Source organism: Ostrinia nubilalis, chromosome 28 (genome assembly GCF_963855985.1).
Source record: "Ostrinia nubilalis chromosome 28, ilOstNubi1.1, whole genome shotgun sequence".
NCBI classification, from domain to species: domain Eukaryota; kingdom Metazoa; phylum Arthropoda; class Insecta; order Lepidoptera; family Crambidae; genus Ostrinia; species Ostrinia nubilalis.
The window spans coordinates 229,159-294,938 of NC_087115.1; the positions used below are offsets into that span (position 1 = coordinate 229,159).

The 65,780-nt window shown below is 40.2% G+C and overlaps 2 protein-coding genes and 2 long non-coding RNA genes across 4 annotated transcripts; 2 read left to right on the forward strand and 2 right to left on the reverse strand.

Moving 5' to 3' along the window:
- Positions 1-3,362: 3,362 nt before the first annotated feature.
- On the reverse strand, positions 3,363-4,881 carry LOC135085526 (uncharacterized). The gene is made up of 3 exons (XR_010260150.1): positions 4,725-4,881; positions 4,220-4,251; positions 3,363-3,564 (listed from the first exon to the last, which is right to left on the reverse strand). It is a non-coding gene; the product is annotated as an uncharacterized LOC135085526 (long non-coding RNA).
- A 23,922-nt stretch (positions 4,882-28,803) lies between these two features.
- Positions 28,804-32,571, forward strand: LOC135085543 (uncharacterized). Its single transcript, XR_010260155.1, has 2 exons — positions 28,804-30,799; positions 32,194-32,571. It is a non-coding gene; the product is annotated as an uncharacterized LOC135085543 (long non-coding RNA).
- Positions 32,572-32,820: 249 nt separating this feature from the next.
- LOC135085129 (RNA pseudouridylate synthase domain-containing protein 1-like) lies at positions 32,821-40,074 on the reverse strand. Its single transcript, XM_063979883.1, has 10 exons — positions 39,900-40,074; positions 39,632-39,726; positions 38,717-38,859; positions 37,795-37,959; positions 37,278-37,364; positions 36,185-36,277; positions 35,387-35,500; positions 34,349-34,466; positions 32,894-33,059; positions 32,821-32,832 (listed from the first exon to the last, which is right to left on the reverse strand). The coding sequence occupies exons 1-10, from the start codon at positions 39,990-39,992 to the stop codon at positions 32,821-32,823; spliced, it is 1,086 nt and encodes a 361-aa protein (XP_063835953.1). The 5' UTR covers positions 39,993-40,074.
- Positions 40,075-40,300: 226 nt separating this feature from the next.
- Positions 40,301-49,238, forward strand: LOC135085519 (otolith matrix protein OMM-64). Its single transcript, XM_063980305.1, has 5 exons — positions 40,301-40,633; positions 43,019-43,186; positions 44,037-44,229; positions 45,179-45,307; positions 46,824-49,238. Exons 1-5 carry the CDS (start codon positions 40,409-40,411, stop codon positions 49,154-49,156), a joined length of 3,048 nt encoding a protein of 1,015 aa, XP_063836375.1. The 5' UTR covers positions 40,301-40,408; the 3' UTR covers positions 49,157-49,238.
- Positions 49,239-65,780: the final 16,542 nt, after the last annotated feature.

The window sequence follows — 65,780 nt, forward strand, 5'->3', positions numbered from 1 at the left end:
CAATATCTGAGCAGTTCTCAATTTTTAAGCACCTCTCAAATTAAGTTGCACTCAAACGCCACTTAAATGAATTTTCGCATACTGAAACGCCATTCAACGCTAAGCATTACTCAAACAACTGTCAAATCGTCTTAAGCAGCTGTTAAATTTGAGAGTGCTTGCGCGGTATCTTAAATCCTATTCTTATACCTAAATCGACCTAAATAGTGGTAAATAATGTGTGTCATCGTTATCATTTCTTTCGAGGCTCGAGGAAATACCTAGATCTAATCGCAGGAACGCAATAATTCTGAACGCTAATGAAAAATATTATTATAATGACATGCAATTCCGAGCGAGGTTCCGCATCTCTAAAGAAACGGTGTTGTGTCTGGATTCATAATTTGGAAGCTCTTTGAAACCCCGCACCAAACGCCATACAACCAGTGGACCAAATACTTATTATAACCCTACTGTTCTACGCAACGGGAAATTATGAACGTGTACTAGGTGATATCTTCCACATCGAACAGCCAACTGTGCATCGTATAGTGCACAAAGTAACAACCAAAATAGCTGCTATGAAATCGCTTTATAGCCTGACCAGGAACATAAAAACCCTCGCCATGTTGCGGAAAACTAATGGTACTAATTTCTTTTAATGGCAACAGTAACTGAAAACTTCATTGTCATGTCACCTTGCATGTCAGTCTATTGCTGTCAAAGTGTAAACAAACTTTATTTTAAATGTGCGCAATTGATTTTGTGAATTAAATTGCTAAAATCTTTTTATAGTCGTGAAAGAAAAGTGGTTTACAATGTTTTAAAGTATTTGTCGAAGAGAAATACTAAGGGTTCGGACAATATTTTCATTGAATAATGTTTCCGACAAAGGTTGTCAAATTGACTGACATGTTTATCGCATAGTACAGTCTACTATGAAAATTAGCTGTGGTTTGTTTCAACTACCTATTTTAAAATTTTTTTTCACTTTCTAAGTGTTGAATTTTATGGAATTGGGAAAGAAGTACCGAGTTTGAAGCGTTCATGAGCAAACATTGCAGTTGAATATTCAAGTTCTGAATTTGATTATTGATGAATAATAAAATAAATCCTACTAGCTCGATTGATGGTTTCATTTAATTTATTTAAACCAGGTTACCTATAATAATATTTTTTCGTTAATTTATGAAAATATCAAATTAGCCCGTAATCCTGAATCCTGATACATAAAGTTAGCCTATTAATTTAACATAGGTACGACTGTACTCAGTGTTGCACTATCAAATGCAATTGACGCGCCTCTATGCCAGGGTTTTTATGTTCCTGGTCAGGCTATACATAAACATGCTTATTTCTGAGGAATAATATGGGGACATCGCATAGTAGCATTTCCAAGAGTTGTTGATTTGTCAATTTGATGCTCTGTCAACAATGATAAATGTCAATTGTGGTTACGTTTCGGTCCACGATCGCCACTTAATAGATTTCAACAATAAAAAGTATCACCTTTAAAATTATTTTTTTAATTAAATAAAAATGCAAGCATTAATTTTTTTATATGATAAAACGAGATTTATGTATAATAGAAACTAAAAATAAACTGTTGTATGTTAAGTTGATTGAGTAATATTTCCATAAAAGACAATACATAACCAAACGATGCTGCGTGTAATGGATAAAAAACGTAAAGTTATCATTTGTGTAAATGAAAACATACTTTTTTTGGTAAATGTTGCCATTATGTAAACATTTGAGAGCTGCTTAGCTGATCACGGCTTCAAATCCGTTGAGTGGCGTTTGAGAATACCATTTAAAATTGAAGGATACTTAAATTTAGGAGCCCGTCAGCTGAGTGACAGATTTGAGTAGTGTTTCAGTATTCGGCCGTTAGTGCTTAAAATTCTAAGCGCATTCACAAAAATAAAGCTAAAGTTTGGAGGTGTCGATTTCAATAAATTTACCTGTGAAATGAATATTTTGCAGGATTGTTCCTTTGGTGTACATCACAATCAAGGACGGAACAGGTCACCATTATATTAGAAAACAAATTTTCCAAAAATAAGCAGGATTTTACGATATTTTTATAAAAAACTATGAATTAAAATTTTCTTTGTGCCTCTTAGTGTCACTGCCTGTCAAATCTTCTTTTGCAAAAATGGTTCTATTGACGTGACGATGACAGCATCACACATCTCTTTTTATCACAAAGGGTTGCAGATAGTGACATCTCGCTCGCTCATTCTTTGTTGCTCTATTCCGAAGGAATATTAACTTTTTTTTTTTTTTTTTTTTTTTTTTTTTAATTTGTGGCAACCAAACCTCTCTGGGAGGTTTATTTCTGCCAATGTCGAGTGAAAAATATTGATATAGTTATCAATAGAACGTGGGTGTTTCAGTTCTATTGATTTTTCATGGATTCCGTGGAGTTAAGTATGCCCGTAAGCAGGTTTCGAGACGCCACCGGGTCCAAAGCGGGTTGTTCATACGACAACCCACTCGACACTCGATGCGCGCTCAAATTCGAAGTATTTCAATGTTTTTTATAATTTATCACTTCACTGCACTTTAGAACACAAAATAACACCAAATTTGTACACTAAAGTCCGTTAAATAATAAATTGAAACCATTAAAACAGATCGACCATGCTTCCCGTTCAACTACCCTCCACGGAATCCAATATTAACTTTATGTGCCCACCACGATCCGATCGAGATAGCTGAGCACCTAGCTGGAATGCGACTCTCCTTCGTGCTTACACGCGTACTTACCTCCCCGCATTCACCCCGTCGCGCGTCGCGTCCGTACCAGAACGTTGATGTGACGTCACGGTCACGGTCAGCCAGGTGCGCAGCTACAGCTACTCGATCGGGTTGTAGCAAGCACACTTCAAGGTAAATTAATATAATAATAAATTAATGTTACCTGTATAAACTGTGGTTTCTCCATATCGCCGCCACTCCGGCTCAGCTTGGAGAAGATGCTGAAAAAAATATAACTCGCTAGTTTTGATCAAAGTTTAACATAGCGATGAAAGTTTGTGAACTATGTCAATGAGCATTTAATTTTTTTGACCAATATAACGATTAATCTCAACCTGTCAAGGGTCCACCCCTCTCTTTTTTGGAAAATTTGACTCTAATCAAATAATAACAGGGCCTAATCCGTCCTACGTAGCCACTTCTTTCTATCATCATCATACGTATCATAATAGACGAATACTTACTTAAGTAATCCATAAAAATAGCGCTAATATCCTATTCCTACAGTAAGCTCACACTTGGACACAGTGCTTCACATTCCTAAATTGCTAATCAGATAACCGCCAAAATCAATATGAAAATGAAACCCAACGTTTCTAACGAAACATTTTAATCACTAATTAAAAATTTCCAACTATCACTTCTTAATGAACAACAAGACGAATATTATAACGATGAGCACGATTATAGCCACGACCACAGTGGCTATCAGCAGTATGATGTTCTGCTTTTTGGCCAGAGGAGTGGAAGGCAGAGGCGCGGTGGTGGTGCTCTGGCGGTGGAAAGGCCTCCGAGAGGGGTGCGTGGGCTCGGGAACTTCATCTGAAAAGATGGTGGACTTCAATTTGAAGGTCTACGAAGGTGGAATGGTCAAAGAGTTATGAACCCTGTTTGACTTGAAGAGTTATGGACTAATCTAATGAGAATGGAGAACGTTAAGCCGGGTCTCCAGCGCGTTTTGCCTTACACAATCAACAAACGTGTGTGCGTGTTGGTAGGGCAAAAAAAGAATGAGACATGTATAGGCTCCTTAAGAGCATTTGACGATTTGCAAGAACTAATTTAATTAGTCTAAACAATAAAGATAATTTTGATTTTGATTTTGATTTTGAAACATGTCGGAATTTTTTGTAGGCAATTTTGTTGAATGTTGAGATGTTTTTGTTGATTGTTTAGGGCAAAACACGCGCTGGAGACCCGGCTTTATGTTCAAGCTATTTTTTTTTGTAATGTTTGGTGGCGCGTGGAGCACATAGGACCTATACTCACTGTAAAATTGCGATTCATGATTTCACAGCGCCATGTAAAGTTTTGTACAATTTACAGGGCTTTATGCTTCACGGCCCGATTCGATGGACTGGCCAAGAATGGGGCCATGGTTTGGCAAGCTTCAAAGGGCAACATGCAAATGGCAGTCAATGAGTTGATCTATCAGCTATAGCATAGGATTATGACAGTGATAAAGTGACGCACTCACCATCCTCTCGTGTATGTTCGGTGGTCACGTAGCTAAAAATAAAATAAACTTGGTGGACATCAAAATAAACACAAATAAAATAATACTGACACGATTTTTTCGATTGGAGAGGGAGATTTTTCTTCACCATATAGGTATTTAATTAGGCTTGTAGTAGGTACAGTAGGTACCTACATAGCCAAACAAAGCTCATTGACATAGTTTAAGTACCTAACTTTTTCTGTCTTTCAATCTAAAACGTTGCTATTGAAACATTTAATTTTATTCTACTAGTTTGGTTTTGTTATGAATAACAGAAAACATGATTATTCTTGCAAATACACAAGCACATTGCACTTTCCTTTTTGAATCACAATTTTTTTTGCCGCAGACGCGGCATTAGCTAAAATCTTCATCCACCCACATTTTTTTAATATTTTTCAAGAGTTTTAAAAGGAAAAATCACGCTTTATTTGCAAGAATTTTTATGTTTTCAGTTGGATAAATAAATAATAGGCTAACTTACACCGCAGGCGATAAGTTTTCGCTGTCTATCATGGGCAATGATTTTCTTTATCGTTTTATAAATAAGTAATTACATAATTTGGTATAATATTTCACTGTTTACTTCACTTTTTTTAATAATTCCAATAAAAATTAGTACTGTGACTTGTTTGAAAATAATTTTGACAATTTAAAGACTGACAAGGTCAAGGTGAAGTTCATTTAGCTGTATAGCAAATAGGATCAAAGAAAGAGTTTTTAGAGGGTCTACTTTACTTCTTACTTATACAGGGTGAAAGAAAATAATATCTTTTCCGCGATTTCAGATTGAGTGCACGTGACCACTTTGCTCACAGGCATCAAAAGGTTCAAAGCATAGGTGCAAAGAATTTCTTTTGTAACAATATTTAATTCATTTTATTTTTTAATTCTTTGTAATCTTTCCGCGATTTCAGATTGAGTGCACGTGACCACTTTGCTCACAGGCATCAAAAGGTTCAAAGCATAGGTGCAAAGAATTTCTTTTGTAACAATATTTAATTCATTTTATTTTTTAATTCTTTGTAATCTTTATGTGCTCCAAGCAAGGCTCCAAGCAAGTGCCACATTCTAAAACCCGTTGTTGGCGCTTGTTTGTTACCTCAATAATGGCTCAATTAATAAGTTTCGTTGCCTAAATTTAAAAAGAAAGATACTGTCAAATCTTAGTGATGTACCGTGTAAATATCGATTAAAATGAATAGGTATTAATTCCCAGTTCCCACGCATATTTTGGTAAATATTATTTGAGTCATAAAAAGAAATCTATTTAATAGCAAAGATTATAAAAAGTTCCGCAAAGCAAGAGCTGAGGCGAGTAGATCGATAAGCAAAGATTTGTATCTGCTGTATACGCTGGTCACGTGTTGCGCATTCTTCTGTCTGACTGATCATTTAATCACCTCTGATTTTTGTATTCAAATATTTCATCAGGTAAAAATAGGTGTTCTGAACTGTGTTGATTTACTGAAAATTATTTAGGTACATAAACTAAACGCTACCAACCGTGCGATGTGGAAGTCATTGGGGTGGGGGAGGCCTATTAACTTATTCTTAGATTTACTTCAATATTTGTATCTATCGATAAAATATCTGCACACTGTGTATAATGCACATCACTAGTAAAAACAAAAATGTCAATCAAATTACGATTCATGAACGCGAGTTTGTTTCTCAGTTTGTTTGGTTGAAAAAACAAAATAATCTCCTTTTCAGCTCAATTATACACTTTTTTGTGTTCATTATAAACGGTACAAAGTGAATACAACAAAACCAAAATGCCTTCGGCGGCTTCAATTGAGATTTCGACTATATTTAACGATGTTATATCAAATAACTTGAAATATTGTGGCGTTTGTTTGCGCACCGAAGAAGAGAGAAGATTAGTGAACCCAGAGCACTTCTTAAAATGCATTGGAATTATGAGCCTTGCTGCGCCGCTGGTAAGTCTGGTAATACCTGGTAATACTACAAAAATATGCTGCAAACTTGTACAACTTTATGAAAAAGTTTTCTCATGAAAACCCTTGAAATTTGTGTAATTTCTTCAAAACCACTGTTTTTGTGATTAAATACAACTTTATTATGTTTAGTATTTTGATGATTCGAGATTTTATTTAAGTGTTAAGTAGTGTTTCATAGTCCTTAACAGTTCTATAAAAAGTTTTTATTCCCAGTTCAAAGATCATTTGTATCTGAATTTTTATGTTACTGAAAATAAACTTTCTATCTACACATTTGGGAATATTTCGAACTGCATTAGTATACCTTAAGAAGATTAGTTGTAAATTGTTATATTACTAAAAAGCAGCGATGGTGTGGATATCCGTAACCGAAACTATCGGATATCCGAAATAAAAAAATAACTGTAACCAATTCAAAAGTTTCGGATAGTTTTGGATATAGGCGGAGTCTACATTTTAGTATTTTTAAATATTTGTTACTTGTCTCTCGGATCATCCGAAATGATTTTATATCTGTAACCGTAACCGAAATCGGTATAATATTATTTTAATATCCGTAACCGTATCCATAACCGAAACTTCATATCCATAACATCCCTGTAAAAAGCTGTGATATTTCCAGATCAAAACAATCTGCTACGTGTGCGAGGCAGAAGCGACGCGCGCGTTCGCTTTGTTCCAGGCGATCAACTTCGCGGAGATCATCAATCAGTGGTTCAAGGATATGTCTGGGAAACTCAAGTATAGGGACGAGATGCCCGACTTCCTGGATCGGTATATCAATGTGAGTGAATTTTAGTGTTTGGATATAAGTTGAAAGCAGTGGAAATAGTATATTCTCATCTTAAAGGTGAAACAAACAGTCACCAGCATTAAATTAAGCTTTGTAAATTTTTCCAATAAGGTTTACATTATAGCCACAATAGCCGAACCGTGAAGGGGTGGGAGTGGCCGACTCGAGATCCGAGGAACACGGGTTCGAATTCCACCGCCGCTTGACTATTGTGGTGAGCCCACTCGTAACACAAGCTTATTTAGTTTAACACGAGGGGCTAACGGGACTATTAGTAATTTGGGCAATACAAATAGCTAATAAACTTTAAAAAAAATAAAGTATTAAAAGTGCTTTCTATAAGCCCACTTGCAAAACAAATTAATTTTTCACTCATTATTGGTACACTATTGTTTTTCTTTTAGAATATCCTTAACACCAGGTGCGATTGCAGTCAAATACCTGCCTTGTCAAGCATAAAAAAAAGAGAGAAAATATGTAACAAACTCAGGTCAAAAAAATTAGTATATTGTAAATTTTTCCCTCCACAAACCTCTCTAAAAGCCAACCTAACATGTGGTGCAGAATGTCTGGCTTGACCGGTGTACCAGGTGTAACAATGCTGGTGGTTGCAGAGGCGCGCGCGCTTACGAGGCTCCGCGCCGCTGGCCGAGTGGTGGCGGAGGGTGCGCGCGCGGTCCGATCTGGTGCAGACTGAAGTGTTGGTGGTCAGCGACGCCGCTCCAGTAAGTAACATTAAACATTCACATAAAAAAAACCCTCATAAGCACGTTACCAATCTAGCACGTACTCTCACACGCATTCACGGAAGCCCAAGCACTATCTCCCTCTCTCTGTCGCTCATCTCTCCCTCTCTCTCTCCATCTCTCTCCTTCTCTCTTTCCTGTCTCCTATCTTTCTCCCCTCTATCCTCTCTCCCTTTCTCTACCATTTCTCTCCTTCTCTATCTCCCCTCTATCTGTCTCTCCCCCTCTCTTCCTTCTCTCTCTCCAATCTCCCCCTCTCACTCTATCTCCTTCTATCTTCCTTCTCACTGCCTCTCTCCCCTCCCTCCTCGCTCTCCCCTCTCTCTCTCTTCCTCTCTCCCTCTAACACACACGTGTCACCGCTCGCCGAGTGGTGGCGGCGGGTGCGCGCGCGGTCCGACCTGGTGCAGACTGAAGTGTTGGTTGTTAGCGACGCCGCTCCAGTGAGTACTCAATACCAAATGATCAATGAATGTGCAAGATCTTACCAAAAACATACTCTCTTTCCCTCCCTCTTTCTATACCATCTCTCCCTCTCTCCCCTCTATCCTCTCTCTCCCCCTCTCTACCATCTCTCTCCTTCTCTCCCCCCCACCTCCCCTCTTTCTCTATCTCTCAATCACTCTTTCTCTCTCCCTCTCCCATCTTTCCTTCTCTCCCTCTCTCTCTCTCTCCTCTCTTCCCTCTTTCTCTCTCCCTCTCTGTCTCCCTCCCTCCCGCTCTCTCTCCCTCTCCCTCTAACACACCCGCGTCGCCGCTCGCCGAGTGGTGGCGGCGGGTGCGCGCGCGGTCCGACCTGGTGCAGACTGAGGTGTTGGTTGTTAGCGACGCCGCTCCAGTAAGTAGTCCAGTATTAGTCAACACGCCAACGCAATTCATTCACGGAAGCCCAAGCACTCTCTCTCCCCCTCCCTCTCTCTTCCTCTCTCTCTCCCTCTCCCTCTAACACACACGCGTCGGTGCGAGCGCGATCAGATCTGGTACAGACTGAAGTGTTGGTGCTCAGCGACGCCGCACCTGTGAGTAGCATTTACAGAAGCCCAAGCGCTCTATAAGGTGTTATTTTTTGTACTGATCATACTTTACCAACGCATCTAATAAAATCATACAAATACAACCCAAGTGTTTTTAAAAAAAAATTCAGGCTAGTTTTTGTTTTTACTTTTCCTAACAAAAAAAAGATATTATTTTTACAACCATCCTGTCTTCACTCACTGCCTCTCTCTCTTTCTTTACTCATTTCATTCATACGAGTACGAACAATGGCCGCGCGCATTCATTCAACGTTCACACACATAAAGGTTAGATTACACTAAACCTACGTTACCAAAAATTATCACTCGTGAGTATGTACGATGTTACGTCATGTTAATAGGTACTACGCGCTGGGAGAAACAAAATCTAGCTACATAAGTAGGTAAATAAGTGTATTTTCATTAGTGTAATAGCGGGGGACTTTTCCAACGAACCGAGGCGAATCATCCGCGTTAAACTAGAAATTTAGAAAAGGATAGAAATTGGAATTCAATATCTACGGTTTCGTAATGCCTACGCAATTTAGAGACGTAATAAAAAATTGATAGGTAGGTACATACCTATCACTACTTCGCTTCGCGTCAGTGGAAATGCACCCTAATATTGAATATGATTATGTGTTGTAAATAAAACTCACTGATCAATTTTCCTGGTTTTAATTCCTAAATTATGATTTGCCATCACACTTTAGATTCATTGATTTTACTTATTCACACATTTACCTATTTTGAATGTTGTTATTTAAAGTTCCTAGGTTATTATTACACTAATCACAATACATTTTGAACGTCAAGCCTTTGTTGAATGTTCACGTAAACACTGTCTTGCACTGTCTAATCTAGCCACGATCGAATTGAGGTAATGCTTTCGGGCTGCACACTTGCTTGCTGTTCACTAGACACCACGTCGGATGTTGTATTCACAATTCGCGCACTAACTTTTTTACGGAAAAAGTCCCTTTCGCGTAAACAAGCACTCATCTGTCCAAATCACACTGTAGGTATGTACCTAGGTAGACTTCCGCAATAACCATCGATAGAACTAGGTCGCGGTCGTGGCCCTTTGGCAACAACTCCTTGATAAGGCATTCCGTATTTTTACGCAAAAGCCGCCGTCTGCGGCGCTCGCATCTGGGTACCGCCAGCACTGTGCCGGTGATTGAAATTGAAATCCAGAACTTCGTCCTCGAAGCGCACGGAATCTCGTCAAGTCAGGATACGGCTGCGCTCCCTGAAGCGCTGCGCGGCTCCAAACAAGCAAGGTGTGAAGGTTTTCGACTCGTCAATGTTTCTCGTCGGCCAGTTAGTGTGCCCGAAACATAATTTCACCTGCGTTTTGTTATTGATCAAGCGCGGCATTGTAATAAATCACACATACACTGCAATACGTTTGGGCGCATTGGACGGACTGGGACGATTATTTATGTTGTTGCGCTCCCGCATGCCGATCGGCGGCTCGGCGCGGGCTGTGGGCGCGGAGCGACTGGCATGGCAGCGAGCGATATCAATATGGCCGACTCACGCGGCGCGGCACGTGGCAGGTCGTTGCCCTCGGCCGGCTACTACGATAGTGCGTACAAACCTCAGATCATAGAAGGGAATAGATGTGAAACGGGGGCGTGGCGCGTGTCTCCGCGATATGCCCAGAAACGAACATCGGCCGCGTAGCTAGGTTAGACGCGATTCAGTCGTACCACAGAATACATAATAGTAGCAACAGAAATTGCACTCCTTTGTGTAGGATCAGATGCCGACATTTTAACGGTAATAATAATAATGCAAAATATCCAACGCACCTGGTGCATTCGAAATCGCACCTTACTACTACGCTCATAAGAGCGCAATTTTTTTGTGTTCAGAGTTGATCTACCTCACAGCTCAAGCGTCAGGGTTGTATAAGCAAAGTAAAATAAATAAAAACTTAATTTTAAGAAGCATTTATTTTATTTACGATTGGTAAACTTTAATCTAGTGGTGTTTGTTTAGTACGTACCTATTAATAAACTTCAATGTTGCGATAATTCGAAATTGGACAAACAGTTTTAAAAGGTGTAGTGTCGGAAAATAGACACGGTGAAGTAAAGATAATGTTTATATTAGCTAAAATATTTTTTTTGCTACAGTTTTTTGTCATAAATATTTCAAAATTATTTAAAAAGTGTAGTTTTTATAATTATTACAGTTAATTATTATTCCTAAATATTACGATTTTCCATTAAAGAAGGATAACAGTGCTGTTGGAACAATAAACCTTGATTGTGACGATGATCGACCGAGCGTGTATAGAAATACACGTGTGCTCACAGGCGCGTGGCGGCCCTGACTGATTTGCAACTTGAAGTTGTCGCGCGCTGTAGGTAATTATCTCGGCCGGCATAGGCGAGTGACGGAGGCCTGGTCGTACTAAGGAAATGTTCTCCGATATTTTGGATAATGCGTCGTTACGTGCAATAAAACAAGTGAAACGAAGAACTACAGGAACAATGGAGTCATTTACTACATGTAAGTATTGCAAATCCATTGGTATTTTGCTTATAAATAAAAAAAACTAAACATTTTTACGAACGAATTCAGTGCCGTAACAGTTACTGCGATATCGAAATCAGTGGTGATAAAAATTCTAACACGCTTGTATATTGACGATTTAGTTAGCAACCACTTTATGTCATGCTCAACTACTGCGCAATGTATTTAATTTCTTCCGATATCCACTGTCGTGTGAAAATACACAGTACGGCCGCATGTGCCGGTCGTAACATAGTGCCGTGCTCGTGTTCTAATGCGGTTTCCGATTATCGATAAATAGAAGTAAATTATAATTTTCTATTTTGTAATTTTAAATAAAAAAATGATGTGTTACTTGCGATTATAAGATTTTCCAAAAAAATAATAACAGTAGAAGTAATTAGTAACTGTCAACTATGTAATTACTATAAGAGCTAGTTGAAAGCCTAATATAGGCATTATTTTTGATAAACATATGCGGTACGCAGATCGCCATAATTAAAAAATGAATGCGTGATAGTAGTTAATAATAACGTATAATAATAAAAAGGTTTTCATACATAAGCATTTTGTGAAACCAGTTTCGAGCCTTGCCCCTAGCGATTTAAAGTAGAGATGCCACGAATATTCGGCTACTATTCGGTATTCGGCCTATTCGGCCACTTTGTTTGGTATTCGGTATTCGGCCGAATAATAGGTACTATTCGGCCGAATACCGAATACCAAATCATGGAAAAAAATGACACATCATATTAATCAAGATTTGTCCTTATTATCAAATTACAATACTTTAATAAGTAAAATTAATCAGCGGTAAGTTGTGATGGATAAAAACAAGCTTTTCAGCATTTGACGGTAGCAAACGATTACCCTTTTCATCATAAATGATACCAGCTTCAGAAAACAACCTCTCACTATACACGCTACTCCCGGGAGAAGAAAGATAAACTTTCGCAAATTTCGAGAGGTTTGGGTATTGTTTTTCATTAGCTGACCACCACTTGTAAGGATCAGCTTTCCGATCTAGTCGATTTGATTTCAAATAAAAATCCATCTCATTTGCCACAGTATTCTTCTCCACGTTCTCCTCATCATTACTATTTCGCATAAAATATTATCTTTAGCGACTTCCTCAAAGCAGTTCCAGAAACTGTCGTGTATTTCAAATGACTTGTCATTTTCGTTCAAGTTTCTTCTCTTACGACGTTGAGAAGATTCATCGGTACTACTAGACTCATTATCATTACAACTTAGTTTCAGAGCTACTACACAGCAAATAATTGGCCAGTTTATTAGTTTCACTACAAATCTCATAATATTCCCATATGGCAGACTTTTTAATAATTGGTGACATTTTTTAATGAACAAACAATTGAATAATTAACTTTTTTAAAAAATAAAACCGACTTCAAATGCGTGAACACAAAAAAAAAAACTAAAAATTAAAAATATTGCGTATAAAAAAGTTCATCCCCAATTTTCCACCCTTGGGGGTGAAATATTTTCTTCAAATTCGCATGAAACCACCCTTTTGATAATACCTATTCAACAAAAAAATAATCGTTCAAATTGATTTATAATCGGCGGAGATATTGCGTATAAAAAAGTTCATCCCCAATTTTCCACCCTTGGGGGTTGTTTTTTCTATTATTAAATTTAAATGGGACCACCCTTGAGGTATTACCTATACGCCGAAAAAAGATTTGTTCAAATCGGTTCATAATTGGCGGAGTTATCGCGTAACAAACATAGAAAAAAAAAAAAAACATACGGGTCGAATTGAGAACCTCCTCCTTTTTTGAAGTCGGTTGAAAAGAACTAACGAACAAACTTTTCAGCAAAATCGTAACGTTTTATTTTTGTAATTTATATTAATCTGACAATGCGTGCCGTGACGTGATTTACTCGCAATGAGGGATTTCGCGATTGAAAAATCCGCCAGATGGCAATACGTAGACGCGAGGTCCAAATGCTGCATGATTGGTTATTTTTGACATGACATTGACAGATATGTCAAAATCCACCAATCACGCAGCAGTCAGACCCTACATCCACGTCCCGCCATCTGGCGGATTTTTAAATCGCGAAAACCCTCATTGAATGAAACAGTCAAATTGCCTTACGCCGCCCGCGCGCTATGGAGACAGGTCGCAGTCTGTCGTATTATTATTTACGCACTCGACTAGCATGTGCTTTGTGCCGAATATTCGGCCGCCGAATATTCGGCGCTTCGGCCGACAGCGTTGCCGAATATTCGGTATTCGGTATTCGGCCAAATCACTATTCGTGGCAACTCTAATTTAAAGTATCGATATCTTGTCGACTCCATTTTATCTTTGTTCTCTCACTAGCGTTTTCTATGTGTGCGTCACGTCACGCGGCCATTGATTGGCCATAAGGCACGCCTTCTGGCCAATCACAGCACTTTTAAGCCGGTTGCACATGTTGTCGTAGACTCTCAGTCGCTTTGTTTTTACACAGTTGAATGTGTGTGTGGGAGCTGTGGTGGGGGATATGTGGGGACACTGGTTCTCGTTGTAGTTACGCGCGACTTCATATCTATTCTCTTTCTATGATCTGAGGTACAAACGAATACTCACCGCGCTCAAAGGATGATTTATTTTTTATTTTTTTCGAAACATTCTTTGTCGTTTTACTCGAAAACTAGCCTGAATTTTTTTTTAAAAACACTTGGGTTGTATTTGTATGATTTTATTAGATGCGTTGGTAAAGTATGATCAGTACAAAAAATAACACCTTATATATCCCCTCTCTCTCGCTCATCTCTCCCCCCTCTCTACCATCTCTCTCTCCCATCTCTCGCTCTCATCTCTCGCTCTCTTCCCCCCTCTATCTCACCCCTCTCTTCCCTCTATCCTCTCTCTCCCCTTTTTTCCTCTCTCTCCCATTTCTCTCTCTCTCTCTCTCCCCTCTCCCGCTCCCTCTTTCCCCTCTCCCGCTCTCTCTCCCTCTCCCTCTAACACACCCGCGTCACCGCTCGCCGAGTGGTGGCGGCGGGTGCGCGCGCGGTCCGATCTGGTGCAGACTGAAGTCTTGGTTGTCAGCGATGCGGCTCCAGTAAGTAACATTACATAACATTACACATTTTGTACTACACTACGCACGTCGCTTCCTCTTTCTCCCTCACACCCTCTCTCTCCCTCCCTATCGCAGTCCCTCTCTCTCCCTCCCTCTCCCCTCCGTCTAACACACCCGCGTCGCCGCTGGCCGAGTGGTGGCGGCGGGTCCGGGCGCGCTCCGATCTGGTGCAGACCGAGGTATTGGTTGTCAGCGACGCGGCTCCAGTAAGTAGTCAATACGCATTTAGTATTAAACTACGCACGTGTCTCCCTACCTCCCTTTCTCTCCCCTCCCTTTCTCTCCCCCTCTCCCTCTCTCATCCTCTCTCCTGCATCTTTCCCCACTTTATCCCTCCTCTCTCATTCTCTCACCCCTCCCTATTTCTCTCTCCCTCTCTCTCCCCTCTCCCTCTAACACACCCGCGTCGCCGCTGGCCGAGTGGTGGCGGCGGGTCCGGGCGCGCTCCGATCTGGTGCAGACCGAGGTGTTGGTTGTCAGCGACGCGGCTCCAGTAAGTACTCAATACTTTGATGAATGTACAAGATCTAACAAAAAACAGTACACAAAGCATGTTTTCTGGTGCGTACACACTCATACATATACAGGGTGTTACTTTGCATTCTTGTCATATTTACAGAGGTTACTATATTACTGATACTGAACACAAATCCGTAAAAAAATAATGCCCGAAAAATTTTTTTTTTAATCTTGAGTATTTTATTTTATCGACAATCTGTTAAACACACCACTAATTATCGTAACGCATGCACATCACTTGTTGGCGATGGCGATGGAGACTTTTTTACTTTTTATTGTATTTTTAAATATCTATTGCAATCTATTGTCTTTAAAATGTCTTTTTGACATTTGTAAAAAACTGAGAAATCCATCAAACACAAATTAAATAATACAAAAATGTCTGAAGTGTATTCAAACAACGAATAATTTAATCAAAATGGTGCTTGGAGTGTCTGCAAGACGTCTTAGACGAAATGCTTGATGACGTACCCTTAGCGTTACACCAAATGCTCTACTACCAGCAGGATGGTGCTCCCCCACAATAAGGACATCAAGTGCGCGAATAATACGTTTGGTGAACAGTGAATTGGACGAGGGGTCCTGTAGCTTGGCCACCACGATCCTCGGACCTGACACCAATGGATTTTTGGAGTGACTTGAAACGACTGGTATGCGCAGAAGAGATAAACAGTGTAAACGCGATACATGAAAGGATTGTTTTAGTGAAACTGTGCTACAAAACGTTTATGTGTTGCGAAAACTAAAGCGAAAAACCTACGCTTCGCCGTGCTAGACTGTGCCTTCATCAGAACGGAGGACACTTTGAACACTTACTTCGCAGTACGTAAACTTTGTAAGTAGGAACTTATGAATAAATAATTAATTGTGAATAAGGTGATTTCATTTCATACTTAATTTATTAATTTGTAAAAATAGGATACAATGTTGTAAATTAATTGAAACCCTATTAACTATTACGTATTTTTGACGGTCCTAAGCCCGTAAAGTAGAAAGGAAAATCTGAAATCAACTGAAGAGTATTTGAAAATAGTTAAGGCTGGTACCCAAAGCCGTAAAATTAAGAACTAGGCCACGCCCACTAGGTTTATTCCACTTGCACCTGTAGAACGTGCGAAACAAAATTGGTTTATTCCAATTTGTACTGAAAAACCAAATTTACTAAAATCTTAGTGTACTTTCTTTATGGGAGTCTCTTGTTTATCTTAAATAATAGGTATTGTTACCTACTTTTATCTCTGTGAATATGGCAAGAATGCAAAGTAACACGGTGTATAAGTAAACACATACAATACGCGCGCTCGTGCAAGATTAGACCGTGTATATTGAGGTGTTGGTGGTTAGCGACGCAGCTCCAGTAAGTAACATACACTTTGATATTCTTCCCTACCTACTCATTAATCATTCACAAACACGCAAGCACCGAGTACCTACCTATGCAACACACTCACAAAAACTTCACACGTTTTTCACTAAGTACCTACCTACCTTCATTTATAAAAATATTTTTAGAGCATTGTTTCAGAAACCTATGCTGTTATAAAATTAGTTTTTCATATCACGTTTTAATTGTTTTTGTATGAAGTGTAAATAAATATACCTCAACAAATAAAATTAACACTAGTGTTGTAACAGTTAATCTATCGATATTTTTTTAGTGACCGTCATGATTTTTTTATCGATTTATAAAACCTGAGTAAGGATTTTAAGGGTAGTAAACCTTTTTTACTTGATTAGAACTCACTATTTATTGTTTTCAACTGCCCTATTCCAGGAAAAAGCGGACCGCGACGAGGTGGAGCTGTGCCAGGGCCCTGAAACGACGCGGCCGCCTGACCACCCGCCGCCAGAGCCCGTGTAAGTTATTTTTTCTTTTTATCCACAACGAGGAAGCTGTGTTATTACTTTTTAGGGTTCCGTAGCCAAATGGCAAAAAACGGAACCCTTATAGATTCGTCATGTCTGTCTGTCCGTCCGTCCGTCTGTCCGTCCGTATGTCACAGCCATTTTTTTCCGAAACTATAAGAGCTATACTGTTGAAACTTGGTAAGTAGATGTATTCTGTGAACCGCATTAAGATTTTGATGCAAAAATAAAAAAAGAAAAAGAATAATAAATATTGGGGGCTCCCCATACTTAGAACTGAAACTCAAAAATTTTTTTTGTCAAACACATACGTGTGGGGTATCTATGGATAGGTCTTCAAAAATTATATCGAGGTTTCTAAAATACTTTTTTTCTAAACCGAATAGTTTGTGTGACAGACGCTTCCAAAGTGGAAAAAAGTTGGTCCCCCCCCCCTCCCCTCTAACTTCTAAAATAAGAAAATGAAAAATCTAAAAAAAAACATATGATGTACATTACTATAAAAACTACCAACGAAAATTGTTTTGAACGAGATCTAGTAAGTAGTTTTTTTTAATACATCGTAAATCGTAAACCGCTTATTACCGCGTAATCTTTCATACTAATAACTTAAATAAAAAATAATAATTTTAATTTCATAAATCAATGGTACGGAACCCTCGGTGCGCGAGTCCGACTCGCACTTGGCCGGTTTTTATTCGATGTATAGTGTGCGGCCATGAATGAACCGTGTTGGACAACTATTGCAAATTACATTCTAAAGCACAGATATCCGTAACCGTATCCATAACCGAAACTACATATACATATATCCCTAGTTTTAAGAGTAACCTCTTACGTTCTTTAATAAATAATACATTCATCTAATTCTTAGACACATGTGACGTGTCTCATCTTCAATTTTGGATTTTATTAAACTTCACACATTTATATGTTTATATCCGTTATCTATACAGTGTGAGTCACGTTAAAGTGTACATATGAAAATAGATGAAACTAGACCTATTTTTATCGACAAAAAAGAGGTCAAAAAATTTTTGAGATTTAAAAAAAAAAAATTATAGAATTTTTTTTCTTCCAATTACTTATTGTAAAGAAAACGTAATAACTTTTAAACTAAGCGGTATATCCTGATAAAATAAAAACATTAATAATGCTAAATAACAGTTGATACTAAAAAAATACATAAAATACACAAAAAATGCCAACAAATAATAAAAAATTACACTTTTTGAAAAAAATCTGCTTTTAAATTCGTGTTTTTTTGGTTATTTGATAAATTTCTCCAAAAAATGCCCCTATAACCGGTGGTTTTAATTACTTTGTATTATTCTCTATCGTATTACCTTCGTAAAACCAAAAATTGCATGTCTCTATCCCTATCACAACGTTAGCAATGATCGTTTGAACTAAGCCTCTCCGGGCGCGCCATTCAACGCTTCGTTAACAACGTAATTGAAAATGGCTCTAGATTTGTAATTTTGATAAAGACAAGTTAGATTTTTTTTTTTTTTTTGCCCGCTCTGCGGGTCGTAACATCGTTTACGTCAAAGCTCCTCATAAATTTTTAATTTTCTTAGTAAAATAGTGACAATTTCATTACAAGAAACACAAGAGATAATCCTGTAAGCTGGCATTATTTGTATTTGTAAAGTGAACCAATGAAAACGAGTGTTAACAGTGATATTATTTAACGATCAAGTAAGCCACGCATCGAGTGAATAATACAGCGCTAACGCCGCTGAAAATCAGTTTCGAGACAAGCCTTGGCGCGGTCTTGATGTATGCTGAGCGGGTGCCTTTTTGTCAGAGGGGCTCAAGCAGCTATCTGTACATTAATTTGTGTATCTCCTTCATTGTGTATGTATGTTTTTCCTGCTTGTATGTCTTTCTTTCAAATAAAAATTATTCTATTCTATTCTATTCTAACGCGCAAGCGCACACGATCTTCACGGTTACGCGCCGCACGTAAGTACTATAATCGCCTACGCTCCGTGCGGCGCAACGTTGAACCGGTGTTGTGAATCATCGCGCGCGCGCGCCATAGAATACACTAACGCAGACGCGTCACTCCTTACTTCGGCACTATAACACTCAAAGTTAAGAAAATAAAAATCTCTCAAGATGTCATGCAGTGGATGTTCAGTGAAAGTTCACTTAAAGAAGCAGCTGAAGTGCAAGTCATGCAGGTCCTCGTACTGTTTGGCATGTCTGAATTTAAAACCTGGAGATATTAAACCCAACTCGGAGCACATCGAACCATCGCACTGTCCTTTTTGTGCTAATGTAACGCGAAGGAGGTTTACTGAAAACACCCCAGTTCGTTCGAACAGGAGCTTTTGTGACACAATGGACATATCCAGCAACAGCGCACTTGATGTCTCGTTCTCCGGACCCCAACATCCTGCTCTCACGCTGGAGAAAATTAGCGAGCTCTTGGATCAAAAACTTTCTCCAGCTTCTACCACTATGGTGAACCTGCGTAGAGCGCTAAGAGAGGACCTAAAGGCCATGATTGCATCTGAAGTTGGTGCTTTAGTACAGGGCCTCAAGGAGGAGTTTAGTGCGACCACTGACTTCATCATCGCTGAACAGAACGAAATTAAACAGAAAATAGCAGACAAGGACGCCACTATTAAAACTTTGGAGTCTGAATATATTAAACTTCAGGCGGATTTACGAAGCATCAACAACAGGGTTTTGGTGTTAGAGAAGATATCTAGAGATCACAACATTGAAATACACGCTGTTCCTGAGAACCGTAATGAGAACGTCCTAGCATTATTTAAGAACATATGTGATTCATTGGACCTAAAAATCCCGGAGAGTGATATTCGTATGTGTCGTCGTGTGGCCAAGGCAGATGTTTCCTCTAAAAGACCCCGAAATATTTTAATCACTCTCTCGTCACCGCGGTTGCGTGACTCTGTGTTATCCGCGGCTCATCGGTACAACAAGAAACATGCGGGTGGCAGGCTCAGCTCGGTTCAGGCTGGTATCAGCGGTGAATCCTGTCCTATTTTCCTGTGTGAACATCTTTCACCCGACACGAAACAGATCTACGCAGCGGCCAGGGCTTTTATAAAACAAAACTCCTACAAGTATGTGTGGGTCAGGTACGGCAGAATTTATGTGCGTAAAGCCGACGATACGAGCGCCATTCATGTGAAATCCGTCGTCATGCTTAAGGACCTAATAGCATCCACTTCGAAATGAACTGTCTTATTTATTATTGTTAATTTACTTTTACGGTGGTGGTGTCTTGCTGGCCATCAAGAGAGACATGAATGTCATACGTCAAACTAGTTGGGAAAGTAGATTTGAGGATCTCTGGGTCAGTGTTCTGCCAAACGGGTGCCGCAAACCTATTTTAAATATCTGCTTATGCTATTTACCGCCGGATATGTCTATCGATGACCGTGAAGCGTTCTACGTCAACTGTCACAAAATTATGCTTAATCGTGGTGATTCTGATGCATTCCTTGCTCTGGGTGATTTTAATGTTCCTGGTATTTCTTGGTCTGGTTCTTCTGATTCTGGTCCAATGATTCCCGGTAATGCAGTTGACCAAAAATCTAGGCAGCTGATTGACACAATGGCACTCTGCGGTTTATCTCAAAGCAATGGTATCCCAAACACAAATAATCGTATTCTTGATCTGGTTCTTACTAGTGATTTGGTGTCTGCAGTGGTTTCGGAGGCCGCTCCATTGAGTCGATTAGACAGGCACCATCCGCCATTGGAAATATTGGTTCCTGATGCAAAATATGTCAGACCTATGAAACCCAATGATTCGAGTAATAGATATAACTTTTCTAAATGCAACTATGATAAAATAAAAGCTGAATTGAATGATATTGACTGGTACAACTTCCTATCGTCTTGTGAAACTGTTGATGAAATAACTGCAAAATTTTACGACACTCTATTTAGTATTATAAAAAAACATACCCCTACTATTAAAACAAGCAAGAAATATCCACCGTGGTTCAGTAAAGCTCTTATTCGCTGCCTTGGCGAGAAAAGAAAATATCATGTGCGTTTTAAAAAATTCGGTAACCCAAGAGACTATGACTCTTTCTCGCTACTAAGGGCTCGCTGCAAGTCACTAATTGTAAAATGCCACGACCAATATATCAAGTCTGTTGAAAATAGTTTAAAGGACAACGTAAAGTATTTTTGGAAATATGTTAAGAATAACCAATCTCAGTCGGAGATCCCACAAACCATGTGTTACGATGGGCACACCGCTTCCGATGGACCAGGCATATGCGAATTGTTCTCTGCGTACTTTGGCTCTGTTTTCGAGGCTCAGACTAATAATCGCTGCGATGACCTAGCATATACAACTAACAACTATTGTATCTCTACCATACAGCTCACATGCGATGTCATTGAGGAAAATATTAAAAGCCTCGATCCAAGCAAGGGACCTGGACCGGATGGAATACCGGCTTGTTTCCTTAAACTATGCTGCAAAGAACTATCTGTCCCACTTGCAATAATATTTAGTAAGTCGCTTGAAACTGCAACATTTCCAACCATGTGGAAAACTGCTCATGTTGTACCTATATTAAAGAGTGGTGACAGATCCAGGTGTGAAAACTATAGGCCGATTAGCATGTTATCTTGCATTCCTAAGCTTTTTGAGTCCCTAGTCTATGAACACATTTACCGCCACGTATCACCGTCATTATCCACAAAACAGCATGGCTTTGTTAAACATAGGTCGACTGTAAGCAACCTGCTGGTCTACAAAGATTATCTGTGTAAATCATTTGCTTCTAGGGGACAAGTAGACTCAATATACACCGATTTCAGTAAGGCCTTCGACAAAGTAAATCACAGCCTACTTTGCAGTAAGCTTCAAGCTTTTGGGATTCATGGTCCATTGTATCGCTGGGTATGTTCGTACTTGCAAAATAGAAGTCAGTTGATTGCTGTTAGGGGCTTTCTGTCTTCCCCCAGGGAGGTTACGTCAGGTGTTCCTCAGGGCTCCCATCTGGGACCACTTTTATTCGTACTGTTCATAAATGACCTTATCGATATTATAAATAGCCCCTGCCTGTTGTACGCTGACGACTTAAAAGTTTACTCGGAAATCAATGGTTCTGACGACTGTCAGCGCCTGCAGAACGACTTGATAACTCTCTCCAATTGGTGTGCCAGAAATGGAATGTTCTTGAATACAGGCAAATGTTTCGTTATCTCTTTTTCTAATAAAAAACATAAATTACTTTTTGAATATAAATTAATGGATCATATCCTTGAGAGGAAGGCGGTAGTTAGGGATCTGGGTGTTCTTTTTGATGACCAGTTGACATTTCGTTCTCATTACGATGATATTATTAGGCGTGGAAACCGAATGCTGGGTTTCATTGTGAGGTGCACTAGTCGATTCAAGGACCCACGTAGCACCCTGAAATTATTTTACAGTTTGGTGAGGAGTATACTGGAATATGGCTGTCCTATTTGGTCTCCATATTATAAAGTTCACTCGGATAGCATTGAGCGTGTCCAGAGGAGGTGCCTAAGGATAGTGTCATTTCGCTGTGGATTTGGTAGAACTCTTAAAGATTACAATGACAGAATGGTTAAATTCGGAGTAACTTCATTGCATACTCGTCGCCAGAAAATTGATATTGTATATCTACACAAAATTGTACACTCATTCATTGACTGTCCCGATTTAGTGACTCAACTGAATTTTAACACCAATTATAGAAGTAGACGTTCTAAACTGTTCCCACTAGAAGTTTACAAAAATAACACCTCTTTTTACAATCCCCTGGTTAGGATGCGCAGACTTTATAATGACATGGCGTTAGAGAATCCGGAATTTGATATATTTCAACAAAAATTACACTCGTTTCGCAGAAGCATTGACACAGTTTTAAATATAGATATTGATAATAATACAAAAAATAATTGATAACTTTTTACTTTTTTCTTTTTTAACACAGTTTATAGGGTTGTGTATTTGAGCATTTTGTATGTGTTTATTAATTGTGCAACGTAAATGAAAATCATCGTAACTTAAATGTACGCTACTTGTAGGTTAGAGTCTAGACAGTGTTCATTTTGTTTATGTATTTTGATATGTAAATGACTGTAACCTGTATGTGTACTTATTAAATAAAATAAAATAAAATAAAATTTCAAATAAAAACAAAAGATTTAGAAGTAAAATAAGCATTTTAGTTAAAATTAAAATTGTCTCTACCTGTAGCGGAGAATAATGTTGTGGCAGGCCTTTGTTCAAACGATCATAGCAAATTTTGTGATAGGGATAGAGACATGCGATTTTTGGTTTTACAAAGATAATACGATAGAGAATAATACAAAGTAATAAAAACCACCTGTTATAGGGGCAATTTTTTGGAGAAATTTATCAAATAACCAAAAAAAACCCGAATTTAAAAGCAGATTTTTTTCAAAAAGTGTAATTTTTTATTATTTGTTGGCATTTTTTGTGTATTTTATGTATTTTTTTAGTATCGCCTGTTAATTAGCATTATTACTGTCTTTATTTTATCAGGATATACCGCTTAGTTTAAAAGTTATTACGTCTTCTTTACAATAAGCAATTGGAAGAAAAAAAATTCTATAAAAAAATGTAAAAAAATCTCAAAAATTTTTTGACCTCTTTTTTGTCGATAAAAATAGGTCTATTTTCATATGTACACTTTAACGTGACTCACACTGTATAGTACCCATAGTACAAGCTTTGCTTAGTTTGGGACTAGAGGCGCAGTGTAAAATGTCCAAGGATATTTATTATTTTATTATATTAATCTAATTCTTAGAAACATGTGACATGTCTGATCTTCAATTTTAGATTTCATTAATTAAACTAAACATTTCTATTTCAGCGACCCCGAAATAGACAACATCGTAATTATAGACGACGAAGAAGACCCCCTATCCTTACCCCCTACTCACCCTCCTCCCCTCACCCCCGCCCCTCCCCCTATAAACCATCCCCTAATGAACGACCCCCTACAGTCCAGTTACCCTGAACAGTTACCCATAGTGCCGGAGCATATGCCAGCTATGATGCCTAGTGTGCCCACTATTGTTCCAATTGATAGACTGCTGGATTCTTCAAACCCTAATGAAATAGCAGTTATACCGAACGAAGGTAAGTTAAAAATCTTTTTTCATTGTTTTAGCCATAGGACGTTACTGCTAGACATAGGCCGTTAACTCAGCAAACTCAGCCAGTTTCTGAACAATAGGAGCGGTATATGTGCGTTACCTCAGCGACATGGTGACGCTGATCAAGATGTGCATGTCACCGTAAAATTGTGAATTCCGTCAGATTATAATCTGACGTAGTTAAATTACAATCTAACCTAACCTAACCTAACCCACTGTTAGTTTACAATCTAACGCGTTATATTATAAACTGACAGAGTTCACAATTTCACGTTGACATGCATATCATAAGTGCCACTTGTGGTCTAAACTGAATAAATATTTTTGATTTTGATTATGTGGAAAAGTTAGTGCCTTATATCCTGTAAATATGCCGAAAATCTAGAATTTGTGCCCAATAAGATTTCGGGGTAAGTGGTGAAAATAGATTCCGCTGCAGTAATGCTTGAAAACGTTACTGCAGCGACATTATTTTTACCTATTAGCCTTAGCCACATTTAAAGCATTTATTTATTGCAATAAAATACATTGTACACTAATGCCCGTTTTCACCACCAATGCCTAATTTTTAAGTGACTCCTACGACAACAAAATTCCTGTTATTTGTTACCATAGAGGTCACTTAAAAATTAGGGATTGATGGTGAAAACGGGCTTAAGAAACTTAAAACTATAGGTAACTTAGGTAACTAATGCACTCAAAAGATAGCATATATGTGTGCCTTTCCATGACCAAGCAGCGACTTTTGTGCCCCATGTAGTTTGGGAGGGCGCTTGTGACGGTCAAACGTCAGCGAGACTTCAGATGTGTTTCGTATGCTCTGTCACGTCATAATATCTCAATGTCACCCCTCCCATACTGTGCCGCTCTCATACCTCAAGCACTGTCTGAGTAAAGCGCTATACTTATAATAAATACATTGGCCGTTAAAGTTAGTAAAGCTAAAGCCCGGTCGCCGAGCACGTAGAATTTCGTCCAATGACCCCAAGCTCGCGCGTAATTTTGTTGCTGTCGCGCTCGCACACTCACTGCGGCCGCCCGTCGCACAGTTACAACAGCAATGTAATTACGCGCGAGCGATAAGGATGGGTAGCTTGGGATCATTGGACGAAATTCTACATGCTCGGCGACCGGACTATAGTTTTTATCAATAGTGACTGAGTTTCTTGCGCTGCTTCTTAGCACTGGCCCATTTATTGTCCCGAAGCAGTGGTAGGGTTAATACTGGGACGTGTCAAAGTGATTTTAAACTTGTAAAAATAAAATGGGCTTTATGAGTTTTTTTAAAGTTTTAAAGCTAGTTTTTACAGTCGATTTAAATTTTTTAGGTATGATCCTAACCAAAAACAACAACAACGGCTACATTCTCCAGCCGCTTGTGATCGGTCCAGACGGGCACTACCATATCGTGAGCGCGGACGCCGCCATTGGGAACCATGAACTCATGGGGAACCATGAACTCATGACAAACCATGAACTCATGGCGAACCATGAACTCATGGGGAACCATGAACTCATGTCGAACCATGATTACATGGGGAACTGCCAGCAAACGTTTACGATGCCTCAGGATAATAATTGCAAGGTAAGATTTAAATTTAAGATTAAGACCACATCATTTTGACGAGCTGTGGTATAGTAAGGTGACCGAGTTTCTACCGCCACTTCTTCTTAGCACCAGCCCATAATATGTTGTCCCGAAGTGGTGGTAGAGCAAGCTATAGTTGCGATCCTATCGAGTAATCGTTATATCGAAATGACCCTCGTGAATACGGATTTAGAAATGTTTTTTAATAGGTCGATTTCCAAACATCAACGACATTTTGACTGTTTCAAAATACGTGAATTGGCTTACAGGTCCCGGCTTCGATTCCCGGCCGGGCATAAGTTGAAATTATTAATTTTAATTTCTGTTACGGGTCTGGGTGTTACTATACATAGTTTGTATGTATTTAAAATGTATACAGGGTGGAAACTATAAGTGATCTCACTCGATTATTTCTAATACAAGATATCGTAAAACTTGCTACTAATACAGAATGTGCTTCACGAGCTCTATTTTTTATAGGTTACAAAATTAACTGGATCTATCCGAAAATAACTTCTATTCTATGTATAACATGTATGTATTTACAAAAAAAAAGTATTTAAGTATGTTTATATTCGTTGTCTAGTACCCATAGTACAAGCGTTGCTTAGTTTGGGACTAGAAGTGCAGTGTAAAAGGATATTTATTTATTTTAATGTTTCCAGATTTTAGAAATATCTCCAATGACAGAACCGGAACCGGTGCAAGAGCCTTCGAATATCAATATACTGGGGGTACAAACGTTAAGGGACGGTATTGTAGTGGACGAAGGAGACGGAAAGGACGCTCAAGTGGTAAAAAGACCCGTGATGAGCGGCAGGATTGACTGGGAGGACAAGATACCTATGGATGTCATATCTTTTGTGGTGAGTGTTGTTTAACCGATTGAGTCCCAGGACGGCATTAATTAATGTCATAACAATTGATTATCTATTGTGTCTAGATTCGCGGACCTTGAAGGATTAATAGTTATCGGTACACGCTAATCATCCATGATCCTCTCCATCATCAGGCCAGCTCGATGGTACCATGATATTGTATTGTTCTACATAATAAATGCCAAGTTTCATGATGATACAAGAATTAAATGTGCGTGTAATTCAGATTCTTAGATTCCATTACATAGTTACATACACGACGACCTAATAAAAGCGTGTCAATGAGGGCTATCGTTTTTATACTTAACAGTTGGCACCCCTGGCGATTGACAGGACCTTACTCTACAGTGGCGCCATCTTGATGAGTGCAAATGCGATAGTCCTCCTACCACTTTAGCGCTCACCAGTTGGTGCCACTGTCTTCGCTACTAGCAAGTGACAGGACCTTACTCTACAGTGGCGCCAACTGGTGAGCGCTAAAACGATAGCCCTCATTAGTCCGCCCGACTTCTCTCTTCTCCGCTCCGGACCTTAGTTTCCGTTATTCTTTAAATTTCTATTTTCATTTATATCTTAAAACTTTATTGCACTTTTTAAAAATTTACGTGTGCGTGTGACTGCGTGCAGTGTTAAGTTTTGATAAATTATTTTTATAACCTTACATTTTAGGACTTTTTGAAACGCGACTTACTAAGCATATTTTTTAATTATCTTTCAGGACTCCACAGACATGTCAGTGATAAGTCAAGACAGTGAAAGTGAAAAGCCCAGAAGAAAACGACACAAAAGTGACGTCATCGACTTGTGCTAACCTAAGTGACTCCAGTGAGTGAGTGATATTTGATTTTAGTGTAAAGCCCGGTCTGCGAGCACGTAGAGTTTTGTCCAATGACCCCAAGCTACCCATCCTTATCGCTCGCGCGTAATTATATTGCTGTCGCGACTGTGCGACGCGCGCCCGCAGTGAGTGTGCGAGCGCGACAGCAACATAATTACGCGCGAGCGATAAGGATGGGTAGCTTGGGGTCATTGGACAAAATTCTACGTGCTCGCAGACCAGACTATAGTTCCTGACTGATTCTGTATACGGTGGTGTATGCAAAAACCAAACTTTTGGCTATAGATTTAAGGGCGTTTATAGAACGAAGCTCAAAACTCCGTTTCAAGCATAGATTGAGCTTCTGATTGGTTGAATTTCATTTAGGATGAGTTGCATCACCTTAACTTTAACCGTAACTATAACCAGTTCATCCAGTGTCTAAGTAGCTCAGATGGAAGAGCAGTCGCCCGGCAAGCGAACTTTTTCAAGTTATTTGTAATTTTAATTTTCAAATTAGTTTGAGATTAACGCCCGTATTCACAAACATTACTATGAGGTCTCACAGTGCGCGTGGATGCACAGGGTCACACACGAACCAATCACAGAGCTCTATTCAACGCTGTGCGTTCGATTTGCTGCTTCACTTAAGCAAGCATCGTTTGTGAATACGGGCATAACTCTCAACTCTTAACGCTACAAATTAAATAAATATTTCTAAATATTTGTACGAAGTTCGACAGACTTGACGTTTGCTATAGTTAAAGTAAGATGGTGTAACCCAGGGTGACTTTAAAACCAACCGGTCTGGCAAGCGGGTAGTGTAGGTCAAATCCTCCATTTGCCTCTGGTACATTCAGCGTCAAATACTTCGTGACACCCAAAGTAGCCAAAAAGTTCGCAGCACGTCTTTGTTACAATGAGGGCTATCGTTTTTATACTTAACAGTTGGCACCCCTGGCGATTGACAGGACCTTACTCTACAGTGGCGCCATCTTGATGAGTGCAAATGCGATAGTCCTCCTACCACTTTAGCGCTCACTAGTCGGCGCCACTGTCTTCGCTACTAGCAAGTGACAGGACCTTACTCTACAGTGGCGCCAGCTGGTGAGCGCTAAAACGATAGCCCTCATTGGAATAAGGTGGTTTTGTCAACTTTTTGGCCACTTTGGGTGTCATTGAACTGTTTTTGAAACAGAAAATCTTTATTTGACACGAAAACATACACGGAAATACAAATAAAATGTATACTAATATTATAAATGCGAAAGTAATTCTCTGTCTGTCTTATTTTCACATCTAAACCACAACCGATTTTGATGAAATTTGGCATAGAGATAGTTTGAGTCACGGGAAAGGACATAGGATAGTTTTTATCCCGGTTTTTGAAACAGGGACGCGCGCGATAAAGTTTTTCTGTAATAGACAAAATTCCACGCGGGCGAAGCCGCGGGCGGAAAGCTAGTAAGTAAAAGACAATGCCGGAAATTGGCGTGTGTAATAAACCAAAAAAATAGTGTCTGAAAAATAGTGTAATAAACCAAACTTACTATGACATGTATACCTCTAAACTCAGTCTGAACTGAGTTATGAGCATTAGAAGTTTGATGATTTTACATACTAGATTTGCTTTTTGAGCGCAAGTTTTGTAAGAAATTGCAACAAAATAGTGACATTGTATGTGTAAACAAACAATACCATCCATTAAAGGCTCCAGACATCAGTATGGAGTAGAATCAGCGCAATAAAAAAATAGCGCAATATTTTGTTGCAATTTCTTACAAAACATGCGCGCAAAAAGCAAATCTAGTATGTAAAATCATCAAACTTCTAATGCTCGTAACTCAGTTCAGACTGAGTTTAGAGGTATACATGCCGTAGTAAGTTTGGTTTATTACACTATTTCGTAATCAAAAAACAAAGTTTGGTCGATGGCCGCGCGAAAAAAAAAAGACGCCACCTTCCATACAAAATCTGGCATTGCCTTTTGGAGCTGACTGTACATTAGAGCAGCGGTTCCCGAAAGGTGGTCCGCGGAACCCTGGGGTTCCGTGGAAAGGCCGCAAGGGTTCCGTAAAAAATATTATCCCACGTTTCGTGACCGACGTTGTTCGCTCGCACCGACTTGTTTACGCACAAGGGAGGGGCAGGGCGTGCGGGCGGAGTAGTACGGGGGTTCCGCTAGGAAAAGTATAATCAATTAGGGTTCCTTGGCAAAAAAAAAATTGGGAAACCCTGCATTAGAGGGTCGTGCTCCTGGAGTGGAGACTCAATGACCTGATGAATGATTCATTCAATCATACCAATCACAGAATAATCTATGATTGAGGAATTTAGTTTTGTGCATTTTGTGATACGGATTTTAGTCTTGTAGGCCTTGGATGCGCGCCGCGATATCTTTTGTCGCACCTTTTATCGATAACCGCCTCTGTGGTCTAGTGGTAAGACCACCTGTTTCAGACGTAGAGATCTCGGGTTCGATTTCCAGTGGGGGCAGATTTTTCTGTTCGGTTTGGTTGGTGGTAGGGCTTGTTCTAAGTCCGCCTGGCTAGCTACCACCATCTTACCTAAGTCTGTCGCCATAACAACAATGTTAACAGCATTGTTGTGTTCCGGCAGTTAGAGGTAAGATAGCCAGTACCTCCGTGGTTGAGACTCGTTGTGGATAAAAAAAATCCTACGCGATAAGCCCATACATTTGTCGTCTATATCGATAAGATTATATCACGGCATCCTAGTCCGACTGGGCTGTATATTTCGTGGTAATTTTATGTTTGTTAACTAAAAGCGGATGTAAATAATTTTAGTTGGTTTAAATATCGGTGTTTTAGACCGATTGTATGGGGAACTATCTTCGAAACGTTCAAATCTGACTACTAATACAGAATAAAAAAAAATATGATCTAATAGAATTCAAAGACGAAATGAGATTTTTTAAATGTATTTTTGTGTATTTAAGTATCCCTGTATTTCAGTTATATGTCTGATACTAGTGTTGTTTAAATATCGATAGATAATTTTATCGACAATATTATCGGTTCGTCCAGTACCATCGATATACACATCACTAGTTATCTCACTTACAACACAAAGCTATTAGATGTAGGAATATTTTCAATGAAGTTACCTCTTCGTTTGTTTATAATCATTTCGACCGTGTAGAATACAAATAAACAATAGGTTATAATATTTTGAATCTCAATAATTTACTTTTACTGTCTGTATAAAGGTCGTAGCACACTTATCAACCCGGAAAGGGATCGTAACCGTATCAACTCCAGGCGGTCAGTATTCTTCAGTGAAGCTATACTACGACGCACACTTATCTTATACACAACCCTCGCCTCGCCAATTGTCAGCGCGCGAAAGGTGATACGGTGTTTATCCCTTTCCGAGTTGATAAGTCTGCTATGACCTTAATAGGGTTAAATTTTCTCAAACTCTCCTGACCTGGACACCACTGTGTGTATGTAGCTAAAGTCCGGTCGCCGAGCACATAGAATTTCGTCTAATGACCCCAAGCTACCCATCCTTGTCGCTCGCGCGTAATTATATTGCAGTCGCGACTGTGCGACGGGCGGCCGCAGTGAGTGTGCTAGCCTCAGATCATAGAAAGAGAATAGATATGAAGTCGCACGTAACTACAACGAGAACCAGTGTCCCCACATTTCCCCCACCACAGCTCCCACACACACATTCAACTGTGTAAAAACAAAGCGACTGAGAGTCTACGACAATATGTGCAACCGGCTTAAAAGTGCTGTGATTGGCCAGAAGGCGTGCCTTATGGCCAATCAATGGCCGCGTGACATGACGCACACTTTGAAAAAAGCAATTAGAGAGAAGAAAGATAAAATGGAGTCGATAAGATATCGATACTTTAAATCCTGGGGGCAAGGCTCGAAATTGGTTTAAAAAATGCTTGTATGAAAACCTTTTTATTATTATACGTTATTATTATGTTCTTTAACGATTTTTGCATGATAAAGGAGTCAGTTCCATTTTGTATGGACGAAAAACTCAGAATCAATTATTGGGACTAAATGAAGTTACCTTATATTAATTTACCCCAACCAAAGCTCAATGTCGTTATCGATGGAGTATAGAAGTTATAGACTGACAAAGTTTGTATGAAAAGTCATGGGTTAAGTAGTTAGGTACTTGCGATTTTTACCAGTATTTACAATATTGGTAATATATTATTATTTACTTTAATAATAATAACAGGATCACTGTAATTATTATTAACTACTATCGCGCATTAACTTTTTAATTATGGCGAAATTCGTACCGCCTATGTTTATCAAAAATAATGCCTATATTAGGCTTTCAACTAGCTCTTATAGTAATTACATAGTTGACAGTTACTAATCCCTTCTACTATTGTTATTGTTTTTGTAAAAACTTAAAAATCGCAAGCAACTCATGATTTTTTCATTCAAAATTAGAAAATAGAAAATAATAATTTACTTCTATTTATCGATAATAGGAAACCGTATTAGAACACGAGCCCTGCACTATGTTACGACCGGCACATGCGGCCGTACTGTGTATTTTCACGCGTCAGTGGATATCGGAAGAAATAAAATACATTGCGCAGTAGTTACGCATGACATAAAGTGGTTGCTAACTAAATCGTCAATGTACAACGTGTTTGAATTTTTATCACCACTAATTTCGATATCGCAGTAAATGTCACGGCACTGAATTCGTTCGTAAAAATGTTTAGTTTTTTTTATTTATAAGCAAAATACCAATGGATTTGCAATACTTACATGTGGTAAATGACTTCATTGTTCCTGTAGTTCTTCGTTTCACTTATGTTATTGCACGTTACGACGCATTATCCAACAATATCGGAGAACATTTCCTCAGTACGACTGAATCGCGACTAACCTGGCGTCGCGGGCGATGTTCGTTTCTGGGCATATCGCGGAGACACGCGCCACGCCCCCGTTTCACATCTATTCCCTTCTATGATCTGAGGTGCTAGCAGTGAATGTGCGTTCGGCGACCGGACTTTAGTAATGTAAAATAGTGATAGAGCCTGTAATCCACGGCAACTGTAAAGTTTTTAAAGTGATAAGCTAGATTTATGACCATGTTTTAAAACATAGTACATAGGGATTGAATGTAAGCGTGTATTAATGTGTTTATTTTTAATGTATGTGTCTATTGGAAAAATTGTTACCGATACCAATACCGAAAGTGTTGTTTATTGATGTAACGTCGAAATTAACGTATAAATAGGTAATGTATCAAAAATATCCAGTTTTGAGACGGTGGGTACAGACATGGAGTACCAAAAAATGCATAGTGCAGTATTTTGTTGTTTCTTAATAAACTATTTTTGTTGACATTTTACTTTACATTTTATTTTACCTGTCAGATACCAATATAATATTGTTTTTTAACTGTAGGTACCTAACTATCATGTATTTTAATTATTATCAGTTACGTTACGCACACCGCCCACACATCGCGGTAATATTCGGGCCATAGCGAAGCGAAGTCTTTTCGACTGTAAAAAAGCACTAAAGTATACGCATATAGTTACTTGGCTGCGCACCTTTTTGGGTTATTGCGACGTGTGTGGCCTAGGGGTTAGAGAAGCTAAAACAAACGCTGTAAAATAAAAACAAACAATTTAATCGCTACAGTTAAACACAGTATACTTTAAACCCACTTCGTAAGTCTTGTCAATGATGTCACACGCGGCATTGAAGTCCGCTTTCGTCCGGTACTTCCGCAGAACCTTCTCGGATTTGAACTTGCTACTAAATTGGGAATCGGCGAAGAACGGCTCTTGAGTTTGGATGTCCAGAGGCTCGGCTTCGAGGGGAAGAACTAGCCTGGGAAAGATTAGCAGAGATTAAAGTCTGGTCGCCGAGCTGACAGAATTTCGTCCAATGAACCCAAGCTACCTATCCTTATCGCTCGCGCGTAATTTATATTGCTGTCGCGACTGTGCGACTGGCGGCCGCAGTGAGTGTGGAATAATTGTGGATGGGTAGCTTAGGGTCATTGGACGAAATTCTATGTACTCGGCGACCGGACTTTAGTCTGAAAATTTTCTGGTTCCAGCCGATTTTAGGCTTAGGCCGAGTTGCACCATCTTACTTTAACTTTGACAAACATCAAAAATCTGTCAAACCCCATGCAAAAAGCACCGGTTACGGTTAAAATAAGGTGGTGCAACTCAGCCTTATACCTCGAAGAGGGTAGTAGCTATAATGTGTGTTAAGAATTATGTAGCAAAATAATACTCTCTCTCATTAATGAGGAGATACAGCCAAAGAAAACATACGCTATATGCAAGGAATAGAAGATTGATCAGTAATTAAATCGGGAAAAGAAAAAGCTGGACTGGCCCACTGGAAGACTGAAGGCCCTCGCCCACGGCGACTTTTTGTAGCGATGCAGTCGCGCTGCTGTAGCAGCGTTAGTAGCGCGTTGGCATCACTTCTGTAGTGCGTTGCAAATGTGACTAACGCGCGTAAGGCGATTATCACACTGCGCCGCGGTCCGCGTGATTTCATATAAAAAATCCCGCGCGCAGACGCGTTGTCAGTGTGTTGTGCCGCGCGTGTTTTCTATACGAACTGAGGTACTTGCATACAATGATTAAATCTGTCGTCTCGCGTACCGCGGCGGAGCGCGGCGCAGTGTGATAATCGCCTTAGTAGCGATGCTGTCGCCGTGGGCGAGGGCCCTAATAATAATAATAAAATAACTTTATTAACACACATTATACAATACAATACAACACATTTAAAAGAAAGAGACGAATGCATGTTAATAGGGCGCCTGCTCAGTTTTAGTTGGGACACCTTAATGGGACATTGGGATGCGATGTTGCAATATCTCCCTTATCACAACTACATAAGGTTGATATGCTGTTACCTTGTGGCGTGCAGGAACATCCTATGCTGTCGCCGTGGGCGAGGGCCCTAATGGAACATTGGGATGCGATGTTGCAATATCTCCCTTATCACAACTACATAAGGTTGATGTGCTGTTACCTTGTGGCGTGCAGGAACATCCTATGCTGTCGCCGTGGGCGAGGGCCCTAATGGGACATTGGGATGCGATGTTGCAATATCTGCCTTATCACAACTACATAAGGTTGATGTGCTGTTACCTTGTAGCGTGCAGGAACATCCTATGCGGCGCCGTGTCGAGGGTGTCGCTGTATGTGTAATCGCCAAGGATCGTGTGTCCCGTAGCCGCGCAGTGCACTCGGAGTTGATGGCGACGACCTGGAAATAATCCACTAGGTCAGAGCTCGGTAACATTTTGAGATAGAAGAACCAGAAGTGGCAATTTATGACCTACATTTTAAATATCATCAGTTCAGTCATAGAAAGAAAGAAAGAAAGAAAGAAAAAAAATTATTTATTTGACAACTAAAAAGCACAAAAACAACGAGGCGGAGAAAAAAAAAATGTTGCCAAAGAGGTCACCCACTCAGTATTATCTTGACAGTTGGCATTTTACTGCCAAGTGCCAAGACACTGGTTTTCAGTGGGTGCCTTGTACGCAGGGGCAAAAAAAATATAATAAAATAATAGGACGTTCCTAGAAAACCATAGGACGTTCACTGCTGAACATAGGCCTCCCCCAATGCTTTCCATGTTGATCGATTGGTAGCGGCCTGCGTCTAGCGCTTCCCTGCTACCTTTACGATGTCGTCGGTCCACCTTGTAGGTTCATTTTAAATATACTTCCCGCGAATTTTAGATCGCCAGTCTACCGAGCCCTACTCGGCCTGCCTAGCTTACACAAGGACAACCGGTCCGTGGTCGACACTCAAGAACTTATCAATTTCACGAGCTATCCGCGTCCACGACTAGTTATGTTTTTTTTTTGACAATTCTAAAGACTCATAGGTTACTTTGGTTTTTCAACCGATCTCCTCATTTCTGATTCGCTCTATCGCTCTTTGAGCCTTCTTTTGAGGCCCATAGTAAATGTCCTCATCTCCATTTCGTATGTCACCGCTCGAATAGCTACTCTATGATTATGGTTTTCAACTCACCAGTGATCGGCTTGAGCAGTACCACAGTAACCGGGTCCCGCTCGTAGTATCCGGTCTCTAACGCCAGCAGCCGGGTCTCCGTCGCGCTAGAGACGCTGTAAGGAGGTCTACGCCTGGTATAGTGACACTAGTCCAACTCACCAGTGATCGGCTTGAGCAGTACCACAGTGACCGGGTCCCGCTCGTAGTGCCCGGTCTCTAACGCCAGCAGACGTGTGTGCTCCAGATTACAGTACCTATCGGTATGGAGGAGAACTACAGAAGCCTTTCTTGTACCGGAGTAGCGTACCAGTATCAAGGAGCCATGCTTAAAATGGACTACCGGTATTTGGGACTGCTGCGAAGCTCTGTAAATTCCCTGTTATACCAACTTACCAGTGATCGGCTTGAGCAGTACCACAGTGACTGGGTCCCGCTCGTAGTGCCCGGTCTCTAGCGCTGCGCTGCGCGTGTCTCCGTCACACTAGAGACCCTATAAGGAGGTCTACGCCTGGTATAGTGACACTAGTCAGCTCACCAGTGATCGGCTTGAGCAGTACCACAGTGACCGGATCCCGCTCGCAGTGCCCGGTCTCTAACGCCAGCAGCCGGGTCTACGTCGCACTAGAGACGCTGTAAGGAGGTCTACGCCTGGTATAGTGACACTAGACAGCTCACCAGTGATCGGCTTGAGCAGTACCACAGTGACCGGGTCCCGCTCGTAGTGCCCGGTCTCTAACGCCAGCAGCCGGGTCTCCGTCGCACTAGAGACGCTGTAAGGAGGTCTACGCCTGGTATAGTGACACTAGTTCAGCTCACCAGTGATCGGCTTGAGCAGTACCACAGTGACCGGGTCCCGCTCATAGTACCCGGTCTCTAACGCCAGCAGCCGGGTCTCCGTCGCACTAGAGACGCTGTAAGGAGGTCTACGCCTGGTATAGTGACACTAGTTCAGCTCACCAGTGATCGGCTTGAGCAGTACCACAGTGACCGGGTCCCGCTCGTAGTACCCGGTCTCTAACGCCAGCAGCCGGGTCTCCGTCGCTAGAGGCGCTGTAAGGTCTACGCATGGTATAATGAAGGATTACTCCCACTCACCAGTGATCGGCTTGAGCAGTACCACAGTGACCGGGTCCCGCTCGTAGTACCCGGTCTCTAACGCGGGACTCCGCCGCTACAGACGCTGTAAGGTCTACGCCTGGTATAGTGACACTAGTTCAGCTCACCAGTGATAGGCTTGAGCAGGACCACAGTGACCAGGTCCCGCTCGTAGTGCCCGGTCTCTAACGCGGGACTCCGCCGCTACAGACGCTGTAAGGTCTACGCCTGGTATAGTGACACTAGTTCAGCTCACCAGTGATAGGCTTGAGCAGGACCACAGTGACCGGGTCCCGCTCGTAGTACCCGGTCTCTAACGCGGGACTCCGCCGCTACAGACGCTGTAAGGTCTACGCCTGGTATAGTGACACTAGTTCAGCTCACCAGTGATAGGCTTGAGCAGGACCACAGTGACCGGGTCCCGCTCGTAGTACCCGGTCTCTAACGCGGGACTCCGCCGCTACAGACGCTGTAAGGTCTACGCCTGGTATAGTGACACTAGTTCAGCTCACCAGTGATCGGCTTGAGTAGCACCACAGTGACCGGGTCCCGCTCGTAGTACCCGGTCTCTAACGCGGGACTCCGCCGCTACAGACGCTGTAAGGTCTACGCCTGGTATAGTGACACTAGTTCAGCTCACCAGTGATCGGCTTGAGTAGCACCACAGTGACCGGGTCCCGCTCGTAGTACCCGGTCTCTAACGCGGGACTCCGCCGCTACAGACGCTGTAAGGTCTACGCCTGGTATAGTGACACTAGTTCAGCTCACCAGTGATCGGCTTGAGCAGTACCAAAGTGACCGCTCATAGCACGATAGTGATCGGGTCTCGCAATTAGTAGCCACCATCAGTAGTCGACTGGCCTATTCTTTCTAAATTCGACTCGCTTAAAAGTGATAGAGGCGCTGTAAGGAGGTCTAGGTACGCCTGGTATAATGAAGGATTACTCCCACTCACCAGTGATCGGCTTGAGCAGTACCACAGTGACCGGGTTCCGCTCGTAGTACCTGGTGTCTAGCGCGGGTCTCCGTCTCACTAGAGACGCTGTAAGGAGGTCTACGCCTGGTATAGTGACACTAGTCCAGCTAGACTGGGTCCCGCTCGAAGTAGTTTTAGTACCAATCAATATGTTGCCCAGAAGTGGTGATAGAGCAAGCTATATTGGGACGCGTGTAAGTGCCCTCAAAGAGTAACTAATGAAGGATTAATCCAGCTCACCAGTAATAGGTTTGAGCAGTACCACAGTGACCGGGTCCCGCTCGTAGTGCCCGGTCTCTAACGCCAGCAGCTATAGACGCTGTAAGGAGGTCTACGCCTGGTATAGTGACACTAGTTCAGCTCACCAGTGATAGGCTTGAGCAGTACCACAGTGACCGGGTCCCGCTCGTAGTGCCCGGTCTCTAACGCGGGTCTCCGCCGCTACAGACGCTGTAAGGAGGTCTACGCCTGGTATAGTGACACTAGTTCAGCTCACCAGTGATCGGCTTGAGCAGTACCACAGTGACCGGGTCCCGCTCGTAGTGCCCGGTCTCTAACGCCAGCAGCCGCGTGTGGGCCGCGCGGGTCTCTGTAGCATTGGACGCGCTGCTCGTCTTGGCTACCATCCTGTGGCTGGACGTCGCTGTGAGAGGGTCCACGCCTGGGAATAGACATGTTGACAACATCATCATGATCATGATTTCAGCCATAGGACGTCCACTGCTGAACATAGGCCTCCCCCAATGACTTCCACATCGCACGGTTGGTAGCGGCCTGCATCCAGCGCCTTCCCGCTACCTTTACCAGGTCGTCGGTCCACCTTATGGGTGGACGTCCCACGTCGCGCTTTCCGGTACGCGGCCTCCATTCCAGAACCTTACTGCCCCATCGGCCGTCAGTTCTGCGTACTATGTGCCCTGCCCACTGCCACTTCAGCTTGCTGATCCGTCGGGCTATGTCAGCGACTTTAGTTCGTTTACGGATCAACACCAACCAATCAATTGACGTACTTCTTAAAACTGTCAAAACGAAACTCTCCCATAGATTTTGTTTGGCACTACAAGCAAGTGACGTCACTAATTTGTCAACTCAATTAAACTACTTTTTTCAATTACAATGCGACCAAAAATCGTAATTTACAGGTAATTTAAAATGAATTAAGTTTTTAAGACTAGAATTAAGTGTCTTTTTAGAAAAGTTGTGATTTCGAATTATTGGGGAATGGTGTCAAATTGTCTATAATTGATTATTCGGATTTTAAGAGGCAGCGAAGAAAACCATTCGGATTTTAAGAGGCAGCGAAGAAAACGCCGCGCCCGGTGCGTTTCTATGAAGATAACCTACTCATTTGTATTTACTCTGAAGCTACTTTATAATATTAGCAGGAAATAGTATTTACTTCTTTATTCACCACTCACCAACATCAAACTCGATGTCCGCCACGTCGTACTTGAGGTGCCCGCGGACGACGGCCAGGTAGTACTTCTTGGTCTGCCGCCGCTCGAACAGCCGCCCGGCGCGCCCTGCGGCACTCTTGGTCTTCGCTATGCACATCACGCCGCTGGAAACACGTGGATTTCAGGGATGTTATGGATATGGTTACGGATATTAGAATAATATTATACCGGTTTCGGTTACGGATAGTAATCATTTCGGATTATTCGAAAGTTTCGGATAATTTTGGTTCATCATCATCATCAACAGCCCTTTACAGTCCACTGCTGGACTATGAGCCTCCTCCACTATAGTGGAGGGTTTTGCCATAATCTCCACGCTTGGCAGGCGGGTTGGAGATCGCAGTTTAAAAGATTGATGTTTTTCAGAGAGCGCTGCTGCCCATTCTCTGTTTGATGTGTAGTCCCTAAGTCGCCTCTTACGACACCCGCGGGAAGAGTAGGGGTTTGTGGAAGACGGGAATGATGCTGCGCGACCCAAATAGCCACTTTACTATGACGGTGCCCATGATAAAGGTAAAACAGGCGGGTATATCAGAATGGTGCCAGGGGATGCCAGACAATAAGTAACAAACATTAAAAATATTAAGAGTTAGACTCCGCCCTAAAGACTCCGCCTTTATCCGAAACTTTTGAATCGGTTATGGTATTTTTTTTATTTCGGATATCCGATAGTTACGGTTACGGATATCCATAACATCCCTGGTGTATTTCGTTTTAAAACTAGACTTTGAGTTAGCCACAAGTTTGGTCGGCTTCCAATTTGTATGAGGAGTCAGCCAATAGCAAATAAAAAGTCTGTAGTCTGCCGGGTGTCTTAGGGCCTCCGCTACTTAGAGCGGAGCGAAATTGATCTCGTTAAAAAATGTTGAGGTTTACCTCGTTGAGTAATCCAGTCGCTGTACAAAATGCAGAGGGTTCGCTGAGGTTGACAAATGGGAATCTGGAGATGCAATATGTTGGGTCACCGTATTCTGTAAAAGAACGAAAGAAAGAAGTTATGCATTTGTTATGAACAAAAAATATCGATACACCAATCAATATTTTATCGACCATTACCCCATCACTAGTGTTTTGTTTGGGTACAAAAACATAACCTCAAAGATGGATTAATTATACATTTTTTTCATGAAACTAAACTACGCACCTTCTCATTCTCATCATCGGAGTTGATATACATATCAAACGGTTTGTTAACCACAAGAAAACTATCACTTTCATACAGTTTTTCTACACCCATTTTTGTTTTGTTAAAATCTGGCTTAATGTTGTGTTCGTCTTTTAGTAATTTCGAGTCTAAAAACGCTTTAAGTTCATTTTAATTTAAAACACGATAATTTTGAGCCAAAATATCTATTGCAATTTCAAAACATTTCCAAATGTCAAATTATTGTCAATACGTAAAAAAGTTTGCCTGTTTCCAATACACGTTTCGTTACTGCACTGCCTGAAGTGAAAGAAAATAAAATACGTGAACGCATTCATTTATCTGTCAGTAATGTCATTAATGACACTCATTATGCGACCAATTTATGATGGTAACGTTTTTCAACACGTTTGGCCAAAATCTATACTTTTTTGATTTAGTAGGTTATCAAAAAACAAACTTGCAGGCTTGTGGTGTTTTATTGTGATTAATTTGTGAAATTAAGCAAAATGAAGCGATTTAAAAGGCATAAAGTGAAAGAAGAGAAGCCGGAGGCTTCCACATCGTTCAGCCGGCGCGTAGACGAGTACGATTTAACTTATTACATCCACGACCGAGTGGAGCTGATGCACCAAGTGTTTTCCATTCTGAAACACAAGGATCTGAAGACGATGGCTCCGGAGTGCGTGCGGAATATCTCTAAAGACAATTTGCAAGAGCTCTGCACCGAAGAGGTACGTCCAAAACCTTTTTCTAGTCTATAAATTAGGATCTTAATACTACATTGTAACAAGGGTTAACTGAATTACAATTTGACTTTTTCTTGTTAAATACTAGTTTCTCGCGACTCTTTGAGAGTTACGACCCATTTGTAGTCAGTGCCGTATTATCCATAAGGCACTTTAGGCCAGTGCCTAGGGGCCCACTATGGCCAGGGGCCCACTATGACCAGGGGCCCAGCACTCCCGATAAAAAAAAGATAAAAAAAAATGTTAAAGTTTATTTTTAGGCAAAAAAACTCAAACCACCTCAAAACTTCGCCTTATTTTGGTTTACACATTCAATCGTCATATTTCGATATTGTGGAACCTAATTCATTTTCGTGACGTTGGCATTACTGCTTTGGTTTACATGACAGGTCGACGGTCGACGCCCTTCAGAGGCTAAAAAGCCTCACTGCGGAGGCTAGGGAGAGGGCTGAGGGTGTGTTGGCTGTATCATTCGATATAGCCAACGCTTTCAATACCATCCCTCATTCCACCATACTCTAGGCACTTCAACATCACAGAGTGCCTCAGTACCTTCGAGCGCTGCCGGCCGATTACTTACGGGACCGCGAAGTCCTGTATGTTAACAGAGACGGCCAGCTCAAACGGCGCGGTGTAGCCAGCAGGGTTCCGCAGGGTTCGGTGCTCGGTCCCCTCTTGTGGAACCTAGGCTTCAACTGGCTCCTCCGGGGCGTCCTTCTCGCGGGCATTAGTGTCATATTATGCTATGCGGATGACACTCTGGTCACTGCCCGGGGAAGACATTTGGGGCCGCGGCATGGCTGGCGTTGGCGGGCGGCATATTAGTTGCTCGCAGAATACGACGCCTCGGCCTGAAAGTCGCGCTGGAGAAGACTGAGGCCCTCTTCTTTCCGGGGCCTCGCCAGCGCGCCCCTCCCGACGCGTTGAGGACGTTAGGATTGACGTCAAAGGCCAGATGAGATATCTGGGCCTCACGCTTTACGGGAGGTGGCATTTTAGCCCGCACTTAAACGGGCTAGCGACACGCCTCCTCAAGGCAGCCGGCGCACTGAGTTGGCTCCTCCCGAATTTGGGAGGGCCACAAACGAGGTGCCGTCGACTTTATGCCTGCGTTCTGAGGAGCATGGCGCTGTATGGCGCCCCAGTCTGGGTGGACGCACTCAACAAGAGGGAGAATGCTGCCCTTCTGCGCAGACCCCAGCGGGCCATAGCGCAGAGGGTCGCAAGGACCTATCGTACGGTAGGGCACTCTGCGGCGTGCGTCCTCGCTGGTACTCCTCCTTGGGAGCTAGAAACTGGGGTCTTGTCTGTCATCTATCACTGGATGGCAGACCAGAAGGCGCGTGGAAACGGCCGGAGCGGTGCGGCGCCGTCACGAAGACATGACTCGCGCGCAGTTTAGCCGCCGCACTCTGGACGCCATTTGTCCTGTTCTGGACCAATGGTTGGAACGACCGCACGGGTTCCTCAGGTTCCGTCTGGCGCAGGTGCTGACCGGGCATGGCTTCGGTTCGTACCTGCATAGAATCGGGCGAGAGGAATCCCCGTGTGCCAAAAATGCGGCGCGGCGGATGACACGGTGCAGCACACCCTCGCGGTCTGCACAGGCTGGGAGGAGCAGCGCCGTGTCCTCACTGTGGTCGTGGGCCGGGATCTTTCGCTTCCGAGCCTGGTCATCGCCATGCTGGGAAGTGAAGGATGCTGGGAAGTGAAGGATGCTGGAAGGCGATCGCCTCCTTTTGCGAAGAGGTCATCCTTCAGAAGGAGGCAGTGGAGCGCGAGCGGGAGAACGATCCCCTCGTCTCATCGCTCCGCAGGCGGAGAAGGGGGCGGAGAAGGCGGTTCTACTCTGCCCCCAGGTGGCGGCTAGCAGGCCGGGGGTGCGGGGGCACCCTTGTCACCTTCGTCTGACGGGAACGGCTTGGCGTTTCGGGCATTTCCGTCAGACCCCCACAAGGGGGGCGTGTAGGGTCCGCCGTGTAGGCGAGCTGTCGCTGTAGCGTGGTGTCCCGGAAGTCTAAGGCTACGGCCGGATACTCGCGACACCCCCACTCGGCCTACGACGGAACGCCGCGGAGGTTTTAGTGGGTATACCCCGTCCCTTTCCCTTTTTAAGGCGCCGGGAGTCCCACATACCACCCAGTCCCCCGGCAGTGGTGACGGTGCGCAAAGCATTTCCTCCGCGACAAAAAAAAGGGGGGCCCGAAACGAGCTGTGCCTAGGGGCCCCGAGATGGTTAATCCGGCCCTGTTTGTAGTTCATATCAACCTCATATTATTGCAGTTATCAGTTCTTTTACATAAATAAGTGTGAACAAAATTAAAAAATTTGGTTGAAATTGGTGATTAACTATGTTCTTTTAATTTCTAGCTCCTAGGTATAAGTTCAAAGCGCCTCTGTGCGATCCTGGACGGGGCTGAGCCACCGTCTGATACAGAGTCGTCGAGCGAGTCTCCGGAGCGCTTGGAGACAATATCTTTGGACAGCATATCGTCGGATGATGGGATACTAAGTGAATCAAGCAAAAAGAGTAAAAAGGTATGTAGATTTTTTTCTTTTATGTTATTACGTAACTATCTTTTGCCCGCGGCTTCTCCCGCGCGAAATCTAGTTTGTCACATATCGTCATAAATTATAGCCTATAATGTTATTCTGGGTTACAAACATTAATACTGTAAAGTTTCGTCAAAATCCGTTCAGTAATTTTTGCGTGAAAGAGTAACTAACATCCAGACATCCAAACTTTCGCATTTATAATATTAGTCGGAAGTAGGATAGTAGCATTCAGATAGTACTACATTATGACATTTTTATCTAGACTTGCAGTAGCGTGTCAAGCCAAGTTCAAGTAACAGAATGGTAATAACACTACACAAAACACTTTCATGCATACATCTACTGTATGTATGTCACTTATTTGACAAAGACCTCCTCCAGCTGCTGCCATTTCTCTCTATTATTGGCTATTCTTTGTACTACCTGCTATGGCTTGGATCAATCGTCAATCCACCATCTAAATTAGGGGTCTCCAAACTACGGAACACGGGCCATATACGGCCCGCCACTGCCATCATCCGGTCCCCAACAGCTTAAGACTAAGCCTATGTTTGCATAGGTGGGCAGAAAAATTAAAATTGTTATGGCCCTTGCAACATACCGAAAAAATTATTATGGCCCCAGGTTTCAAAGTTTGGAGACCCCTGATCTAAATAATCTGGACAGGGAAAGTCGAAAAAGGGGCTAATGGGACTATTAGTAATTTGTGCAATACAAATTGCTAATAATCTTTTTAAAAAAAAAGAAAAAAAAATTGACAAACATTACATATACCCGACTGCGTGACGCAAAGGAGTGGTAATGTGTTTAATTTATAAATTATTTTCCCCAGCACAAACGCCACCGCCGCGACTCCAAAACCAAGCCCAAGAAGAAGAAGTCCAAAGACAATCCTGAGCCAGCGAACACAGCCGACGCTGACAAGTCGCGGGCGTCGCGCGCCGGGCTCACGGTGCTCGAGCTATTGGAGCTACAGGCGCGAGCTAGAGCTATACGAGCTCAGCTACAGCAGGAGCAGGCAGCCAGTAAGTCACTTAATACTCAATAAGTAGTAGTAGTGTAGCTCAGTTGATAGTTCTTGGACTAGCTCACATTTTGGAACTTTGGAGCCTCAGGCGCGAGCTAGAGCTATACAAGCTCAGTTACAGCAAGAATAAGCAGCGAGTAAGTAGCTCGTGAACTAGTTCACATTTTTGTGACATCCAATACAAGAGCTACCTATTAAGCTACAGGCGCGAGAGGGAACCAGCATCTCAGTAACTCAGTTGATAGCTCTTCAGTTACTTAGTCGCGGGCGTCACGCGCTGGGCTCACTGTCCTCGAGTTACTAGAACTATTGAACTACAGGCGCGAGCTAGAGCTATACGCACACAGCTACAGCAATAACAGGCAGTAAATAACAATTGAAAGCTTGTGAACTAGAACTAGACGAAACAGGTAAGTAAGTAAAATCCTAGACTGCATCACACTTAACATCAGGTGCGATTGTGGTCAAAAACCTGCCTTGTTATGCATAAAAAATAAAAAAAAATAAAAAAAGTAGCACAGCAATCCGATACAAGATGTAGCTTGAGCTACATGCGCTTAGAATAATACAGCCCTGCTTAGAGTAGGCGCACACCGTTGATTTTTAGTTGGCCGATAGTTGTGCCCGATTTTAATTTGTATGAAGAATCGGCCAAATCGAATCGGCGTAGTGTGCGCACTCCCATACATGTCCATACTGATCAACTGCCGACTAAACTATCGGCCGACGAAAAATCAACGGTGTGCGCATACTCTTATGGGGATGCAAGACGATGCAATATACAGGGAGAAAATGAGATAACAAAAGGAAATTATAAAAGCACCATAAGAATTGAATTAACTTTAAAAATTTACAGTGTTTAAGTAGCACTGTTGAAATCCTTTGGGGAGATCCTTGCTTAGTCATAAAAGTGTTTTATTAATTTTACTTTTTGTTATCTACTCCAGAGCAAGCACTGGAGCTGACGACCGCCAGCGATCACTCGTCAGACAACGAGGTGGAGATCAAGGAGGAGGCCGCTGAAGTTGTGGAGATCAGCAGCGAGGATGAAAAGCCAGACGTGGAACAGCTGAAAGGTGAGCACAAGAGCTAAGACCATCAGCTAGTAACTCAGTTGATAGCTCGTGAACTAGTTCATGTTTATGCGACACCCATTTCAAGAGCTACCTAAGCTACGCCGCGAGCTACAGAGGAAACCAGCAGCTAGTATGTAACTCAGTTGATAGCTCGTGAGCTAGTTCATGTTAATGTGACACCCAATGTAAGAGCTACCTAAGCTGCGCCGCGAGCTACAGAGGAAACCAGCAGCTAGTAAGTAACTCAGTTGATAGCTCGTGAACTAGTTCATGTTTATGTGACACCTAATGCAAGAGCTACCTAAGCTACGGCGCGAGCTACAGACGAAACCAGCAGCTTGTAAGTAACTCAGTTGATAGCTCGTGAACTAGTTCATGTTTATGTGACACCTAATGCAAGAGCTACCTAAGCTACGGCGCGAGCTACAGACGAAACCAGCAGCTTGTAAGTAACTCAGTTGATAGCTCGTGAACTAGTTCATGTTTATGCGACACCCATTGCAAGAGCTACCTAAGCTACGCCGCGAGCTACAGAGGAAACCAGCAGCTAGTAAGTAACTCAGTTGATAGCTCGTGAACTAGTTCATGTTTATGTGACACCCAATGCAAGAGCTACCTAAACTACGGCGCGAGCTACAGACGAAACCAGCAGCTAGTAAGTAACTCAGTTGATAGCTCGTGAACTAGTTCACGTTTATGTGACACCCAATGCAAGAGCTACCTAAGCTACGCCGCGAGCTACAGACGAAACCAGCAGCTAGTAAGTAACTCAGTTGATAGCTCGTGAGCTAGTTCATGTTAATGTAACACCCAATGCAAGAGCTACCTAAGCTACGCCGCGAGCTACAGACGAAACCAGCAGCTAATAAGTAACTCAGTTGATAGCTCGTGAGCTAGTTCATGTTAATGTAACACCCAATGCAAGAGCTACCTAAGCTACGCCGCGAGCTACAGACGAAACCAGCAGCTAGTATGTAACTCAGTCGATAGCTCTTCAGTTAGTAATCTAACGCCCGTATTCACAAACGATGCTTGCTTAAGTGAAGCAGAAAATCGAACGTACAGCGTTGAATATAGCTCTTGTGATTGGTTCGTATGTCACCCTGTGCGTCCACGCGCACTGTGAGACCTCATAGTAACTCAGGCCGGTCAGGCTGTTATGGAAACACTTGTGGGAGGCCTTTGTCCAGCAGTGGATGTCATTTGGCTGAAACAAATGAATCGGAGGGGAGACTTAGCTCCTTTGCTGTCGTCTACTTTACAATGGAGGGTTTGGAATTTGGATTCTTTTGATTAAATTCGTTATGGGTCCAACCAATGACAGTTTAACCTTCCCCCGGGACAAACTTGACCTTCACTGGTTGGGTTATTGGCGGATAAGCTGTGGCTACACAGGAGTTGCAGCTGTGGAATAGTCCCGTATCTTCTATTTATAAGTTTTCTGTTTCTCGAGCAAAAGCTGGTAGATCATTGTGAATTGGCATTATTCTTATCACAAAAACCTTTACCATTCCAGAGAAAGCCACGCCAAAGCCCACAGAGCCAGAATCGCCGTCGGAAGAGACTCAGAACACGACGTCGGTCACCAAGCGGATCAACGACCTCATCATCACTGTCCCACAAGTCAAAACCACCAGGAAAATAAAACTGAACCGAAGCAAAATCGTTGTCTGCGTCCCCAACTCTGAAAGTAACGAAAAAGATCAAAATAGTAACAATGAAAGCAACAAACCTAAAGAGGATTCAACTCCAGCTACTAGCAAGGAAGTTGTAGAGAAACGTAAAGAAAAACAAGTAAATATCAAAGAAGTAAGCAAAAAGAGCAAAGAGAAAGAAGCTAAGACGAAAGAGAAAAAGAAAAAAGATAAGAAAAACAAAAATAAAAACCAAGACAGTGATCATGATGAGATTACGCTGCAGTTGTCGGATTCGGAGAAAATGGATCTGCTAGAAGATTTAGATAGAAAGAACTTTGATAAGTTGTCGAGTTCTGAATCGGAGGACTCGGAAAGCAGTTCGGAGAGCGAGTCCGAGGCAAGCGAAGCCTCTAAAAGCAGTCCAGAGAAAGACAAAAGCAAAAACAATACTGCCAAAGACAAACCTGAAGTACCGATTTCAAAAAGTTCAAGCAAAGATTCTTTAGTTGAAATTCAAGATAAAAATACTGTGAAACCAGTTGATGAAGAAACTTCTTCTCTTAAAATTCAAGAAGAAAGTATTATAACTATAGATACTGAGAGTCAAGACACAATATCAGCTGATAAAATGTTAGAAAATAATAAAACCACTGAAGAAGAGGCTTTGGGCACAAATGAAAGTAATTTGGACATAGCTTCGATATACGATATTCCTGTTATAACACATGAGAACGACGAGTCCCAAAGCAGTGCTGTTTTAGTCGCAGAATCTGATTCGAGGTCTACAGATCTGTCCAACCCCGATACGATTACTAAAGCAGATGCAAGTAATACGGAAAAGGGTAAAGATGAAGATGGTCAAACTAGGCAAGTGACTTCAGAGTTGAATGCTCACGGGAAAACTTTGAAAATTACAGTTGAAGTCACTCCACCGGCTACTTCTAGTGATAGTCCTTCAAAAGAATATACAGAAGAAAATAATAAGAATGATGATAATGAAACAAACGAGAAAGAAGGTGAGAAGTTGTCGGAAGGAGAACTCTCAGATAAGGATAGCACGGATATCGAAGCAGTGGAACTAAAACCAGAAGTGGTTTGCATATCTGACGACGAAAATGACAAGGTAGCAGTAAAAAAGAAGAAAAAGAAAGAAAAAAAAGCTAAAAGCAAAAAATCTAAGAAATCCAAACAGGATTTTCGGGAAAGCGGTGATCAAAACTTTTACACTGAAGAAAAAGAGCAAGAAACACAAGTAAAGACAAACGAAGTGATTAAAGTCGATGAACATGACGTCAGCAAAGAAAATAACGAAGTAGAACAAGTAGAAATGAACGAAGTGATAAAAATAGAGGAAGATGAAGTAAAAATATCTTTAGAAGACGATGATTATGATGACGTGTGCGAAATAATGGAATTATCAGACGATTCGTCGTGCTACGAAGTTGAAGGCACTGTATTGTCAAAAGAACCGACTGCAGAAGAGATTGAGGCGCTTTCTGCTAGAATAGATGAAATAGAGAGAGAGGATGTAGTGACCGAAGAAGAAATAAGACAACATGAGAAGCGTATCGCAGAAGAAGAGAGTATTAAAGAACTAGAAAACGTGTCGTGGAAAGATAGATATTTAGACAGCAATAAAGTCAAGAAAGTCCTCAGTACTTCCAGTATATTTAACGCGATGAGGAAGAAAAATAGAGATTTGAAAAAGAAACTGCTTGAAAGTAAGCGGAAAGAAGCGGAGATTCAAGAAGAGAGAGAAAAAGAAATTGTTGAAACGGCTCCGCCGCCTGTAGAAGGCTCAATAGAACATTATAACATGCTAGAAGGCTCAACTAAATACGTGGATCCGGTTCCAGAAATACAAAAGACCGATAAAGATGCAGCTTCAGAAATAGTTGAAAAAGACGATGCAGAAACTCAAAATGACGGTGAAGAAAACGCGAAAGATTCACAAACTGGTAGTGAAGAAATACAAAAGAAAACTGACGAAATTGAAGAAGATACTAGTGGAGTCGACAAAATCACAGAAGAACAGTCTTCAATGGCGAAAGAACTTACGAAAGACGCTAAACAACTTCTCAAAATGTATAAGAGGCTGTTGAAATACAACGACATGTACAAACAAAACGCGCAGAAAGACCCAAATAAGAAAAAGAAGAAGAAATATAAGAAGAAAAACAAAGATGATGGGAACGCGGTTAATACTATTTAGTATTCTAGATTTTAAGTGATGTTATAGAAATAAATAAATAAATAGGTTTATTTATGAGTTAATAAATGCAGATTTATTTCGATTACTTTTTTTTTCATCAATTCCATAAGAAAACCTTTAGGAAGTATTGTATAAAATAAGAAATCTTCAAGAAAATATTTCTACAAAATAATACTGCTTTTCACTAATATTATAAAGAAACTAGCGACCCGCCCCTACTTCGCACAGGTACAATGTATTATACTTACAGAAATCTTGCTTCCTCCTATTAAAAAAAACCGCATCTAAATCCGCTGCGTAATTTTAAAGATACTTGACTTGAAGCATACATAGGGACAGACAACAGAAAGTTCCTTTGTTTTATACCATGTAATGATAATAATTTGAAAGTTCGTAAGAATGGATGGATGTTTAGTTACTCTTTAATGCAAAAACGACTGAACGAATTTTGATGAAACCATGCAACCAACCATTTCGTGTTTATAAATCCGAAAAACAGGGTAAAATGGTCGAAATTGAGTTCACCTGTGGTAATTTCACGCGGGAAAAGCTAGTAAAAATATAAACCTCCTTCTGGCGCAATCGGGTAAAAAAAAGTTGTTTCATTTTCAGTTCGGCCAACGAACGCGATTCCAGGCCAGGACGGATTTAAAAAATGTAACCTTTAAAAAAGTAAAAATGTCGCTGTCAAATTTGACAAAATGACGCTTTGTTGGGTAAAAACATTTAATAAAAATCAATAAATATATTGAAAATAAATGTTTCTTGAGTGAAATATTGGTTGTGTTTTAAAGCCTAAAGCTGTAAAAACTCATAATGGACGACTTGTGCACTGCATGCCTGTGCACGGGCCGAAACTTGTACTTTATTGGTGAAACGGGATCGTACCACTTGTATTCGCAAATTTTAAATGAAATCCCTGTAAGTATACTGTTTTTCTTATCACAAAATGTACTTGGAACAGTAAGGGTCCGATGTCACTCAGTGTTTTTGATTTAGAATTGAATTACGAGCAAAATCGTGATCATGAATATTTCTACCAATTAAATTCAAATAGTACCTTCGATATTTAGTAGAAAATCATGAAAATGCTAATGCTACCAACTGTGCGATGTGGAAGTCATTGGGAGAGGCCTATGTTCAGCAGTGAGCGTCTGTGACTGAAATGATGATGGACCCGTCGAAAATTTTCAAGTGTAATACGCTGTTACGGCCAGCGATTGTTTCATCAATATTGGGTAGCACTATCCTTAAATATTGCATGCCGTGGCAACCTATAATTAAGGCAGCACTTAGATTAAGTTAAATACGTTGTAAATATTGATTGTCTTCCAGTGTATGTCTTGTTGGTATATTAAATAAATAAATAAACATTTGATTCTTGCCTCTCAACACACGATATCCGCAGGTGTATGACTTCTCGTCGGTCTGCGTTCGAGTCTGCTGGGAATGTCGGGCTCTGCTCCGTCGCTTCGGGGAGTTCAAGGCGCTCGTCAAACGCTCCTACTCCGAACTGCTGCAGCAGTGCCACCAGGTATTGAGAGTTTCATGTGGTCATTGAAGTCAAAGTCAAAGTTTCTTTATTTGCAGACTATTTAAATACTTGCAAATGGTCAAACTAATACGAAAAATAAAAAGTTAAATGTGTTACTTTGTACGCATGGATCACGTTTTACCCCCTTAGGGGTGGAGTTTCGTAAAATCCTTTCTTAGCGGATGCCTACGTCAACATCTATGCATGCCAAATTTCAGCCCGATCCGTTCAGTGGTTTGGTTTGATCACTATGTCAGTCAGTCACCTTTGAGTTATCTGGTCCGTGAGCATGTAGAATTTTGTCCAATGACCCCAAGCTACCTATCGCACACTCACTGCGGGCGCCCGTCGCACAGTCGCGACAGCAATATAATTACGCGCGAGCGATAAGGATGGGAAGCTTGGGGTCATTGGACAAAATTCTACGTGCTCGCAGACCAGACTATAATAGTAACGTTATGACCCCTTCCCCCCCTTTCAGAACGACCCCCCCTCCCGCCTGTCGCTGGCGCGCGCGCCGCGTCTGCAGACCGCCGCGGGCGTCGCGTTCGGCTGGCCCGACGAGACACACGTTAAAGAGGAGCACGACGAGCTGGTGGTTTACGAGGTGGGTTGATGCTGTACTTATGTCGCTTAATTCACTTAGTGTACTTGTCATTTAATTCACTTAGTATACTTATGTCACTTAATACTTATGCCACTTATTTTACTTAGTATACTTACTTCACTTATTATACTTTCTGCAGACTACACACTATACTTACTACATTTATTTTACTTACTTCGCTTATTACAGACAGAAGCAGCTGACCAAAATATCTGGGACTACATAAAAAAAATGACATTAAATGTATGACGGATTGTACAGCGCCCCTAGCGGATACTTTCAAGAACTAAAATCTTCATAGACATTTTTGACGCACTCGATATCGAATACATTTGATTTATATTTATGCTAGCTTTCCGCCCGCGGATTCGCCCGCGTGGAATTTTGTCTGTCATAGAAAAACTATCGCGCGCTTCCCTGTTTCAAAAACCGGGATAAAAACTATCCTATGTCCTTTACCGGGACTCAAACTATCTATATGCCATATCCATATATCATCAAAATTGGTTCAGTGGTTTAGGCGTGAAAGCAAGACAGACAGACAGAATTACTTTCGCATTTATAATAATTAGTATAGATGTTACCAAATATGGCAATCATCAATTTTTTTTCTGACGATGTCCAAAACCGTCCAAACCAATCTTCTTTTATACACCACTAAATTTTTCACACCGAAAAAATTTTAACAGGTTATGTAGAAACGCGTGAAAAATTTAAAGAAAAAGATATGTTTTTCATAAAGTTAATTTTTTTATTAAATTTTCTTTAGTCCATATTATACGCGTCACAGCTGGGTCACTCCGCTGCTCGCTAGAATAGGCGTACGCGCTCGCATATTGCCCCGATCTGTCTGTCTCGCTCAGGCCTCTACCACGCTTCCAGTGTTATTATTACATACTTACTAACTTAGACCATGTTGAGTTCTAATAATTATTACATTATCTTACGTAAATACTGCTAGCGACGCGTGTGTCCATAAATTACCAATTTTAGGATGAAATTTTGAGTACCTTTATTTAACTTTTTTTTTTGCATAAATAGGGTCAGTATCAATAACTCATTACCCAGAATTTTTTTTTTTCGGTGATAAAAATTTAGTGGTGTATTGTTAACTTTAATCTGTAATGTTTTTAGAACGGAGATGAAGTGAAGCCTTTAAAGGAAGAAGAGATACATGACGCGCCGCACAGCGAGCCTGAGGTCCAGGCTTACAACGTCCACGTGGAAAATGATGAAGACCAGAACACAGGGAAAAAGAAGACCACCAAAAAGGTAGGATGTTTCAAAGAAATTCCAAAGAGAGTAACGAACAAACGAGTAATTCACAAACATTACTACGAGGTCTCACAGTGCGCGTGGACGCATAGGGTAACACACAAACCAATCATAGCTCTATTCATCGCTGTGCGTTCGATTTGCTGCTTCACATAAGCAAGCATCGTTTGTGAGTACGGTATTAAACTTTGTTAGCAAAAGAGATACAGAACGCGCCGGAGATGCAAGTCTTGTTTATATTTATGCCACTTATTTCACTTAGTATACTTATGTCACTTATTACACTTATTACACTTAATATAAAAAGTGTAAAAGTGCTTTCGAAATCCTGTTTGCAGAAAACAAATGACATGACAATATACTTTTGAGTCTTTGTCCACTAAAAAGGTCGAGAGAACTCACAAAAATAACGTATTGAGTATTCTTCAAGCTCTGATGTGTTTTGTTTCACATGTATATGCTTTTTATCCGCTCCCAGAACACATCTAATTATGGCTATGGATGGCCGATCGTAGATAATAAGAGGAAGAAAAAAAAATGTATATGCCTTTTGTCTATAGCTAACAGATAAACCGATTTTAATTCAATAATTTTCATATTCCAGACCCCAAAAGAGAAGAAGAAAAAGGTGAAGTCAAAGAAAAAGCTAAAAGCAAAAAAGGTGAACAGCAAGAAAAAGACAGAAGAAGTTCGCTCCGAGACCCCTGAGGACTTAGATATGAACGTACAAGATAACATGAGCGACGGAGGAGTTGGTAAGTTGTCATCATCATTATCTAAATACATCTTATATATATATAAAAGAAAGTCGTGTTAGTTACACCACTTTTAACTCAAGAACGGCTGAACCGATTTAGCTGAAAATTGTCAGGGAGGTAGTTTAGAGCCAGGAGAAGGACATAGGATACTTTTTATCCCGTTCGAAATAAAAAAAAAGTCTGCTTATTTATTGCCATTAAGGCGGAACAAAGTTCGCCGGGTCAGCTAGTATACTATAAAAGGAGAAACTGACTGACTCACTGACATATCAACGCACAGCCTAAACGGCTAAACGTAGGCACTTGAAATTTGTAAGGGACGTAGCTTAGGTACCGTAGAGGTGCACTAAGAAAGGAATTCCCGCAATTCCCACGGGAACGGGAATTAGCGGGAAAATCCTTTTGTATGAAAAATCTAAACCGCTTAAGTTAGACGCTTGAAATTTGGCATGCAGGTACCTTAGTAAACGTAAAGCTTAGTTACAACAGGATATTGCAAAATTCCCACGGGAACGGGAGTTAGCGGGAAAAATATTTGTATGAAAAAATCTAAACCGCGTAAGATAGATGAAGGGGGTAAAACGGGATCCACGCGTACGAAGTCGCGGGCGGCCACTAGTTAAGAAGTTAAGAACATGAAAAAAAAAGATACTGAATAAATTATTTTTAATTTTAATTTTTTTTCATCCAGTGTCTAAGTAGCTCAGGAAAAGCAGTCGCCCGGCAAGCGAAAGGTCGTGGGTTCGATTCCCGCCTTTTTTTTTTTTTTATTTGTGTTGAGCGGCTATTCTAGTTCAATAAAGTCCTAGTATCACTGCGACCGTTATCGATCTATTGTGATCGCCGCTGTTTTCCTTACAGTTCGCCTCCGAGTCCTGCATCCATTAGGAAGTGCAGTATCTTTTGGGGGGCGATATGTTTTACATCTTGTGGGCTTAGGATGTGTTTGCCCAGGTGTAAGCTCCGCTTGCGCATCAGAGGTCCGCAGTCCGTGAGAATGTGTAGTGGCGTTTCATCTGCCTCTTGGCACATCCTGCACGTTCTTGTTTCGGACAGTCCCATAGTGGACAAGTGCTTGTTTAAGCTGCAGTGTCCAGTGAGGGCTCGAACTAAGATGCGCATTTTGGTCCTACTCAGTCCTATGATCTGCTTAGAGCTTTTTCGATCATAGGCTTTTATGAGAGCTTTGGAATGAGTTAATCCTGGCGTGTCTGACCATGCCATAAAGGATTTGTTTAAATAGATGTTCTCCAGGGTCATTCGAGCGAGACTTTTGGGAACACCACAAAAGGGTTCTGGACCATATTGTGTTCCCTCCGCTCCCGCTCTGGCTAGTTCGTCGGCATTTTCATTGCCCTCGATTCCCGCATGACCTGGAACCCATCTCAGCGTTACTCTGTTCCGTTCTCCTAGAGTATTTAGTCGACTCATGCAGTTTTCTACCAACTTTGAGGTGATTAAGTTGGAGTTTAAGGCCAGCAGCGCGGCCTGACTGTCTGAGTTAATGTAAATTATGTGGTTGGCATAATTTTTTCGCAGGTTAGCTTCCGCACATTCAATAATGGCGTAGACTTCTGCCTGAAAGATAGAGGCAAATTTGCCCAGGCTTTGAGATAGCCTAAGCTTCGGCTGCTCTCCATACACGCCAAAGCCTACGTTAGGGCCCATTTTTGACCCATCAGTAAACCATATAAGGCTGCCCTTCTCACAGGTGACTTGCTTGTTCAGCCAGTCCTCCCTGTGTGGTATTTCCACTTTGTAGTTCTTTTGGAAGCTACAACTTGGAACCATGATGTCAGAAGTCATGCAAAGAGTAGGTGTGCTCTTTATAGCCTCCAGTAATGTTCTCATTCTCTGGGATATGCAATGGAAGCCCCCCTGAGCGTCTATCCTGTAGGCACTTGCCTCCGCCTCCTTAGCAATGTGCATACTTAGGGGCGTTAGGCACAGTAGTGCGTTCAGGGCCGCCCCAGGTGCGGTTGACATTGCCCCAGTTGCCATGAGACAGGCAAGCCTTTGCAGACTACCTAGTTTAACTGTTACTGTCTTTTGGCTGGTTTTGTGATACCACACTACAGAGGCGTACGATATAGTCGGCCTCACGATAGTGGTATACAGCCATAAGACAGATCGGGGATTCAAGCCCCAATTGTTGCCCATCATGCGGCTACAGGAGCCTAAGGATTCCCGCCTTAGGCAGTTCGATTTTTCAAGTTATTTATAATTTTCAAACATAAAATGAATATTGCAAAGTTAGATTATAAGGAGAGAAGATGATTATCATTAGCCTGGACGAGCTTCTGTAAGCTCATTTCAAACGAACTTTCAACTTTATTGTCTCAGGTGACACGGATGAAATCGAGCCCGACCCAGTGACGAGGATCGAAGAAACAGAAGCGAAAGAGACTGAAAAAGTAGGACCGAGGAGTAGAAAGAAGAAAGAAGCATTAACCGCAGCAGGTCAGGAGAACAACCCTCTCGAAGAAACGGCGAAAAAGGTAAGTGAACTCATGGGAAGTTTACTTTATAACATGAACTAGCGAGGGTACAATAAAATATGCATCTTTTTGAATAAGTACATGAAATTAACTTTAGTTTCATCAAAATATTAAACGATTCCTGTCGGGTTAGGATGTTCTAAAATACATAAATTCTAAATACATAAATTGCATTGAACAATTCGTCGCTTGCCTCTCTAACTGACGAATCTGCCATTTTTAAATGTTGGTCTCGAAGCGCTGGTAGGGTAAAAAGATTATGAGACATGTAGAGGCTCCTTAAGAGCATATGACGATTTGTAAGAACTATTTATTAGTCTAAACAAATAAAGAAATTTTGACTTTGACTTTGAATGTACAAAAAAAGAGTGTGATGAACATTTCCAGGCTTTGAAAAAATTTATATCTAATTGCAACTGTCAAAATTCTATCCTATTGGATGAATCTTGTACAGATAGTTTTCAGTCTGGTTGTGAGTCACCACCTACTCTAAACACCCTAAACAAAGACTACTGTCCTAGGTTATCACACACATTTACCAGCGGCTCCCCAACTAAAAATATTGAAAACACCAACATAGTAATGTTCAGTGATGAGTTAGGCAAAAATATGGGCCAACTTATTAATAGTTACTTGGGACAAAGTGTAATCAACCATTGTTTACCGGGTGCTTCCTATTTACAAATTATGAGAAAAATAACAAATTATTCGTTCTCAATAAATACCACATTAGTAATTTTAATAGGAAATAGGGGCAATGTAGGCAAAAAAGACCTACTAAATATTTTTGATAGCTTATGTTTACTTAATGTAGATAAAATAATTTTGTTCACATTCCCCTACAGTAGAAGCTTGCCACAGGAGGAAAATAATTTAAGATATAAATTGAATTTGACATTGAATACACTGACATATAATCAATGCAAATTCCATGTAATTGACATTAACAATTATTTAAAAAATAAATGTTTATTGACAATAGATAAATATAATTATCTAAATAAATATTGTAAAAGACGAATAGCGAATTCGCTATCATATTTTATTAAATATTTAGCCATTAATTTGGCTAGCCAAACTGCTTTTATTGAGCAGAACATGGATGTTCGACCCTTGGAATCTGTTCCAAATCATAATTTAAATTACATCGTAAGACAATAGAGGATAACTCTGGCATACAAAATTCGGGTACAAAGAAATTTAACGGTTTTAATTTAGTGCATCAAAATGTACAAGGCTTCTCCGGCAAAGACTTGGAAATTGAGTTATTTATCCAAGAATTGAATATTCATGTCTTATGTTTAACGGAACATTGGCTCAGGCAATATGAACTAATGCTGAGCATTAATAATTATAAGCTTATTAGTTCATTCACTAGAGAGTTAGCTATTCGTGGAGGGTCACTAATATTAATCAATGATAAATTAAAATGTAAAGAACGTAAAGATATTGTATCTCTCTCTGTCGAGCGAACTATTGAGCTGTCATGTGCAGAACTGGACGACTATGTTATTGTATGTGTATATAGACCCCCATCTAGTAACTATGAATTATTTGAAACCACAATGGAAGAGGTACTTAGAAGAGTGTGTAATAGTTCAAAGAAAGTAGTTGTATGTGGAGACTTTAATATTAATATAATAGAAGATTCCTCTCTTTCAATACGGTTTTTAAATTTATTCAAATCTTTTAACTTGTTAAATCTTTTCTCTGAACCAACTAGGGTGACTCCAACATCAGCTACTTGCTTAGACAATATATTCTGTAACTGCTTAGTGCTAGAGAAATCAATAATAAATTTTGTTAATTCTGATCATTGCGGTCAAATAGTGTCATTTCAACACCATTTTGTGCCATCGAGCAAGGAAATAGAATATAGACCAGTCACTGCATCCCAGAAAGACAAATTTAAATCTCAAATATCTAATAAGGTCCCACTTTTGCATTATTTTAACTGTAGTATAAATATTTTATATGAGCAATTATTTGAATTAATTAAAAATGAGTTCAATAAAACTTTTCCTAAGAAAACAATTATTATTAAAAACAATAAAACTAAATTCAGTGACTGGGCTACAGTAGGTATTTGTATTAGTAGGAAAAAAATGTTTGAATTATATGGTAGAAAAGCCTATAGTAGCGACCCGGACTTTATAGAATATGTAAAAAAATACTCAAAAGTTTTTAAACAAGTTTGTACCATGGCAAAATCTATTTACATACGTGACAAAATTAAAAACTCTGGCAACAAAATTAAAGCTACTTGGAATTGTATTAATAAAGAAACTTGTAGAATTATATCTCGGGATGACACATTCGCATTAAAAATTGATAATAAGTATATTAAATGCAATGATAAGGTAGCAAACGCATTCGAAGGTTACTTCTCAAATGTACCAATCATAACAACAAGCAATCTTAATTCATGTTCATATCAGGCAATGTCTCTTCTCGAGGGTTGTGTTGATGTTTGCAATAGCCCATTAAAATTTAGACAAATAGACCCCATAGTTATTATAAAAACTTTCAAAGAACTAAATATAAAAAAGACAGAGGATATATGGGGCATATCAACAGACATAATAAAACCCATCATTCCTCTTATAGCTCCCCATTTAGCTCATATCTTTAATGAATGTATTAACGAAGGTCAGTTCCCTACCCTGATGAAACATAGTAAAATCATACCATTATTTAAAGCAGGAGACAAAAGTGACCCATCCAACTTTAGACCTATATCGATACTACCTGCGCTCAGTAAAATATCTGAAAAAATTATTTTCAATCAACTACTGTCTCATTTTAACTTAAATAAACTGTTTCATGAAAAACAATATGGGTTCACAAAAGGGAAAAGTACGACCGATGCAGGGGTTGCTCTTATCAAACACATTTTCGATGCTTGGCAGGAGAAAAAGGATGCTATTGGTGTATTTTGTGACTTATCGAAGGCGTTTGACTGTGTTGATCATCAAACTCTGTTATTTAAGCTAGAAAATTATGGCGTATCAGGCAAGGCCTTAAGCCTATTACACTCTTACCTCTCAGACAGATTACAAAAAGTAAATATTCACGGAACTAACTCTTCGGGCGCCCCCCTAAAAATGGAAGTGCCCCAAGGCTCAATACTGGGACCATTGCTCTTTCTGATTTATATAAATGATCTACCTTTTTATTCAAAGGACCTTTGTGAGATAGTATTATTTGCTGATGACACTTCTTTAATTTTTAAAACTGACAGGCGTCAGGAAATATTTGACGACGTGAATAATGCTCTTTCCAAAGTATTAGACTGGTTTACAACTAATAATTTGCTATTAAGAGCCATTTCACAAAAATATTCCGCGCGAATTTAGGTAAAAGCTGTCAACGCAACGTCAAAAGAGTAAAAAGAACGCTGAAATGGACAAAAAAATCTTGAGCCGTGACCGTATTAAGACTTGATTTAAGTTATTAATTTTAAGGTAGAATGAGGTATTCAAACTTGATAAATTAATTTAAATTTTTAATAGAGTTTATTAAGTCTTTTATATTTCGATTCATAATGAAACACGAATAGGTATAATATGTAAAATATATATTAAGTACAAAATAAAGACAGTCACATAGTGAAAAAAAAATCTGCCCCCTTACAGCTCCATTATCGGACCCTGGATACGAATAATGAAACACGAATAAGTATAATATGTAAAATATATATTAAGTACTAAATAAAGACAGTCACATAGTGAAAAAAAAATCTGCCCCCTTACAGCTCCATCATCGGACCCTGGATACGAACTATACGTCAAGGCGAATCACACAAGCCCAAACTCCATAGGGTTCTATTGTTTTGTTACGGAGGTGGCCATTGCATCTCCTTCAGATCCATTATCAGACAGAGCTAAGAAATAAATAAATAAATATTATTATAAGTAAACAAATAACTAAAATAATTCATCTTACTATCTTACTTCTTACTAGTCTTACTAATATTATAAATACGAAAGTTTGTGTGGATATCTGGGTGTTTGTTACACTTTCACGCAAAAACTACTGAACAGATTTTGATGAAACTTTACAGTACAGTACAGCAGTACTAGGCAGTCTGTGTTCAACTATCACTCGGGTCGGACGTTCCTATCGCAAGACCTTTGGTTCACTCAGTTCCGATACGACTCTAGTGCTGTGTGTAATCATTTTTGTGAATACACTGAGTTTATTAATTTCTACGAGTGGATTTCATTTTGACTGAGACCTACGCCATGAACCCTGAACCAGAAGACCCTGTCGCCAGCGACAGCGACGCTCATCCATCCCTGGCGTCGACCAGAATAACAATGTATAGGCTATAATTTATGACGATCTGTGACAAACTAAATTTCAAGCGGGTGAAGCCGCGGGCAATACAACATATTTCATACTAGCTTTTTGCCCGCGACTTCTTCTGCGATATAATATTTTAAACTATTATGTTGCATTGTTTTACTATAAAATTATCACTTCACGGGATTTATTGCAACAATATCTATTTTAACGGTAAATAATATTTACCCTCCCGACGTTTCGGCTCGGTTGCACGAGTCATGCCCGCGACCATGACTCGTGCAACCGAGCCGAAACGTCGGGAGGGTAAATATTATTTACCGTTAAAATAGATATTCTTCTGCGATGAAGTGGAAAATGGTTCTAATAGAATTAAAATATTCTAAGAAAATTAATTTTGTTAAAATAAATGATTATATTTTTTGATATAAAATCTACAAATTATTATGTTTAAATATTTGAATACTTATAAAATTATGAGATCTTTCTAAAACAAAATTAAAACACTACACCTGCCGCAGATTTCTTTGTAAACAATGTTTTTTTGTTTTTCCTTCAGGTGCTAAAATCACCAGGCTATTGTGTGCGCATACTCTGGAGTATTCCACATACAACTGGTCGTCGGAGAAGCATAGATTTCCATTAAGTCGTGAGGGCGCCAACACTTACTTTTGTATCGAAAATTAGTATGAGCAGCTGCGCACGCGGTTGCCCGTTGCAGGCTCTATGCAACCACACTATTTTAAACCGTGGTCCATAAGCATGAGATGGGAAACTGCACTCTCTTGAATTCTCTTGAATTTGATGGTGTTAGGGGAATCCTAGGAATGAATACAGACTTTCCAATGGAATCTCCTCATCAATATTGCGAAATTGCGAGTTGCAATGCAATGTTACGTTTTCACTTGTTATTTTATTGTTATCTGACCTTGATTTTTCAAACACGTGTCAAAATAAAAAAAATAATTTAAATCAAAAGTACTAAGGAATATTTCATTGATACCAACTTAGAAACAAGCACAGATCACAGAAACTAAAGGGAAATGTGACAAGGGACAAATTGGAACATATTGCTTGTGAAAGCAATGATGACAGTAGCGAAGTCATTATGTAAACAGTTTATATTGCTTGCATAGTACTAAAGATTATTCGAACGTTGAATACTGATACCGCAGTGGATAATGAGCACATAATTTGATTTCTTTGTGTGTGTGAATTTCTAATACGACACTGAGTTTCGAACTCAGCGCATTACTTATTATCTCTCTATATTTCTATGGAACCAAGTTATCTCCAAAATAACATTCCACACCTTTTTAACCTAATCAGGTAATAATTTTAACAAAATACGAAGCACGTCATCTATCAATAGGATATATGTATATTTTAGAAGTTAATAAATTATGCATAAAATATAAACACTTAAAAAGTTTAGTTAAATCGTAGAATTTCTGAAAAACAAGTACTAAAATCGTACTGAAAAAAAGTATCAATAATATGTTATCTAATTTATTTATTAAACGTCGAATTTTATCAAAGATTTTGGACTAAAGTTTTTGAAAATATTTTATAGCCTACATAGAAAAAAATTATGATTCTAAATCGTGAAAGAATTTTTTTTCGGAGCCTATTGCCTCCAAACAAACAAACAAACAATTTTTTTTTTTTTTTAATTTATTTAACAACTTAAAGACAGTTACATTGAGACAATTACATTTAGATAGCTTTAAAAACCACTAGGGTTTGATGTAAAGCTAACGAGTTTGCAGTGGGTACATTCACAATTTCACATACAATTACATAATACAATTAAATCTTTCCTCTTTTATTAGTATAGATTTAACAACAAAGCTTCCCTCTCGAAACAAAACGCTTCTTTTTCTTCTTCACGAAACAAAACTCAAAGCGGATAAATAAATAAACAAATCTTTGGACAATTTCACAGCGCCATCTAGTCCAAAAGTAGGCAACCAATATGCTTGTGTTAAGGGTGCTAGCATAATGGATATACTTTTTATAATTTATTTATTAAATTAAATACATGGTACCTACATATTATACATAGTTACACCCAGATCCGTCAAAGAAATTAAAATTCATCATTTCAATTTCTGCTCGGCCGGCCGACTCGAAACAGCCTCTCGGCATAGTATCAAATGTATTTGGTCGCCGTACAAATCACCGCTTCACGACACGAACGCACGTAAACGTCACGGCGGGAAAAATGACACAGGTCCTGCCTTGACGGGCGCTCGCGCCATACTAATCGATGTCGGCTTGCGTATTGTAATTTATACTGATATTCACATCAATATTTTGACAAAGTGGTTACTACTATTTAAACAATAACTGTAGAAATCAATTCTACAATGAATATTCTTTATTTTGGGATACTTTTATTGCAGTTATTGCTGTGTTTTTAAACCAAAAACCACGATCAAAATGTGACGTTAATCTTCAAATTTGCCAAATTATTTTTAGATTTTACTCAATAATGGTAATGAAATTCAAGAATCTATTTCATTAATGGACTACAAGAATATATGTCCGATGATTACTATATATTTTTAAGCTTATTATATGAGCATAAATAATAGATACAGGACTTTGAAAATGAGTCTGCGGCAATTTTTCCGTAAAATGGTTGTGGGAGATGGGGCACTGTGAATTAAGCAAAAGAGTTTTAGTAAATCCGTTTCATTAATGGTCAACACCAAGGATTGACCTATCTTTCGCAGTTATTAAATAATCTCTGGGTGTTGCTTAAGATAGTAATTCATGCTTCCAAAATCTTAGAAATTCGCACGAAAATGTAAAATGGCTCTTAAACGCAAAAAAAACTAAATGTTTAAAATTCACTATGCCTAATGTCAAACAAGTTAATACTAATATTACAGTAAATAATGAACGCATTGAACTGATAAACTCTACTGTCTTTCTAGGTATTACCCTAGACTGTAAATTACAATGGGGCCCCCATATTGCTGCCTTGGCGGGAAGACTTAGTTCAGCTGCCTTTGCGGTGAGAAAGATCAGAAACTTGACTGATGTTGAAACAGCAAGGCTTGTATATTTTAGTTATTTTCATAGTATTATGTCTTATGGTCTTTTACTGTGGGGCTCAGCAGCAGACATAGAATCAATTTTCATTTTACAGAAAAGAGCTGTTCGGGCAATATACGGTCTTAAACCACGTGACTCGCTTAGAGAAGTTTTTAAAGAAATCAATATATTGACTGTGGCTTCGCAATACATATTTGATAACATTATGTATGTCCGTAAACATATACATTTATTTACTAAGAAAAGTGACGTCCACTCATTTAACACGAGACATAAGAATAAACTTGCTGTTCCATCATTCAGGTTGCATAAGATAGGTAATTCATTCTTGGGGAAATGTATTACCATATTTAACAAAATACCACACAACCTTGTCGAATTGCCAATAAACAAATTTAAGATACATATAAAAAATACCCTTATGTCCAAAGGGTACTACAAGGTTCGAGACTATATTGATGACAAGGATGCGTGGTCAGTTCAGTCTGCACATATTTGATGTACTTAAATTTGACTATTCTTACCGTTAAATAATTCCTGGCAATAAGTGGTGACTGAGTTTGTTCCGGCGTTTCTTCTCAGCACTTGCCATATGTTTGTCTCGAAGCGCTGGTAGGGCCCAAAAGATAAGGAGACATGTAAAGTGCCCCATAAGGGCTACCTTTTCTTTTTTTATTATTTTCTATTGACGTTCATAAGTGCCACTTGTGGTCTAAACTGAATAAATATTTTTTGATTTTGATTGATTGATTTGATTTGACTTTTCTCGAAACTGAGTTATCTACACCATCTTAGTCAATTTTGCAAGACGAATCGATCTGTCTAATCGCCTGAAAATTTTGCTAATTGTCAGTTACGTCAGTTAGAGAGGCAAGCGACGAATTTACAAAAATACATTATTTATTCTATTTGTTACAATTAACATGTCATTTTTAATAATCATAATAAAAAAAAAATCAATCTTATCGACGATTATAGACGATAAATATATGGTCTTATCGTGCAAAATCGATAAAAGTTTGTAGTGGCACGTATCCTAGACCTACTCGTTTATAAACTAACTGATATAACTGTAAATGTAATATTTGGTAGCAAAAGTTAAGGTTTTTCTCTATTTGAAAAGAGACACTTCGCAAGTCTTCTAAACTTTTTTGTTTCAACTACCCTCGAACGTATCTTGCAAATAAATCTGCATTGATCAAAATAATCCTCACAAATCGTGTGGTCTTCTCCCCGCGTTATTCCCAGCTGCCCCCACTAGTTTTACCCCCACTGGGGGCAACTGGGAATGTATTTACAAAAATGCTCCACTTTTCCCCACTTGGTGCAAACGGTATTATAAAAGTACTAAAAATTACTATTTTAAAACAAAGTAGCGTCTGAACGCAATATTCAAAAATTAGCAACGGATTCAAAATTAAAAATTGTCATTAACAAAAAAATATTTACAATTTTGTGCCGATGATTCCCAGTATTAGATATAGTATAAGAGATATTGTTTTGGGAATATTTTTCCACAGGGTTTTTATAATTTCTTCATCTCTGGTGAAAGTCGAAAGTTAGATACGAGCGCCCAATTTGTAGGAATTGAAATGCGGTTCAAATTCCCACGTATTTATTTGCCCAAGATAGAAAATAATAAAAATTGTAATTTATAAACAATCGTCGTTCGTCTACACGTCGTCGCACGTCACACACACACTCTTCCTTCTCTTTCACACATCCTTACGTTCCGTTTCGCACTCATATCCTACACTCGTATTACACGCGGCGCGGTGCTGATCGCCAGTTCTGTTACTTGAACTTGGCTTGTCACGCTACTGCGTGCCTAGATTTTATAAATTCGGACTTGCTGTGTGACCACGCCCTTTATTTATTTATTTATTTGAACACCAACAAGGTTACATTGAGGCTTCACAAAAGTACTATAAAAATGACACTTGTTAAATGCAAACTTAATTATAGGTGAAAACATCATGCGTTAGAGACTAAAGCAACAGCAATTAGGGGTTACAAATACAAATACAAAATCATTTATTGTGAATCATAGGTAAAATGGTGACATGTTATAATGGTTAAAAACTGAAAATATTTAATATGGTGTAAAGAAGTCCCTATGCTTGTTCAAATCGGTGAGATTTGTCCAAGCATGTGGACTTGTATTTACGTAAACTAAGGAAAAAAATATCAACATTAACATTATTGGACCTAGACAGGGCATTGTATTGATTAAACATTCTATTCAAAGGGGATTTATCATTACGGATACGGATTTTAACGACGAAAATGATAGAATCTACGTTTTGCGTAGGTAAACGCGGTGAGTGGTTCCGCTAGTGGCTCTGTGGTGACGGATACGGACGAAGAACGGACTCTTGGCTGCGCTCAAGAAAAGGATCCAACTGCCGTTAGTAAACATATTCTTTATTATTCAAATATACATAACTTTATAAAGCTGGACATTTATTGGTCAATGAAACTGATCCCCAAGTACGAACTCTCGTAATCGTAGAGCTGTAATTGTCATGACGACGGATTTTTTGCTGTCACAAGAGGAAATAATTTATTATTAATTTGTAAAAGT

Bases quoted from the DNA above. Each gene is read 5' to 3' on its own strand.
- LOC135085129 (XM_063979883.1), bottom strand. From the start codon at position 39,992: ATGGGTGTAGAAAAACTGTATGAAAGTGATAGTTTTCTTGTGGTTAAC. The intron at 37,960-38,716 runs GTGAGTGGTGAA...GTCTATTCCCAG, and splicing joins GGACATCGAGTTTGATGTTG to GCGTGGACCCTCTCACAGCG. The intron at 33,060-34,348 runs GTAACAGCACAT...AATCTTTCCCAG, and splicing joins ATGTTCCTGCACGCTACAAG to GCTAGTTCTTCCCCTCGAAG.
- LOC135085519 (XM_063980305.1), top strand. From the start codon at position 40,409: ATGAAGCGATTTAAAAGGCATAAAGTGAAAGAAGAGAAGCCGGAGGCT. The intron at 40,634-43,018 runs GTACGTCCAAAA...TTTAATTTCTAG, and splicing joins AAGAGCTCTGCACCGAAGAG to CTCCTAGGTATAAGTTCAAA. The intron at 43,187-44,036 runs GTATGTAGATTT...TATTTTCCCCAG, and splicing joins CAAGCAAAAAGAGTAAAAAG to CACAAACGCCACCGCCGCGA.